Source organism: Henckelia pumila, chromosome 3 (genome assembly GCF_033568475.1).
Source record: "Henckelia pumila isolate YLH828 chromosome 3, ASM3356847v2, whole genome shotgun sequence".
In the NCBI taxonomy this organism is placed as follows: Eukaryota; Viridiplantae; Streptophyta; class Magnoliopsida; order Lamiales; family Gesneriaceae; genus Henckelia; species Henckelia pumila.
The window spans coordinates 14685945-14758033 of record NC_133122.1 but is presented as its reverse complement, the minus strand read 5'-3'; the positions used below and the strand labels follow the sequence as shown (position 1 = coordinate 14758033).

The 72089-nt window shown below is 37.0% G+C and overlaps 2 protein-coding genes and 1 non-coding gene across 7 annotated transcripts; 1 reads left to right on the top strand and 2 right to left on the bottom strand.

Annotated features, from left to right (window-relative positions):
- The first annotated feature begins 15219 nt into the window (after positions 1–15219).
- On the top strand, positions 15220–18238 carry LOC140891612 (uncharacterized). 3 transcript variants are annotated; one of them, XM_073300199.1, is made up of 2 exons: positions 15220–15398; positions 16949–18238. In XM_073300199.1, exon 2 carries the CDS (start codon positions 16960–16962, stop codon positions 17707–17709), a length of 750 nt encoding a protein of 249 aa, XP_073156300.1. In that variant the 5' UTR covers positions 15220–15398; positions 16949–16959; the 3' UTR covers positions 17710–18238. The 3 variants fall into 3 exon arrangements, with proteins under 3 accessions (XP_073156300.1, XP_073156302.1, XP_073156301.1); XM_073300201.1 differs by lacking the exon at positions 15220–15398 and adding an exon at positions 15405–15861; XM_073300200.1 differs by lacking the exon at positions 15220–15398 and adding an exon at positions 15875–16404.
- Positions 18239–19336: 1098 nt separating this feature from the next.
- On the bottom strand, positions 19337–19409 carry TRNAR-CCU (transfer RNA arginine (anticodon CCU)). The gene has a single exon. It is a non-coding gene; the product is annotated as a tRNA-Arg (tRNA).
- A 1403-nt stretch (positions 19410–20812) lies between these two features.
- Positions 20813–35563, bottom strand: LOC140893256 (ubiquitin C-terminal hydrolase 12-like). Of its 3 annotated transcripts, none has more exons than XM_073302322.1 (32): positions 35392–35563; positions 34937–35024; positions 34560–34707; positions 34192–34349; positions 33459–33724; positions 33130–33348; positions 32924–33032; positions 32725–32840; positions 32121–32219; positions 30998–31107; positions 30173–30247; positions 29873–29951; positions 29649–29795; positions 29483–29563; positions 29283–29402; positions 28409–28531; positions 26308–26385; positions 26110–26198; positions 25918–26026; positions 25708–25776; positions 25478–25588; positions 25179–25234; positions 24893–25070; positions 23633–23734; positions 23470–23541; positions 23313–23378; positions 22926–22991; positions 22493–22579; positions 22191–22307; positions 21823–21897; positions 21617–21703; positions 20813–21365 (listed from the first exon to the last, which is right to left on the bottom strand). In XM_073302322.1, exons 1-32 carry the CDS (start codon positions 35419–35421, stop codon positions 21324–21326), a joined length of 3372 nt encoding a protein of 1123 aa, XP_073158423.1. In that variant the 5' UTR covers positions 35422–35563; the 3' UTR covers positions 20813–21323. The 3 variants fall into 3 exon arrangements, with proteins under 3 accessions (XP_073158423.1, XP_073158426.1, XP_073158424.1); XM_073302325.1 differs by having other exon boundaries at positions 32121–32210; XM_073302323.1 differs by having other exon boundaries at positions 34937–35021.
- Between the last annotated feature and the right edge of the window lie 36526 nt (positions 35564–72089).

The following is a 72089-nucleotide window of genomic DNA, read 5'->3' as shown; positions in this document are numbered from 1 at the left end:
TTTTTTGACATATAAAACTAGGAGCATAAAACATTTTAGCATTCAAATTACTCCTTTAAAGGTAGGAAATAGTGTTTAGGCTAATTAGGTAGTCAATGTAGGACCTTGAAATAATGACGAATGGGGGTATAATCACACGTTTACACGCATGCCATTCGATTTTCAAATAAAGCTCAAACAAGGTACTAGGGATAAAATAGTAATAGGTAGCTTGAAAGGCTCAAACGAATTCAGAAAAATCGCCTAAATCATTCCTAATCTCAGTTTTGCCCGTATTTCGCCTCGAAGAGTGTCCGAACTAGTTCTAGACAAGTCTCAATCCATAATTAAATCATACAAATTCAATCAGTGCAGAAAAAGAATAATCATCAGCAGTTAAAGATGATTTTCACAACAAATTCAGAATTTTGTACCTCAAAGTACTAATATACGTGTAGCTCAAATGGGCAACTAAGGATAAATTCAATGAAAATTAGGCCCAAAAATTTCAAACAATGCCTCAATCATATCTATGTTTGTATGTCTCAAAAATCAGATTCAAGCATTAATCACAGAGTATATAGGAAATTGTTCATCTAATTGGTTCCATTTTTTTCAAAAATATTTGTCAGACAGGTAGACAATCATGGATTTCAGTTACAGCATAAAAATATTTTTCATTGGCCATGCATCCATTTCTTTCTCAACTCAATTCAACTCAACTCAACAAAAACAACAATTAAAAATTTTATCTATAAAGCACACAATAAAATTCAACTACTCAACTATCAACCAAACAACTAAATCACTAAATCAAAAACTAATTCTCCCCCCAAACTTAATGTAATCATTGTCCCTAATGATTAAAAACAATAAAAAGAACAAGGGACTCATACCTTCGACACCGAGCATAAGGACTCGGCGTCATCATCATCATCTCCATGGAACGAAGGTGCAGCAGCAGCAGTATCATCAGAAGACCACTGCGGAGGAGCTGGATAAGGCACAACAGTGGGCGGATAATTCTGGGCAAGAGCGGCAGTGAAGTCATGCATATATGTCATATGTGCTCGCATCATCCTCCACTGCTTCTTCATCTGAGAAAGCACGGCCGTAGAATCATCACGAGTAGAATACTCAGGGGCCGGATGTGTCGGTAGTGACATAAGTCCTTCCAAATGGGAAGGTGCTGGCTCAAAGTGTGGTAGTGGCTCCGAGGGTTGCGGTGGTTCAGCTGCCTGTTCAGAAGTACTGGCTGCTTTCTTCTTCTTGTCCCGTCTCAATGCACCAGTAATTCTTATAGGACCTCGAATTGGAAGAATCTGCTCTGTATCATCCCACACAACACCAGCTAACCGGCAAATTTGAGTAATCAAAGACGAGTGGGGTAAACTGATAGTCGAGGAACCCCTAACTGCAGCAATAATAGACTCCTGAATTACTCTCCCAACATCAACGGATTTCCCTGTCACAATGCAGTACACCAGTCCAGCTCTAACCTTAGTCACATCGGATGTATGCCCAGATGACAACATCCTGGCAGCCACAAACTCATGCCAATTATTCGCTTCTCGTCGAAGAAATATGGATGGAAATGTAACAACTTCATCCTTCGCATTCTTCTTCCATTCCGCCCCATCCTCACACAAGGTCTAAAGTACAATGTTATCTGGATATGACTGATTCTTAAATACCTCATACTCATCATCTGCAATGTCCAAATCCGGCATTTCATAGAGACGGTTAATTGTACTCTTATCAAAAGGCACCAATTTCCCTCGAACTCGAACTTTCAGATTCACGTCTTTGACCATCAAATTTTCATAAAACTCATGAATCAATGATATAACAGCATCTGGTGGACTCCTAACAAATGTCTCCCAACCTCTTCTCTTTGCTTCAATTAACGCCGGTGCACTATGCTCTCTCAAACTCATTCCTCTTTCTTTGTGCATCCCTCGCTCCATGACATCAAAACAATACTCCTCTGCTGTGGCATTCCAAAATCTGTGTCTATCATATGAAGCAGCAGAGGACGAAGAAATTGCTCCTTTCCCTTTGGTTTTCGGTGGCATTGTAACTCAATAATTCAACTCAATTCAAATCAAATGCCTCAAACAATGCAATAAACTCCCAACAATTCCAGCAACCAACGTTCAAATAACCCAAGCAATTCAACAAACACTTGGTAGGCACTAATACAATGATATAGAATTTCACTGCATCAAACATACTCCACTCCACAGCTCAGACAACCCAATAGCCTCAAATCACAACATTTATCAAAAATCAAATGTAAGAGATAAAATTTCAGCTGTTGTACCGTTCACGAATACATTTTCCAAATTCTTCAATTTCCCCTTTCTCGACAAGCTGAGATGGAGCAAGATCAATTTTGAGAATCTTTGCCTTGTAATTAAGATCACAATCCTTAAGCTGATGATATTTTGTTGAATAGAAGATTTACGATGATCATGCCCTTGCGTGAGATTTAAATATGGACTGGGGATTGTGATTTAAGTCTGGGAGGAAGACTCTGGAATGGGCTTTTAAACTCCTGAAGTAATTCGTGCGCGATAGCGCCTAAACATGCGCTATTTAATCGCGCGATAGCGCTTGTGTGGTGGTAAAGTAGCGCGATAGCGCTTGATAATGGCGCTATAAAGGAGCGCGTTAGCGCATGAATTGGAAGGTGAAGGAGCGCGTTAGCGCATGGTGCTTGCGCTGCTGGAGTGCGCGATAGCGCATGCTTCTTGCGCTAGTATGGAGGGCGATAGCGCATGGTGAGGCGCTATTCAGTAGTGCGATGGCGCAAGGCGTAGCGCTGTTCGTGTAGCTTCAGTGCATAGAGTGGAGGCGAGCGCGCATAAGCCTCTGATTTCAACTCCCAAATCTTGAGCGGACGCCTCCAATCTTGGGCGAGCGCCCATAATGCGCTGCAAGAAGACCAAAATCCTGAAAAATAATTCAAAAATTTTAAAATTAGGCCTCCCAAATTATCAACAATAATTCAAAAATCATAAAATTAACTAATGAGCAAAAATAAAAATAAAAATTAAAGCAGACATTTAAATAAAATAAATAAAAAAAATAAAACAAAAATTTTTGGGTTGCCTCCCAAAAAGCGCTTGGTTTAGAGTCGCCAGCCCGACTTTCAAAGTATTAAGTCTTCCCTTTCTCTTTCACGCGCCAAATAAATTCCACGAACCGCCTTTTAAATTTTGCTTTTTTCGTGGCCTTCTTTGGTGGTTTTGGCGCTCTCTCATTCGATGAATCAACCGCAATGTCGGCTTTTGAACAACCCTCCAACTTCATAACCGGTTCAATTAAGCATAATTGTTCGATGGATGGATTAGGTGCTTTCGTAAATAAGTTGAAGATTACTCGTTCGCACTCCACACCCATTGACAACTCCCCTTTCATCACTTCAATTTTTGCATCCGCCGTGGCCAAGAATGGTCTTCCAAAAATGAGCGGAGCACCATGATCTGCTTCTATATCCAATACCACAAAATCCGCTGGGAAGATGAATCTATCCACCTTGACTAGAACATCTTCAACAATTCCTCGTGGATATTTAATGCTCCGATCCGCCAATTGCAATGAAATCTTAGTCGATTTCATGTCTCCCAACTCCAAGGCCCTGTACATAGATAATGGCATTAAATTAATACTGGCCCCTAAATCACAAAGTGCATTATTAAAATGAGAACCACCAATAGAACAAGGAACAGTAAAACTCCCTGGATCCTTAAGTTTCTGTGGCATCTTCTTTTGTAGCACCGCACTGCACTCTTCCGTCAGATTGACCACCTCGTTCTCTAGCAGTCTCCTTTTCTTGGACATCATCTCCTTGATGAATTTCGCGTAGTTCGGCATTTGTTCCAAAGCATCAGCAAAGGGGATGTTGATGTGAATTTTCTTGAAAATCTCCAAGAATTTGGAAAACTGCTCGTCCAATATTTTCTTCTTGAACCTCTGCGGGTAGGGAAGTGGAGGCTTATACATCGGTTTTGGCTCCGGTTTTGGCTCCTTCTCCTCAAATTTTTCCTCAAATTTCTTCTCTTCAACAGCAGGTTCTTGAATTCCAACTTCTTTTCCACTTCTCAACTCTATGGAATTGCACTGCTCCTTGGGATTTACCTCAGTATTGCTAGGGAACTGGCCGCGGTTGTTGTCTTTCAGTGCGTTCGCCAACTGCCCTATGCTGGTTTCCATGGATTGCAACACAGCACCCATGTTGGTCATGTGCGTCTCCAAACTGTCAAGTCGAGACTCAGTTCTTGCCATCCTCTTACCTGATTCCTGCACAAAGGTACTAACCACATCCTCCAAAGACAACTTACCATCACCCTTATTAGTATTGTTAGCATAAGAAAAATCTTCATGATTTCGAAAATTATGGTGAAAGGTATTGGAAATAGGATTACCTCTGTACGCTCCATAACCTCGGTATCCATTTGGATTTATATAATTGACTTGCTCTATAGCCGGTGATCCTTCAACTCCATTTGAATCTGCAACATTAATTTTATTCAAAGAAGCTACCTGTGTAGTCAGTGCAGATAATTGAGCAGTGATGGACGTGAGAGGATCCACTGCATATACTCCAGCCGGCTTCTTGACTCCCACACGCTCATATGGTCATTGGAAACTATTGACCGTCATCTCCTCCAACATATCATAAGCCTGAACATGATCCTTCGCAAATATAGTACCTCCAGCCGCTGAGTCCACATTCATTCTCGTAGGCGCATTCAGTCCGTTGTAAAACCACTCAATCTGTTCCCAATCTGCAAAATTGTGGTTAGGACAACGTCTTAATAATTCTTTATACCTTTCCCATGCCTCGTATAGCTGTTCAGTGTCCATCTGCCGGAAGGTGCTGATCTCGATCTTCAGTTGGGTGGTTTTGGCAGGAGGAAAATATTTTGCAAGAAATTTTTCTGCCATCACCTCCCAAGTAGTGATGCTTCCAAGCGGCAGTGATTGCAACCAACTTCTGGCTTGATCCCTGAGAGAAAACGGAAACAAGCGTAAGCGTATAGTATCCTCAGACACACCATTAATTTTTACCGTATCGGTTATCTCCAAAAAGGTGCGTAGGTGTAGATAAGGATCGGCAGTGGCACTCCCATTAAATTGGTTCTGTTGAACCATGTTGATCAATGCAGGCTTCAGCTCAAAATTGTTTGCATTGATAGTTCCTCGAGCGATTCCAGAATAGTGAGCCTGGATCGTCGGTCTGAAGTGATCTCTAATAGGCACTAGGGGAGCTTGGTTTTCTTCTTGTTCAGCCATTCTTTCAAGTTCTTCTCTTTTCTATCTTCTCAAAGCACGTGCAGTGCGCTCGATCTCCGGATCAAAAAGTAGAGAATTAGAACTTTGAGATCGTCGCATAGACTGCAATTAAAAATAAGAAGAAATTAATTAGCAACTTAAAAATAAAATAAAAAACTCTAAATTAAAATCTAGACTAATTGGTAACAAGACTAAAAAAATAATCAAATTTCCTCCCCGGCAATGGCGCCAAAAACTTGTTGTGAATATTCCTCGCAAGCGTACGAGTGTCAAGTTTTAATATAGTGATAAAATCAAGTATCGATCCCTCAGGGAGTAAAATGAAATAATAGTGCTTGTAATTAGAATAGTCCAAACTTTATCTAGAAATCAATAATCAAGAATTTTGCAATTAAAATAAATAATCAGTTGATTTTAGATAGCACGCAAACAACTTTCAGGAATAATCAATCAGAGAAAATGGTCTAGAGGTATAGATTTCACATGGTTTCAACAACAATCAATCCTAATTAATTAATCTTCATGAATTTCAAAGAATTAATAGCCAAGAACACTTACGTGTATTATTCCCTCTCCCGAGTGCCGAATAAAATATATCAACTACAATTCAATTCCAATATCCCTATTAAGAATATACTTGCAGTGATCAATTCAAAACTATGTTCTCTTTTAAAAAGCTCTGTTAAAGTTATAAGCTCTCCCGAGTCAGATAAATAATTAACAGTGTATTTTCCATTGGTCCTATTCAAAATCTCCTCTCCCGAGTGCCAGATTTAAAATAAATATTACAAATCAATTATTGATCAGATAATTGAAAAGACAATCAATTCTAGAAAAAACAATTAATCTAGAAGAAATTCAATCCAATAAAATCAAGAATTCAAGAAAGTGTCTACACCAGGTTCCATCCGACCTCTAGACTATAAAAATTAGTTCATAATAAAATTGTGAAAACAATAATTAATAAATTCAAACATATTCAGAATAAAATAAAAGACAAAATAAACAAATCCGTCGTCGACGCCGTGTCCGGTCTATCAAACTCCGTCTTCGTTCTTCACGATGAAGCTCTAGAAAATCCCAGAAAAATCTCGATCAATCTCTGATGTCTACGTAATTGTTGCGGCGGCTCCCTTTAGTCTGATGAAAAATTGCCTTTTATATCGTCTCCCAAAGCCCACTCAAAAGCCCACAAAATATATAAGTTTCCTTCCGATAAAATATTTCCAAGTTCAGAAAAGCGCCCACTCCAGAAATCACGCGCCCGCGTATAACCCTCTGTCGAGGTTTCTCAATCTTCTCCTCTGAAGCGCGATAGCGCTTGCTTTCTTTCCCATTAGCGCTTAAAGAAGCGCTAATCAATTAAGGCCCAATAGTTGAAGCCCATCACTATTCATCTTCTTTGTCTATACGTTTCTTTTCTTTTCTTTTCTTTTTTCTCTTCTAAACTTCTTATTTTTCTCCTCAAAATTCCATAATTCACAAAATCTCCATAATTTCCTACAATCACAAAAACAACACAATACCCACATAAATCTGCTCGAAACAAATATTTAACAATTAAAATCATATATAAATTAAGTGTATAAAATACACTTATCAATGATGCATGAGTATTTGCATTGTAGACTTGATGATAGGCTTGGAACCTAAACTGAGACTACTAGGACTGCCTTAGAAAGGTACGTAAGTACTGACTGAGATTGCCAGCGGATATGCATGCTTATATGTTGCATTTATGTGTTTGCATGTTATTATTGTTATGTGGCATGTGCATATCATCTTGTGCCTGTACATCTGTATATCTTTCGAGATGAGCCAGTTAGGGTTGCTCAGCCCTGTTAGGACGTTTGATATCAAGTACCCCTAGGTACTGATACCTGAAGGACTCCGTGTTCCGCGTCCGTGATTCGGGAATGAGTGGTCGCACACAGTGGTTAGCTACCCCGATGTGACGAGCTTATATCCCAGGCGCCAGTCTGAGTAGTTCGTATACGGTTATCCCAGATATGGATACTCTGTCATTTGCATGCATCATATTTGTATGTTTATCCGTGCTTTCGTATTGAGCTTAGAGCTCACGTTCAGTATTTTTTGTGTATCTGGATACCCTATTCGACGGGGCAGATGTAGGTGCAGGATTGAGCACCAGGAGCTTGGAGGAGCCAGCGACCTTGAAGACAGCAGTATTTAGCTGTAGGTTTTTATCTATGTAAATTCGATTGGGTTGTGTAAATCGATGATGATTAGCCGGTTGTATTCTGCCGGTCTGCTTGTATTTAAGTCTTCCGCAGCGATTTTATTTAATGCATGCTTAATAATGCTCTTAACTCTGATTAGGTAGTGGATCCGGGTCGGGTCACTACACTTAGGCTATATATGATCAGTTATAACATATAACAATATAGAAAAACATTTGAAACGCAGACAAAACCTCTGAGAAAGTAAAACATCAGAGTTTTTTCTTTCGCTGCAATTTCCTCCCTCTCTCTCAAAAGAAAACTGTTTTGCATATTTTAGTTCGCTGAAGTTTGAGATATTTTTTGTGTTGATATATCTCGTTCGCAAAGTCGTTGTATCTTAGAGACAATTGCCGCCAACGTTGAGCACTTTTAACGGGCAATTTCGTCTTGCGGATATAGAGACTCTCTCGCCTCGACTTATTCTTTGTTGCTGCTGTTGATTGTCAAGTTCTTTAAAATTCGGAATACTATCTTAATAACATACATACATACATACATACAAACATATATATCCTTACTATCCTTACTATCTAATAATTGCTAAACCCCTTAAACTAACTACTTTGTCCAAAATAATGTTTAGACTAAATTGCCCTCCATTAACAATAAATACCCTAAGTTTAATCATCTATATAAAAAAGGGCAATTCGATGAAATGCGCGAGTACAACTTCTCATCATTATTACCCCACAACGTACCCACGTACTCATCATCGTGCATACCCTTTCTTCCATTTTAATTTTAATCTCTTCAAATTTCAATCAAAATCTTCTTCCTTCACATTCCCCGATCGCATCATTGCCTTCTCATGTTGCCGGTATCTCCAATTATGCTCTTATTCTTATTGGATTTTATTTGTTTACTTATGATATCAATTTGTGCCAAAACATGATCAGGTTGGAAAATAAAAACAAAATTCTGCGTTGTATTTCTTTCAAACTATCGAGATTGCTGTCAAATTTTGCCAAAAGTGTATTCATTGGTTGGGAGAAGTTTGACACAATAAATTTCAGCGTTGGATTTGTTACTAAGAAACTTGAGATGGAGTGTTCGTTCTTGCGAGGGCAACGCCTTGTCTTGGAGGCAAGTATTTGTGTCCATCTGTTTGTTAAATGTTCTTTAATTATATGAAATCCTAAATATTACTTTTTAGTTTCATAACCATTCAATTCTTCGGTTTCTCGAAAAAAATTGCAGACATGCATACGAGTACGACTCCTGAAATCCAATTCATATAGTGCCGGTTTCTCCAAAAAAAATTCAAGATTGCAGGTATAGAAACGACTCCTCATATCCAATACTTATAGTTATAATTTTATTTTTGAATATTCTATTATATTATCTTCGTATTTATGTTTTTTCAATTTTTTCCTTTTGTGTCATGTTTTTTCCCTCGATCGTGAGATGAAAATAAATTAGTATAATTTGCAATGGATTTGAAATTTCAAATGCAAATTTTCGAGATTCTGATATCCGCAAATAGAAGAATGGATATTTGGTGATTCTTTCTTGCTCGATTTCAAAAAAAATTTAAAGTTTCATTATTTCTAATTAATTTGGTTTCTAAAAACTTTTATTATGTTTTTATTGATGTATATAGATCATATATAGTTTGCTTTTTAATGTCGTTTTTAGGCCATATTTATTTGTAAAACTTATATATATCTTCACTATTTTATAATGTTTAAACTCATTTGATTTCGACTCAAAATATAAAGGTATGTACTAAAATACATTTCTTTTGTTTTTCAATATTCTGAAATAGGAAGGAAAATTTTGATATTTTAGTAAAAGAATTCGTCCACTTCCCATTTCGTTACTCGCCACATTGTCTTCCCTACAACTCCCAAAGTTTCCCCTCTTATTCCTGCTTTTGAAATTTTTTGAAATACTTTTCCGGTAAAGAGGATATACCCATTAATATGTAAGATGCAATTTGGTATGGTGAACTTTTTATGGCTCTTCGTAATCATCGGAAACCGCCATAACTTTGGTTGTTGTTCTGTCTCCATATTCTTTTCATTTTTCATTTTAATTTGATTGAATACACTCCGAAAAAGACGGCTCGTTCGATGCTGGGTGTAGAGGTAGTGTCATGATCCATTAGTTGGCTGACACGTGGAAATGGGCCATGTTATTTTTTTTGAAAATGTAATTCTATTTTTCAAACCCAACCCTAACCCATCCCCCAACCAGGGTAAACAAATCCCTAAAATAATTCTCATTTTTCATTTGTCATATCTCATTACCGAGTCATTCTTGGTGGAGCTATCGCCCAGATCTCAGAACTCAGCCACCGTCTACGAGTTCCACTCTTCATTTTCGCCCCAGACTCTGGCTCCCGTCGAGGTGAAAGCCAAGATCCACTACACCGAGGCCTTCATTGAACCACCGCGGACTCCGACTCCCTTCTACGTTAAAACTGATCTGATTGAAGGTATTACTGAAATGTTAGCTAAAAACAATGTTTATTTGTTTATTTGAATTTTTTGGGAGTTTTCGAGATTTGTGTGCGTGTGTGTTTTTTTAAAAAAGAGATTTGTGTGTTTTCATCATATTTTTTTTTTGAGATTTTTTTGGAATAGAGTTTTGTGGTGGGCAAAGGGCAAAGTCTATGCATTTGGTTCATTTTTTTTTGTGGAGTTATTCAAGAAATGAAGGTTATGCCATTTTCTTTTCTTTAAATAGAACGAGCTGTTCTTCATTGTCGCAGGATGCTCTTATATGTGGTGACTATGAGCTTAAAACTCATTTGTGCCTTAATTTTATTTATCTTTTCTGAGATATTAATCACTGAACAATGGTGGAACAAAGTTTTACTAAATGCTAAAATGAGATTATCGAAGTTGTGGGAACAATTACACTACACTGGGGAGTTGGTGTAGCTGGCTACGAGCTTCATAAGCCAAAAAATTATCATTTACTGGTTGGTGATTAGGTTTCTATTAATTAGTATTTAGTTCTCGGTAATTACTTTTAAATCTTGTATTTTCTTTTATGTATTTAATTCAACTGATTGGATACATCAATTTACATATCTTTGTCAAAATTTTTTGCTTGATCTAATATTTTTACTTAGCGTGGTTACTTGATTAATAAAAAATGGCTTTCACTTATCTCCAAGAACTAGAGTGACTTGTTATATGGGTTTTTCATGTTGTCATCTGCCATTATCATTTTAATGGCAATCATTTTTTATAAAGCAATTTTCTACATACATGTCTTCTCCTTATATTCCAGGTTTATATTATCGTGGATTTTTTTAAATTTTATTTTGTTTTATCCTGTTTTTCAGCTACTGTCTATATGTAATACAGGTAATGAATTGTCCATTTAATTGGTTTGTGATGAGTGCAACCAAAACAGAAACTCATGGTTGAAAATGTGTGCATCTATATAATGTGAGAAGAAGTTCTTGTGAAACTAAGACAACTTGTTTTGTCAAATAATTTAGTTACCGCATTTCAGTTAAATAATTTTATTCTCCCTTGTCTTTAATCACAATTTTACTTGTTTGCTTCATTAGGTTTAATGGAATTGAAGACACCACCACAATGTGCATACGGGAATGGGTTGATGATCTTACGGACTGGCGAACAGCCGAGAACCACTCAACCCATCCGGGTCAGAAGTACTATATTTGTCCGGTTGCCCTAAAACATGAGAAAAGATTCTTTTGATTTTCACAGACGGGAATTCGTATAACACGAACATCAACTCAACTAATATTGAAGATCATTCGCTTGATAGCGGTAACAAAATGCATTTTAACAAGCACACGGCGAACTCATTCACAAGCCCATTTCATCATCCTCTGAGGCAACCTCTCAAGTATATTCTACCAATCGATTTGCTGAGAATGACCGTGGCATGTCATACTCAAGTCATGTGTTACCTACTGTAACTGTAAAGAATATACCATATGGACCTAAACAAGTCTCTTGTGCCGGTTGATTTGTTTCATGTTTGTAATTATTATAGTTTTCGGTAGTAAGATGTGATATGTTGGTTGTCTATGTACTTTCTCTTGTAGGCTAACATTTCAGCACAGAACTATGTATCTTGTAGGCTAACATCCCGTGCTTAATATTTTGCGAGTTTGTTCATTTGTTTTTGCTTCATTATGTCATGATTTATTTTCTCTTTTTTAATGATAATATTTTTGTCTTTGATCTTGGGTTATTTTTCTTATCAATTCAAAAAAAATGAATAAGTAAAAAAAATGTGAATAAAAGAGAAATTGAAGACTTGAGCCCCTTTTGTTCTTGACTTGCATGAATGAATTTTTTTTGTAAAACATCTTTAAAAATATTTAAATCAACAAACAAAAATTATAAAGTGGCTTACATATACTGAAAATAACTTTTTTAAAAAAAAAATTTAAAATTCATCTAAAACTCACAAATGATTCGATCAAAGAAAACATAGTTTCTTGAATTTAATACACAAATCAGGTTCTTTCAAATGCCTCCCAAACAACAATCAACCATGAAAATATTTGGAAATTAATTAAATATACTTATTTAAACAAACTTTACTCAAAATCTAACTCTAAAAACACATCAAAACCTAAAAAAAATATAACTTCTCATTTCTGCAATCTGTGCATATCAGACAAAACATACTCCTTCCTCATTAGTTTTGATTTTTGTGAATTCCATGTTGTCCTTAAACCTGTCAATTTCCGCAACATAAGAGATTATGAGAGAACGTCTAAAACGAAACTTTTATAGAGAAATCACTAGCAAGAGTAACAAAATAGCAAAGTGACCATCTTTTTGAGAAACTATATGTAATGCCCCATATATTGAAATTTAAAGTTTCCGGGTTTTTCAAAATTTTGACAGTAGCAGCAAAAAAAAAAATGGCAGAATTGCAGTAGTGCAGATGCGCCTAATTGGAGAGAAGAAGATCAAAAAGGCAGAAAGTCGGATTTGGGTTTAGTGCAGTTGCACTGATTTTAAGCGCCTCTACGCAAAAAAACAGTTAGTTCTAGTGATCGGTTTCTGATAAACTGCAAGTCTGCAATCTTTTTACTAAATCTTTTCTCATCTATCGAACCTTCACAAAACAATTAAATTCTTTCGATTGGAGCTCATTTGAATGAGAAAAACATCGTTGATCACTCTTTCTCACACTAAATCCTTTGGCATGTGCGTATTGACAATACAACAAATACACATCTTTCACAGAGTTCACAATCTGACCAACTTCTAGTTTACTCTCTAAAACATTAATAATAGAAAGTTGTACCTCAACATTATCTTGCACGAAAAAATCAGGAAACTTCACATTGAATATTTGGAATATGATCAATTCAACTTCTTCACAGCAATGAATTGTCGTCTTCCATTTTCAAACAAGAATAATAGATGAAATGAAATAAATAATTGATACACCGTCATTTTGGATGAAATTAGCAACATTTGAAAATCACAAAAGATTTACAGTACAACTTTTAATGGTCTAAGCTAATTTATTTATGTAGATAGTTTTTAAGAAAGTTTTGCAAGTTATTATCAAGTAAGTTTCCCTATCTCTATAGATAATAAATTAAAAAAAGTCCTAATGAAAATAAATCTAAGTCATGCTTCAAGAATTAATTCTCATGTAAATTGGTTAAATTCGATAATTGAGAAAGCAATGCATCCAAATTGTTCGTACCCACTTTCCTAGTTTTTTTCATATAACAAGACCCAAATACACATCATCCGTTCGAATTTGATACCAAGAACTTTACAGTCAAAATAAAACACAAAACTCATGTATTATACATGAGTAAGAAAAGTTTAACAAATCTTGAAGAAAATATGGTGTAATAAGAATCAATTAATCAATTCTAAGATAAATGTCACTGGACATCCATCCAAATTCCACCACCAAATTGATTTCTCTTTTTCCCTGAAAATTTAAGCATTACCGCATATACAAGTGTCTTGCATCCACTATATAAAACAAGATCCAAACACAATATATTACAAGACCCAAACACACATCATCCGGTACCAAGAATTTTACAGTTTAGATAAAACACAAAACTCATGTATTATACATGCCTAAGAAAGTTTTTGAGTTTCTCAATCTTTTGCTTAACTCTAGGGGCATAGAAAAGCAAAACCCAATAACCTATATTATTATTACTCAAAACACTAATTTTTTCAAAGATTTGCCTTGATCTAGAACAGCAGCGTGTACTGTGGGAGCAGCGGCGCGGTGGGCCTTCGTCGGCGCGGCGGGGGCGGTGGACATTCTTTGGTGTGGTGGTCGTGGGGTGAAGCTATGTCACGATAGAAAAGTGTAGCGGACGGTGTGATGGAAAGATGGTATGCAATGTGGGACTAGGGAGCCAAAGAGAATAGAATGAAATATCAGAATCAGGGCGGCAGCGATGGGAGACAGTGTCGGATTCAGGGCGGCAGTGGCGGAGCGTCACACTCAGAGCGGCAACGGCGGCTTAAGATGGCGTCGGAAACGAGGAGATCTGGGCTGTGGGGAGAGGAGAAAAAAAAAACGCGGCCAAAATTTGAATTGTGTGAAATATTTTGTTCCTTTTCACTTTTCACGCGTAAAAGTTAACCATGGTTCACGTACAGTCTATTTTTTATTTAAAAACAAAAACAAAACCCACATGCCATGTGTCAAATATTGAGTGGATCAAGGCACTACCTGTACACCTAGCATCGCCGAATGACATGCTATTATCTTCGGTTGCTTGCCTCCCATGAATACGTAGTCTGCGAATGCTGCATCTGAAGAGAATCGATGTGTTGATCCATGAATTATTGGAAACGTAAGATTATTTTTTTTAAAAAAAATTCAATTTTTTATGATAATATGCTTGTTTCTTGCAGGTTATAGTCATTAGTTCGGGTATCAGAATTTATGCTTTGTATTATTTGTGTAGGTTTAATGTTGAATATTTATGCTTAAGTAATTGTGGATTATAATTTTTTTTCAATTTCCAAATATAAGTATTTTTTACTTACGTATTTATCATTCAAATGAAATGATTTTTTTTTTTAGGAAATGAAATGAATTAATATACTAGGTATCAATGGTTATATTTATCTAATTTATTTGTTCTTCTATGTTCATAAGTTTGGTTTTTATTTTTGGAACGAAATGTTTATCGTTTGTTACTTTCATTGTTTTATTGATGTATATGTTCAGGTTCTGTAACCATGAGCTAGAACGTACGAATGCAAACAATGTCTAATTTTTGATTTTTTCAGCTTACAATTTATGTTGATTTGTGCTAATAAATCTTAAATCTGACTAATTATATAAGATATACCATATGATAATATTACGTCACACACACGCAACGCGTGTGCTTTGTTGCTAGTATATATAGAGTTTTGCTATGCTGCCCACCTCCATGTTCACCTATAGCAATCATCCAATGGATGAGATGAATCATATACAAATGGTTCATCCAATGGATGAGTGACACCTCATAGGTGAGCATGAAGGTGGGCAGCATAGCAAAACTCTATATATATATATATATATATATATATATATATATATATATACCAAAATCACGATAAAATTCAACGTAACTTATGAATATTACTTTAATTATCAATCGAATAATTCAATAATTTGGCTCGTCTCTTCTCTAATATTAAATATTAATTATGTTTGTTTGAGAAAATATAGATAATTAGATCATTTTTGGGATATGTTCGAAACTTAACATGAGCTCGTAGATAAATCATAAATCGCACACGTAGGAATAAGGAACCTTGTCGAGCCGGAGTTAAAGCGACAAGCCGTAATCTCACGCAGAAACCGTGAAGAAATCGAAATTGCAACCGACCCGAAGAACGAGGGTTTCGATTTTGTTCGATAATCCAGGACCAAAATCATCAGGTTTTATTTGTGTAAATGAATTAGTAAATCGACTCTGTCAGAAGTTGATATGTATATTACTAAAATCATAAGATTTGTGGATCGAAATGTTTGGGTTGTTTGTTCATTGTGAAGTATTGTTGTACAATTGAAAAGTTGATTGATATTTATTGGAGTTTCCGAGAATGACCAGCTCCATCGTTTGTGAAACTCTTCCCTTGATTTGAATCTTCCAGTTTTGGAACGAGAAACGATTGGATTGTGAACCAAATTTTGCTGAATGGTGCTGGCACTGATTTTCATTTTATTTATGTTACTGAGATGGGAGTCTCAGATGAATGTAAGGCACAAAAAAAAAAAAAAAAAAAAAAAAACAAGGTTCCCTTTTTTGCCCCCATTTCGCTTTGGAAAGCAGGATGGAACGTGATTCTCCAATAATTTTGGCTCAATGGTGATGGATCTTTATTAAATAAGAGGTTACATGGTTCGTTGTTACCTCTTTTAATGTGGATTTGAAATGTGCAGTACTGCAATTATATGGTTTTTGAGTGGCTTTTCTGTGGATCTTAGGGAGTGTTTGTGAAGGGAAATCTAATAATCACTTCTTTTCGGATGTTGCAAACACTCCCTTAGTCTCAGCCTGAGAATTTATGGTTGGTTTTGATTGTAGACTCTATTTTGTATCTTGTTTGCATCAATGCTGATAGAAGTGTTCTTTTGTTTATGGCGTCAGATGTTTTTTGTGAAAGAAAACATGTACTTTTTTTTAATTTAAACCCTTACAGATTGATTGTATGACTTAAACCTGTTTTATATGAAGCTTTCATGAGCAAATTATTTCATAACGTTGCACTCACATTGCAATTTAAGTCGGCTACACAAGCTACTGTGGAGCAAATAACAAGCTTTGGAGGCTCCTCCACTTAAAAAGGCTAATATGTTTTGTTTTGTGCTCTACTTGCGGGTTCATGGTATGACATTGAGGCTGAATCAATGGGATTGTTAACTTGGAAAGGGCTATCATAAGGTTATTGTTGATAACATATTTACATTATAGACAAGATTAAAGTTCATGCATCAAATATTATTGGCGAGTAAATGTCGTCCAGAATAGGCAGCTGTGAGTATGGACTTCTTAAGGGTGGACAATATTGTGTCCCACTACCAATGCTTCTCAATAAATTATGGAGTAACTAAATAAGTTTGGGATGCTCTCCCACTTGTGATGAAGTGTTTTAATTTAGGTTCTCCTCTAGGGGTTATTACCTGACATTTCTGACAGTCTCACTTTGGTTGCCTTCCTTTCTGTGATTGCTCCCTTAATTGGGGTCAAAGTTTGTGTATAAATTGGGCCAACCACCATAGAACTTGGGCCAAACAATATTGGATGACAACAATTTCTTCATCCTTAAAAGTGACCTTGTGCTCATGATGGTCACTACACTCACCACTTGACACAAGCCAACCTATCAAGTCTTTATTGCTAGTTGAGTAGTCGACTGAATACTTTCAGTTATGAGTTTTTATTCTCCATGTGGAAATTGTTTCCTGACATGCTTCAGTGTATGCAGGCACAAAACTGATGGTGAAGCCAAAACAAAGACATGTTCCCTTTGTTGTTGGCAAGAATAAGAAAATTCAAGGTGTCTCTGATGTTGATCCACTTGATCATGGCGATTGGACACTCGTCAAGAAACAGCGAGTCACAATTATAATCCCAGCATTACCTATTAAGATGCAATCCACATTTCCTATTGCAGGGGAGGGTCAGGTACAAGAAATGCCCAGAAAAACAAATTCCCAGTCACAATGCCCATCGTCGACCCCTTCCCCAAAACAATTGGTTAATCAAACTGAGAAAACCATGACATTATCTCCTGAGCATACCACTCCATCTTCAAAAACACTTCATCCACCTGAACCCGCTCTAACACCCCAAAAGCCAACAACTCCATTGCGAAGAATTTCCTCAGACAATTCACCCCCTCATAGGTGTGGAGAAGACTCAAATATTGGATTTTGTACTGCCACAAAAGTGAGTAAAGGCTTCATGATGTATGATTTAAGTAGAGTGTTACCGAATCAAAGGATGAGAGCATCCCATCTGGAGAGAAAACTGAAAAAGGCTGGAGGATTGGAAAATTGGCTAGTTTCCCTTGGGCTCAGCAGATTTATTAATGTATTTGAGGGGAAATGTGCTGGAAAATTTCACCTGGCAAAACTTAACATGAAAAAGCTTAAAGATATGGGTGCAGATGCTGTTGGTCCACGGAGAAAGCTGTTGCATGCCATCGAATGCCTTTGTGAACCACACTGTTTCCTGCAGGCATGAATTTGGAATATTCTCGTATTCTACATGCCTTCAGATGACTTAATGAACACTTCATTGTGGGACAACTAGAGCTCGCTTTCTGTCATCACCTCTTCTACTATCTTTTGCGAAAGTCCAGTACACTTTCTCGACTTCACTACCAGCTGCAGTGACACCGGAGATGATTGTAAAGTTTGTTTTACTCAGGGTTTTGAGATTGGAGATGATTGTAAAGTTTGTTTTACTCAGGGTTTTGAGATTGTCGCTATTACCGTGGCTTGACAAATGTTGTGTGAAATGCATGATCATGGTTATGCTTCGGGATTCTATCTCCTGCAGTGTGATTGATGAAATTGTAACGAAATCTTGTCTAAGCTGTGATATGGACCTTATATTTCTAATAGAGTGTTTAAGCTGTGAAAAGAAGAATGATGGGGTAATAAAAAGGATGATACTTCTTCCTTTCAAAAAGTTTAAAAAGAAGTTACGTGATGTAAAAAGTTCATGACCATCTTTGCACACTACAATATAGTAGTATCAGGAAGGACGATTATTTTTGTGATAAATACATCCAATTTTTTAAAGTTATTGTGATGCCTAGTTTCTGCAGTTTGGATCAGTGTTACAGTGTTACTTGCTTCATATGGACTATGTTCAATGCCTCTTTTCTCTTGGAGATATTTAACGCTGACAAGATATATCATGTATGTTTGATACAATATGTTTTTTGGTCCCTCTCTTCGTACATAATATTAAGAAATCGAAATAGGAAAGACGAAAACATTTAATTTAATGGGGCAAATAACCATTTTTTTCTTTTCTCAAATTTTGCTCTTAGTGAATTCCTGCTTCATATGGTTCTTTGCCTCTTTTCTCGTTGAGATATTTAACGTTGGAAAGATATATCATTTATGTTTGATATAAAATGTTTTTTTTTTCTTGTCTCTCTCTTCATAGATAATACTAAGAAATCGAAATAAGAGAGACGAAAATGTTCAATGGGGCAAGAACCATTTTTTTTTCCTTTTCGCGATTTTGCTCTTAGTAAATTCATGCAGTAGAGTCGTGGACTAATTATGTTCTAGTTCTTCGGAAGAAAAAAATATTGAATGAACAAAAACAAAAAAAAAACAAAAAAGGAGGCGAAAATGTTCAATGTAATGGGGCAAGAACCTTTTTTTTTTTTTTTTTTTTTTCTTTTTTGCAATTTTGCTCTCGATGAATTCCTGCACGTAGAGTCGTGGACTAATTGTGTTCTAGTTTTTTTTATTAAAAAAAAAAAAAAAAAAAAAAAAAACTGTCATTTTGGTCACATATGTTTGCCACTTTGAGATTTGGTCTTTTATATTTTCATATTTCAGTTTTAGTCCAGCATGTTTCGATTTTTTATAATTTCAATCATTTTTATCTGAAAATGCTTACGTGAAACTATACACGCCAGTTCCACAGCAACACTGCATTGGTATCACATTTACGGCACATTGGAAAAAGACTAAAATTACTTTTAAAAAATAAAGTTTGCGGACTAAAACTAAAATTTGAAAATATAGAGGAATCGCAATGTGGCAAACATACAACAAAAAAAACAATTTTCCAAAAAAAAAAATAAAATTGAATGAATAAAAAAGAGAGGAAGTTATCAACGACACGCGCCAGGTAGGGGTCGAACCTACGACTTTCTGCTTAGGAAACAGACGCTCTATCCACTGAGCTACAGGCGCCTTTCGATTACAATGTTAATATTTATGTATATATATATATATATATATATATTTCTTTAGAATTTTTAAGGATCTTCCTAAACGTCATTCTGCATATAATTCGATTTAAAAAGTCCACGGCCATACTATAAGATATATATATTTCTTTAGAATTTTTAAGGATCTTCCTAAACGTCATTCTGCATATAATTCGATTTAAAAAGTCCACGACCTTACTATAAGCGATTCTCTCTCCCTTTTTTAATTTTTTTTAAGGAAGCAATTCTCTCTTTTTATGCTTCAAAAGTTACGTCTATATGACAGTACAAATCGATAAATTTTTGTTCCGAGTCATTTAGATTGATGCAAGTATTAATTTTATCAGAAAAAATGAAAAAATCGTGTGAGACGGTTTCACGGATCAATTTCATGAGACGCATCTTTTATTTGGATCACCCATAAAAAAAAGTATTATTTTTTATACCAAAAATATTATTTTTAATTGTAAATATGAATTGAATTCGCTATTTTTTGCTCAAACACATACAGTATGAGTTTGAGCGAAAAATAGATGTGTTTGAGCAAAAAATAGATGGAAAAAAATGGGGGACACAAAAAAAAAACGAAAAAGCAAACAAATGAAAAAAAAAAAGGAAGAGAGAGGGAAAAAAAGGAAAAAAAGATGAGGTCATACCAAACATACCAAAACCTTCCATACTCGGTTAATTATAGAAGATAGTGATACATACAGCCCGGTAGGAAAAGTAACAAGTGAAGGGAAGTTATTTTATTAACACGTTTAGAACCTGTTGTTGAAAAAAAAAACACACACATTTAGAAGTCTTTATGGTCATACCAAACAACCAAGGGCTCATTCTTAATAAAATAGAAAAAATAGTGATACATATAGCCGGTAGAGAAAAGTAACAAGTAAAGGGCGTTTCTATGGTTATATGCTATAAACTTCTCATGGTTCTCATTTAAAACTTCTAATCGTTTTTTCCTCAACAGCCTCTTTCATCTGTGTACTTCATTCCTTTTTGCATATCAAGTCAACAACGTTCAAGGAATATAATGGTAATAAAGCATATTTGAGGGTTGTGTTCTGCAAAATATCGTGCATAATTCCATCAATCCGACATGATAAATTTTCACGTATGACTCTCTGGCTTCATGTAAACGCAGTGCTCAAATCAAACACTAGACGAGACATGATCGTATAGAATCATTCTGTTATCATTTGGGGCCGAGGATTAATGGTTTAAAAGCAAATTTCTCAATATAACCCCATCCAAATTTGTTGAACACAACTCTTGAAACTTTGCTAGTGCAAAAGGCCACAATGTAGAAATAGTATACCATATCAATCTCACCAGGGAAAGTGGATATCTATCTATATTACATAAATATGAGATCGTGCAGAGAAATATAAGCATTAAAGGGTCTACTTTTCATATTTTCTCTATTTGCAAGATTAACTGTCTCTTGTACATCATATACCGTCCCCTATAATAAAACATCAAATAGACAAATACAATCAAAACAAAAAGATTTGAAACTCGAACAAAGGAAAAAGCGCTAAACGGAGGCCTAACTATAGCAACTATACAACCCCATCAATCAAAATCTATAAACGAGTAATACAGCTTACAAAGGAAACTACTTCAACCAATGTTAAAACCGAAAGAAGAGAGGCACGATAATATCTACCCACCACCAAAAATCAAAGTACATCCAAGACCGAAGGCCCTTCATCCAGTTCAAGTTGTGAGACAATATAATACCGAAAACAACCCTTGATCCCTTGGAGACGAGAGGAACAAGCATCACACATCTTTCTGCTTGTTTCCTCCATTGAATATCCATCCACGCTTCAAGATTTTTGCATTCTTGTTTTGGTATCAAAGTAAGCAGATTTTCAGGTGCATTTCCCACTTAATTGTATATTTTCACAGGTTTCTCAAATGTATGGCGGTTCTGTGATGGTCACAAGGGTAAAAAATTATATAAGCTTCAGACCATAAGCTGGGTGACATGAAAAGTTTTAACAATATCATTATCATAAAGGGGAAAACGTGGAATTCAGTTCAAACATAAAGAATTCAGTAATTAACATACGAAGCTCCTATATAGTTTTGTTTATAGCCTTGCATCATAATCATGATCAAATAAAAATTAAGCAGCAATCATATAAAATCTGGCAGCTATAGCAGTCCCGATGAAATTACCTGGCTTGCAGCATAAGTCCTTTTAGGAGAAGTATCTGAGTGCTCTAAACCTAGGTACTGCTCCCAAGCGCCATAAATGTCTCTTCTCTGGAAGAGAGAGAAACAAAAGTTATTAGTCTTGATTTATCATCCAGTAAAAGGTCAAATAATTCATTAACCAAAACAATACTGATAATCAAGCAACAAAGATCCAGATAGGAAATTACCTGAAAACGACTGGAAACAATGTCAGAATCCTCGAGATATTCTGGGCGTCCAAGTGACAAAAAGGCAAACTTCCACTGAAGGAAGAAATCACATGATCAGAAATAGAATATTAGCAATTGGAAAAACCAAGAGAACCTTTTTTTTTTTTATAAGAAACAAATATAATATTAAAACTTAGTAACAGTTACATAGGAAGGTGGACCAGTGGTCCACTAAATTCACTATACAAGATCTAGGAAAGTACTATATGAAAACCAAACTTCAAGAGAACTCATTCTCAGGGGGTAAAAAAAGGGGAACGGAACTCATATCAAATACAATTGTTCAACAATTATGTCTGAAGTTCAAATGTTAAAATTGGTCATACCTTAGAAAACTCTTCATCTGGAACCTGCAACCTCTTTTGAATTCGTACTTTAACACTTTCTAATGTTTCACCTTCGTGGATAACAAGAAAGAAGGGTTCCCCAAAATTTGTGACTTGCTGTTCCACATATAATGCAAACAATTGATTAAATAGTTGCACAGTTCAATATCTACATCCATGCATAAGATTGCATATTAGCATCACTCAAGATCATTATTGTCATAGAATGTCAGAACGATGACTCTGTATAGAAACAACCAAACAGCATTATATGGCAATTACTGCAGGAAATGCTTTAGTACCACTTGATTCTGGGCGCTCTCCTTTGTAATATGGTAAACATGGATCAGCCGGTCATTGGCCCCAAGGTTCTTCTCTTCTTCTGGAATCTGAAATAGGACAAAATTTAGAAATTACGAACAATATAAATTTTTTTTAAAAAAAGGCAATGTCAGTCTTTTCGCCATAGCAGCAAAAAAACAGCAAATGAGACACAATTCATTTCCAACCACACACGAAGGCAGGTTTTTCAAAATCGTTGTGCTTGTGTATTCCTACACTTCATCAGACGTTCATAATTCATCTGCTAAATAATACTGAATAAATCCATCTTCCATGTTGCAGGATAAGCTTCAACTTTGAAAGTTAAAAATAGGATTCACACCGCAGTGCAGGCAACTGCGCAAATAAAATGCAAAATCAAAGTAGTTAAAAGATTTTGAGAAGTGAATTTACCTCCTCAGCACGCAATGTCCAGTACTGGTCATTTATATTCTCAATTTTCTCATTGACAGGAAAGATCTGCAAAATTAAGAAAGCCGAACCAGAAATAGATTAAAAGGATAAGGATAATAAAATCGATGTGATATAATAAAATTCCAGAAAATTAGCTGCAGGAATATCTATACAAGCCAATGCAAATCAAGGAGAATTTTCTAAACAGAATTTCAAGAACCATGCAAGGGTCAGACCGGTTGTAAAAATTTCCATTAATATCTAAGATATTCATTAAAAAACATCCTGACTAGTTTATGATAAAGATACACAAATTTTTCTAAACAAGTCACGAACAGCACAAAAGCAACATATCCAGAAAAGAAACAATATTAGTAGATGAATTACCTTGTAAATCTTGTGATAAAAAACTTCAAGCAGCCTAAGTTCAGCACTTGGATGAGACAATTCTACCTATGATTGGATGCATAAGATGTGAGACCCGGTCAATATTATGCTGAAACAAAAACAAATATTAATCAAAGGCAATCTTTTGACAGGTTACCTTTGTTTTAATCTCATTGAGAACATCTCCAACAGTGCTTTGTTTTGGCAATCTAATATTGAGAATTAAAGCCTGAAAAAGACAGTGTAGTAAAGTTTGAGGAATTTATAAAACTTAAGCAGACAAATGACGTTATGAGTAAGGAGCACAGCAATAGTAGCACCTCATCCTTTGTTGCGTGATGGAAGGCAACTTTCAGAGTTTTCAGACATTGCAATTCTGGAAGAGGGATGTCCAGCACTTCATAATAGAGTGTATCAGAGATCTATCACGAGAAATCAAATACCGTCAATCAGACAAATAACACAAACACCCAGTCTAAGTGTCTAACCAGTCTCAGCATCATCCCCAGCACGACAACCCCCTTCAAAATATATATACACGCACACAGGGCCGTCTCCAGAAAATTGGAGGCCCTAGGCTAATTTAAATTTTATATAAAAATTTTATTAAATATAAAAATATTGCATATGAACTGGTAATAAAATGAACGTGATGATCACCAATTTATAATTTAATAAATCTAGTTATTGCAATTCTTTCTTTTTCTCCTTGAACTTATAGATTCAAATTTTCTTTTCTTTTTCCTCATAATTCACAATAAAAATCTAACAAAACAAATACAAAAAATTATTTAAATAATAACAAAGATTCATTATTGATATGAGATTTAATATAAACACAATATAAACGTATTTTAGATCGTAATAAAATATTAAAAATTGATTTTATTTACTGCCAAATTTATCAAGAAAGAATCAATACAATAATTTCATATAATAATCAAAATTTCAAATTCTTGCTATTAAAAATGACATAAACAATTGTATTGAAACTAAGTAAAACATAAATAATTGATTTTTGTTACAAAAAAATCTAACAAAACAAATACAAATTATAATTTAATTTAAATACTAAAATATGAAAGAAATTAAAATCCCGAAGACCAAGGTCCAAAAATCAAATTATTAAAAATCAAATAAAAACACCAACTGTGACATACAAACATACAAGAAAAATCAAATTCAATAAAAACGACATGATAATTGACCCACTTTGAGTAATCTCACTCACTTGAAAGAAGAAATTTAACGAAAAAAGAACTTTGAATCCTAAAAATAGAGGGTTTTTTTTGTTAGCAATTAAAAAAAATGACTAAAATCACAAAAATTAGCAATTTTTCATATTTTTTACAAAACATTTAAAGACACATGACCTATAAAAAATTTTAAATAGAAAAAATAAATTATACATATATTATTTTTTTAAAAAATTTGATGCACCACCCTAGGGGAGGCCCTAGGCAGCTGCCTAGGTGGCCTCCCCCTAGGGCCGGCACTGCACGCACACACACACACACACACACACATACAAAGAAACATAACAGAATATAAGTTGGAAGAACAGTTCACGGCTGAACTACCTGATTGTAGTGAACCAGCATGTCTAACAAATGGTCCACTGATCTATATTTGATAGGATTGGGCTTTGGTTGCTGAGAGTAGCAATTATGAGGAGTAAGCCGAATTTTAGATGGGTCATCCAAGCCAAGGTGCTTGGCCACTCTTTCCACAACATCATCATAAGTGTGATTCTTTGCTCTGTTGATTCAATAAAAAAAATGATAATAATTTTTTAATGAATAATTCAAAATGCTACTCTAGAATTGCACACTCAACTGTCAATACAAAGGTATAAAAAAAACTTACAAATCCAGGGAAAAATCATCTTCCTTGGGTCTCTCCAAAGCTCGAAAATGCACAACCTGTAGAAGGGAAAATACATAATGAAATTAGTTCAAGCAAAAGTAACAACAAATTGAAAAAGAAATACTTCTTTCAGAAAGGGAAAGGGACAGGAAGTAGCTTTTCAGCCACACTAGGAAAAATCTTATAACGAAGAACTGCATAGAACAGAACGGAATGAAAACTCAATGCACGAAAATTGTGCCACACCCCATGTGTTGCAATCAATTATTACTTTTTAATTAAAAATGTACAAAATTGACCTGGCGATTCTTCACGTATTCCAAAAACAATGGAACTTCAGGAAATCTGATGTTCTCTTGAACTTCAGACGGAGGTCGTTTTTGGAAGCAAATAATGTCCCCATCTTCAATCTAGGGAGGAGAGATGGAGGAAGAAAGAGTAAGAAAACAACAGCCATGGAAACAATAAAAACTTTTAAAAAATGGAACCCGGTTGAACGAACATACAACTAAAGTACAACATAAAATACCTGACTAAACCGAAATGAAGCTCTTTTATCGAGGCGTTCACACATAACAGATGGCTCATATTTTATTTCCTAGAGACATTGCAACCCACGACATTAGTTGTGCAGTATAATTCAATGCTTTTAAATTGCAAAAGGCAAAACATATGACCAATGGCACAGAGTAAATAGAGTAAGTCAAAACTGAGACTATATTACAACGAGCAGAAATACCTCAAAGAGATCTATCTCTACATCAGGTGCAAATCCAACCAATTCATTTAGTTTTGTTAGGATCTCAATTGGTTTGCTGTAGCTTTTCACAAAAAGTCTCCCAACATATCTGAAAATGGCGATAATCAACTTGAATTGGTGCCCATAGTTGAACAAAAATTACAAATATAATATATATGTTCAGATAAATACCGAAGCTCTTCTTTTTCAGGGTCATAAAGTTTGAAGAACAGCAGTATGTCATCCTTAAGTTTTTCTGGCGGAGGAACAGGATGTAAACCCTATAATCCATAAGAATAAATGCGTGTAAAATATGAACAAAGAATATCTTTCGACGTTCAATTCAAATGCCAGCAATCAATTTCATATAAAATGTGGTAAAGAAGATACCAATCCATTCTCTACTTCCAAAAACAACTTCAACTCTGCATTGTGGGCCTTATTGGAAACTTCCCTCAATGCTCCAACCTGTACAACATGATTGGGAAAAGTTTGAATAAAATTTCAGAGAATTGACAAATAAAATAAAGTAGAATCAAGTATCTAACAAAGTTGTTATCTCACGAAAACAGTGAAGCATCATAAAATTAAATGTAAATGAGAAATAAAAACCATCTTTGACTTGTATTGCATGACAAGGCAATGATGGTATCCATGTGGATATGAGGAATAGTTGAACAAGAACCAAAGCCATCAAAATCAAACGGCTGAAACAGGACTTTTCAAAATGTTCACAAGTGCATAAATACTCATCATGCCATGAGATATAGGCTGCATCACTTTGATCAATTGGCGTAAGAAACAGGGAGAGATAAGGGTTGCATCTTTGCATACACCGAAGGCAATTAAAACAGAACATTAGACCATTGACGAACTATAATTGTGGAAAGTAAGGGTATTTTGTGGATTAAGAGACAGTCAAAAGCATAAAGAGAATAAATTTGCTGCCCTTCCATCAGGCTAAACTCTAAAGGAATATTGTTTGGACATCTAGCACACAATTCAAGGTAAGCATTTTGTAGGTAATGTAACCGTTTGTGAGTATAAGTATTCACAGGGGTGGATAATTTGGTTTTAACTTTTTAAGTAACAGTTTGAGCTTGATGCCTTTACCCAGCACCACCCCACATATGAAAAGTGTTGGGCTTCTGAATCAGAAAAAGGAAAAAAATTGAAAGGAATTCTCCATTTAAGATATCTAGGACAACTAGTCACCTCCTCTAGCCAAAAAAATTCAAAGAAAAATTGAAAATTGTTAAGATGCTTATCCTTATCCGAATCATTATGGACAAGAAAATAATCAAACCACTACACTAATGCTCCTCATTAACTTGTATGCCAATCATCTCAATAGGCCTTTCCACTAAGGAGTTTCATCACAAATCATATGTTTTCTTTAGCTTAGATGCTGAAGAAGCAGGTGCTGATAATTTATTGTTTCCTTTACAGTGTGTTTGGATGCCTAAAAAATGAAATTTGGAATCGGATTTGGATTTGGAATTGGAATTGGAATTGGATTTCAAATCCATGGAATTGGAATTCTATTTTGGTGTTTGGTAAGAATTTAAAATGTAACGTGAATTGATAATATAAATTTTATAATAAATGGTATTTTGTAAAATTTACAAAAAAGACTTGAAATCTACGAGTAAGTAATATAATATAATTTTTTGGAAAAAAAATATTATTTTTTAAATTCAAATCCTATGAAATACCACGAAATCCGACCTCTTTCATAAGAATTTCATTCAGTTAAATGAAATCCCATGAAATTTCATCAAATACAAATTCCGTTTCGAAATCTCATTTTACCAAACACAAAAAAGGTATTTATAATTCCAAATCCCATGGAAATCCTTGACTCCAAACACAGTGTTAAGGATCAAACCCAGCCCTCACTGTCAACTTATACAGAACCATAATGGTCTACCTTCCATGAAAGATAATTAGCAAAGATACAATTGGCAACCCAAACCTCAAGAACTTTGATTGACCTTCATGGTGGTCAGATTTTGGTTTTCTCTGATTGTTACACAGAAACATCCAACAGAAATAGTTGGAATATTTAGACCACCCACCATGCACAAGGAGAAAAGCCAGTAAAGTTTGACTCCGCCTCTAAAATTTCACTAAAGAAGTTTTTGAATTAAAATCCCATGCAAGGTTCGTGCTATCCACACCTAATAACTGATTTCCAAGACAAAATTTGGGTCCATAAACATGAATTTATAATTCTGAGCAAAGCTCACACATTGGGACTGATCCATTTACCTCCGCTCAAATTGAATCCCACACATTTTACAATCACTCTTACTCATTAATTACTGGTCAATGTGTATTATTTGTGCTTGATCATATCATACACGTAACTCACAATTTAAAGTCCAGAATTCACTCAATATATTATTAGCAGACTATGAATTCTCAGAAAGGATTTTTTTCTGTGATTGTACAAAGAGGTAAATGGAAAATAAATTGTAATGCTACTTACAGTTTGTGCCTCCTCCTGTGGCGTCAATGGCCTGTTTGGGCGATATGTATGGTTCTGTCTTTTGGCCCAAATCCAAAAGCGCTGGAATTGAACTGGTATACCAAATTCTTTAGCAACCTCCTCCTTCAAATTAACATCAGATCATTAGCATTGCAAAAGAACATGAAAAAATAATACATATGCTTTAGCTTGTTTAAACAAATATAATGACAATAGTAAAGTAGGTATACAAATAAAAGCAAGTGTTGAAAAACCAATTAATAAACTGGCAGTCTCATTTCAGGAACATCAAATTATTTAAGCCTTATAAGCAACACATAAAAGGTTGAGAATTGAAGCTGCAAAATTCCTCAAAGAAGTTACAAATGCAATATCTATTCTCTGGATGTAGTTAGCTTTGACAAGTACCGAGAACAAACATGTCAAGATGCAGTTAACATTACTGTAGAATGGCATGATCGTTATAGCATGATGTTTTCTTTTCCATATTTCCATCAGATGATGTTTTCTTTTTCCATGCTTTCATCAGATGATAGAGAATTAGCATCGCACAAAAAATTGTGTGTGACCACAGATCTTGCTTGGGTTCATCAACATCTCCATTCCATCAATCAAGGTTATCTTTGCATTCAAATCATGAAGGTACTAATGCTAATGATTAACCTCACCTCAGTTTATGTAATGTTTCGTAGACCCCTCCCTTGAGGTTTACAGAAAGAAAGAGTGCAAGTGTGCAACCATATATGCTAATGCCATATACTATATAGCCCATCTAAAACCTTTAATCACACCCAAACATTCATTTTCTAAAGTTTTAAAAGAAATAGATCGCACTAATAAACCATTCAATATATTGAACATGAGAAAAAGGTACCTTGAAAAGGGTAAATGTCAATTGTTTCTGAATTCGAAAGTTGCGGACTTTATCATGATCAACAAGATCAAAAAATATATCCTTTCCAATATGTTCCTTCAAATCCTCATCACGAGCAACCTGCAAACATGAATAAATTGCTTCAGCTACCCATCCCGAGAAATGCCACGATCAATTTTACTTTAGAATGAAAATATAACCTTGATGATAGTATAAAGGTGAGCCTGAGCTTTATATCTTCTCTTGTCCTCCTTTTCTTCTTGTTCTTTTTTCAGCCTTATCTGGGGAAGTACAGTATGGCATGTTTAAACTTATGCAATACGATGATTAGATTGGGACAATTCCATGTTCACGAAAGCAAATTACCCTCAGATGTTCAGCAATATCCTTTTCATCCACATCGCAAATTATTTTATCCTTGTCACTCACTCGCACATACACCAGCATGTATGCGTTTGAGTACTTTGTAAATTTGAATGGAGTGTTATTGTATCCAGGATTTGTCTGTGGCAACTGGAGGATAAGGTGAAGATAAGCAACATATCAGAAAGGGAAAGCAAGAGGTTGAAATCAAGAGATAGAAATGCTACCTCTTCTTCACCACCATATTGCTCCTCCAATGCTTTCTTCACATCTTCCTTGGTGACCCTCTCATCGTCAAATTTGTACCTATGAGGAGAATCACCATGCGGTCTCAGTACCTAACAATTTTATCATACTAAAGAGAGTGTAGTCATCTAGCAACTTAGTAAAGGTGAACCGAAGGATGAATTACAAAAATTGCATATATGTTGTGCCCATAAAATAAATGAAGATGGGAAAGTGGATGTGTATGTGTGGGCGCAGGGGTGTGGTGAGGTGGGCAAATCCTTCACAAGCATGTGCAGTACCATTGGTCGGAGAGTGTCGGCCTCATGAAAGCATGATAATGTCCACCATGCACTCCACCACTATGCACCAAAACACTGTTGGGAAGGTAAAAGTGAGAAGAAAAGGTAAGTAAGGCCAAGTTCAAAATCCAAACAAGTCACAGCCCAATTATTGTAGCTAATGTCATGGACGACCTTGCCAGGGCCTCACACACAAGAACCAAAATACAAAAATTTTCATTTCCAAGGATCAGTAATATGATAATATTATGTCTTACCTGACAAGTTATCAACCAATGTCATAATAATTTTCACTCTAAGGATATGATATACAACCCTGAAGGTAAAATATCCTTGAAACTTGTACATAAAGATGCAACAACAAGGTTGGGCAAGTATTTACTGACACATCATGCGATATACCATTCTATAAGGCTGCCCCGAAAAGTTTATCAGATATGACCATTGAATAGAAGAATTAGAATAAACTATGAATCATTTTACACAAAGCTCACATTCTGGCTACCATCTATAACAAAAGGCTAAAATGGACTAGATAGGGGTAGGTAATGGAGGTCATTAACCAGTAACTCCAACTCAAGTTCAAGTTGCCATTGCCAATAAACAAGAAAAATCTACAGGCAGCAAAGACAGGCAATAAGAAACTGAGACATCATGCAATAAAGTACATGCAAGGAGAAGGCCAACTTTTATTGGGTTTCTAACATATTCCTCAAAGACAAGTAAGTGGTTGCGATTGATACCCACACAAAAAGAAAGAGCTAAAAGGTTGAAAACATGGATAAACTTAGTCAGATAAGTAATACACAAAGGAGGCACAACAACCTATGAAGCATGTAGAGGTTTCGTATGCTCCTATCTGCTTCTGGAGACAAATACTTTCCGTTATCTCTATCAAGATCAAGTTCCAATGGGAATTCATAGCGGTCATTTATCTGCAAACATGAAGCAATTTTTCCAAAGTTGCGTACAAGGCAGCCATTATGTCAAGGAAAAATATAAAATCAAATCAATCCAAAGTTTTGTAATTATATCATCTGTAGCCAATAAATTAAAATAACATCTGTGAGATAAAGAAAATGATGAACTTCTGACGAAGTTTGTTTCTTGGAGAAAATCTGCCTCAAAAATAATGTAGAAAGGAGATTGGAAAAACTGAATGATTTCCCTCAAAAAAAAAAAAAAAAAAAAAAAAAAAAACTGAATGATCAAAATACATTCAAACAAATTGCATCAACATGATTACATGACATTGGATAGAGTATGATTTAGACAGCATCATCAACTACATATCCAAGTATAACAATCATTTGAAATTACTTTGGGAAGCTATAGTGAACACCAGCCACCAGCATAACCAGAAAGCTGAAGCTGCAATATTATTGTAATAAAATACTCAAAAGTAGGGGAGGGAGAACCATGAACAGATTCAGCTTAATCCTCCGATAATGATCACAGGAGGGAAGAAGGATGCTACATTAAATAAATAAAAAAGTTCTCCAATAAAAGCCTATTAGAAACGTAAAATTCACAAAGAGAACGATCAAGAACAGCTACAGACCCACCGAGAAAGGTCAATTGTTTTAATTATTATTGTGAAGACTTAACATGGTCATTCATTAAAGATTTTTCCTGAAAAATCAGTAGTCTAGGATAAACCTGAAAACAAAACTATAATTTGCTATCATCCCAGGTTTAAAGAGACAAGGGTTCAATCAATGAGTAGAGTCAAAGACATAACTACTGAACATGAAATTAACTTGGCAAGTGACAACTGTTCACATCACTCTTAGATTCATGATGAAGCCAATAATTACACGCGTAACATAAGAGATAAACTAAACAATACTGTATGAAGAAAACACAAGCAACAAATTTTACCCTAAAAAGTAAAACAAACCAAAAATAATCAAACAACAATGAAACTTCAAAAGCTATAACCACTAACCTTAACCATTGTATCCCTCATGAAATCATACTCAAAACGCTTTAACTGAAGCTGCAGAACTGGAGGAAAATCAATGAACAACACCCCCTTCTTCGCATCCTAAGTCCAAAAAATATTTTCAGCTGATCTATTAACAAGAGAACTGATTGTAGAGATAAATTATGTACAAAGAACATAGTTAATCAAGTTTCACAGCAAACATAAACAAAAACCTCAAAGAAATGTTCATTAGATAAGTCAAAAACCCAAAACCCCAAATAGCAGTTCATCATACTTTCGCAACAGCCATCCATGATTGATGTGCAACCAATTAAAAATAATCCTGCTGTAAACAATGTTCAAACAACATAACAAAAGCTTCTCTAAAGAAACATAATCAGAGCAACCCTCTAATTTATAAGCAGCAATTCAACTTTCCAACTCCTCTTTATATTACTTTTGCAAGTTTAAATTTAGATTTCTCAACAACCCAACAATCAATTCTGTGGGTCCTGCTCATGCTTCAGCTCAATACAACATACCATTCATCCTTATAGTGGCAGACAACAAAAGATAAGTAGTAACATTTATGGACTAAATCATCATCAATCAGATCAGTACAAACCTGCAAGCCATGCTCTTCAGCATGGTACTTGTTATCTCCTTCCAGCCGTTCAACTTCCACATACTTGTCAAAGGAAGCGTAAACATCCTTACAGCCTTTTACATCAAGTTGAAGGTCTGCCACAATAACATGTATAAACACTTATTTTTGTGGCCTACACTAAAAAAGTTAAAGAGCTACTCTAAGAAACAGATTATACCATAAAATGACTCCTTTCGTGTGGATTTGAAGTCTACGTTGATGCACTCAATGTAATTCATATGGTGCCCTTCAAACAACTTTTGTATAGTCCCCTCAACAACAGTTCCCTGTTCCAGTAAAATAGCTATGTCTACATCATACCTTTCGTAGATAGTACATCAGAAAATAAAAATCAAGAAAGGTGGTCACATCAGATCCACTTACCTTCATCTTGTCTTCAAGCTTTTCACATAAAACACGGTTAAGTTCTTGCACATCATGCTGCATGAATGAATCATGTGTATCCCATCCAAAAGATTTAGTTAATTCTTTGGTAGCCACACTGGTGTCATTATATTGTAGCTTATAGAATAAGCTCTGTAAAGCCAAAGGGATGCTCCCTGTAGGGTTGTCATTCTCTGTTGTTGGCATGTGGTATACTGCCTGATATAACATCATTCAAGTGAGGCATATTAATACTCCACTAATAAAAAGCCCATTCATTAAAGAAACATGAAAACTGAACTTGATAAATGAGAAAAGTCTATTATTACCTTTCTAAAGTAAGGAATATGATACAAAGTTTGGAGAAGAGAGTTCATGTAACAGGTTGCTCCCTGGTTCTTCAATCCAACGTAGCCTGTCTCCTTCTTTGAGTCATATGACCAGTAGTCAATGACCTTACGAACAGCAACATCAGCCTCGATAACACAAGTATCGTTCACAAGGTATCCCTTGTTCGGATCATAGAGCTCACTAAGCGGCATGAAGGATGTGAAACCCCAATCACTCTCCCTTTGATTGAACTGGTGCTGTGTGTCTGTGATACCCACAAACAAGGATTGGTGCACAACAACCATAATACAGGTAGAAAATGTTTTGTTCCAGAGGAAAATTAACTCAATATTGATGTTCCGTGTTATAACAACCAAGCAAATACTTCAAAGGAAAATACTTAACCAACAAGTCAGGTAATTATAAAGTAAGAAGTTATTAGACGCTTTTCATTTCCAAAATTCCAATTCAAACACGATTTCTATTTTAGTTGGCGCTATCCAAAAGATCAATTAGCTAACAAAAGAACATATGTACAGAAGAAGGGTGGTTTGACAAGAACACTGATTACAAACTCTAAAAAAAAAAATTTGCAATGAGAACACCCAATTACTAAAAAGCTACATCAACAATAAAAATCAGAATTAAGCAAGAGTGCTTGTTTGTAATGTGAGTAGACAATACAAATGGCCCACAAAAAGAACAGATAAACGGTTCATTCATCATAAATACCTTTTTTCATTGTATATCTGTTATGAACCTGATTAACTACAGCCAGGCTAAATTGTGCATATCTATTCCACCCATATGGCAAGGTTGCTGAGTCAGCAACATCTAAATACATCGACAAGTAATCAACATTATTTCCTTTTGGGAAAATAAGCACCCGCCTGCAAAAACAGAAAAACCAATGCATGTCAGAAGGCAATCAGGACCTTACTGAATTCAGAGAAACACAACCATGAAATCTAGTTTTATAGTGCTTGACATAGAGAAATAAAGAACCGTTCTTCAATTAGGTCGGACTAGCAATATAAATTTCCTTCCAAACACAAGCCAATATAAAAAAGAGAGATAGTGGCATTCCAGCTGTCAAGTACCATTTATATCCCCCAACAAAGAAGACGTCAGAATAAAGCTTCTTCACATTCAATCGAGAGAAGTTCTCTATGGTCCACGTGAAGCGAGATGCCTGAGGTTCGTCATTTGCCTGGTTTTCCACAGTTTCGGCATTGTCAGCTGTTGCCACTGAGAAAGTGAAAGCGCTTAAGATACGCATAAACCAAACATCATAAAATTCATTTACTTAGGTACAAACCATATACTGGAATATGAACGACCCAATAACCATATGCAGCATGTCAGAATGAACGTCATAAAAAATCTCACAAAAAAATAACGAAAGAATCAGCGGTACGGCAAGCACCGCCAAAAAAACAGAAAGCAAAAACGCAATCACTGATGGAAAAAAGATCACCTTCCATGGGCTGAGGACCTTCAACTAAAGGCTGGGGACCTTCGACCAAATCAGAGTGCGGTACCAGCATCTCTTCATCTTCCTGCTGCTACAGTGTCACGATGAAAAAAAAAAATCAAATAACACGCCTGATCCAATAACCCAATCCATTTTCCCGATTCAAAACCTCAATAAAAAGATTAAATTCAATAGTTGAACTTGATACAATTAAAGTAGGAAACTTAAAAATCTCCCTTCCCCAGTCACTCAAAACCCTAGTCGATCACAACCATTCAGGCACCATAGACCAACAACCAATCAAGGAAGAAAAATAATTCTCCGCCGCGAAAGGAAAAATAACAGATTGAGAATTATCATCACAGATTAAAGATTGAAAATTTCATGCAAACACACATAACACAACGTTGAAAATTGACAATGGGACTTAATGAGAAAAGGGAAGACAGCGGAGTTACATCCAACGACTGAGGAGTCATCATCGTCATGGCTGAAGAGATTGTAGCCTCTGGATCGGTGAATCAGATAGAAATCAATGCTGTTTGAGAGAAGGGGGGGAGATTGGAAGAAGAATGGAGAGACCAGGCCTTCAGTGAGTTCGAGTCTTTGTTCATATACGGGGATATATTGGGAAATATGGGACACAGGAAGAGCATTTTGGACATATGAACAAATACACACATATATATACATATTGTTGTGAAATAGTAAAAATTTATGGTAAAAAGTAAAAACTTCAAAACTCAAAATATATCAAACTTTACATTTTATAATATTTTTTTCTCAATTCAAATTGTATTTTTCATCACAAATGAAGACCTATTTATAGATCCACATTTGAGATTAGTCCAAAAATAAATAAATCATCATCTACATCATCACACACTAATTTTTCACATTTTACAACTCAATATTCAACATTCAAAATTCAATATTCAATATTCAACATAATAATAAAATAATAATATATTTTTCAACACTCCCCCTTGTGATGATGATCGTGATATGATGACTGTCTTCATTACGTGTTTTATATTGCCTCGTTAAAAACCTTACTAGGAAAAACCCAGTGAGATAAAAACCATAGTAAGGGAAAAAAGACTATGGAAAAAAGAATGCAGCCACGTAAACTCCCCCTCATCTTAACATGAGTGATTCTTCACATATTCCGCAGATTGCGCATCCCAATGTTGTATATATGCTTTCTGAATATCGTCGTGGAAAGTGCCTTTGTGAAGAGATCTGATGAGTTCTCACTTGATTGAATACAACAGATATCAATATATTTATTCTTCTCAAGCTCTTGAGTGTAGGCAAAGAACTTTGAGGGTATATGTTTTGTTCTGTCACTTTTGATGTATCCTTCTTTCATTTGAGCAATACATGCAGCATTGTTTTCATACAACGTCACAGGCTTCTTGTCTACTGATAATCCACAAGAAGTTTGGATATGTTGTGTCATTGATTTTAGCCAAACACATTCACGGCTTGCTTCATGTAGCGCAATAATCTCAGCGTGATTTGATGAAGTTGTTACGAGTGTTTGTTTCTGTGAATGCCAAGAAATTGTGGTGCCTCCACGAGTAAATACATATCCGGTTTGGGAACGTGCCTTATGTGGATCAGATAAATATCCAGCATCGGCATAACCAATGATACTTTTATTGGTGTCTTTAGAGTACAAAAGTCTCAAATCTGTCGTTCCTCGTAGATAACGAAATATATGTTTAATTCCGTTCCAGTGCCTCTTTGTTGGATATGAACTGAATCTTGCCAATAAATTTACAGCAAAAGATATATCTGGTCTAGTGCAATTTGCAAGATACATAAGGGCACCAATGTCACTTAGATATGGTACTTTTGGACCAAGAATAATTTCATCATCTTCACATGGACGGAATGAATCATTTTCTATGTTTAATGATCTTACAACCATTGGAGTACTTAATGGATTTGATTTATCCATATTAAAACGTTTAAGGATCTTTTCTGTATAATGTGTCTGGTGAACAAAAATTTCACATTCTTTTGTTCTATTTGCAAACCCAGACAATACTTGATTTTTCCAAGATCCTTCATTTCGAATTCTTCCTTCAAGTACATCATAACCTCTTGAATTTTTTTATTCGTTCCAATGATGTTTAAATCATCAACATATACAGCAATAATTACACATCCGGATGTTGTTTTCTTGATGAAAATACAAGGGCATATTGGATCATTTACATATCTCTTTTTCATCAAGTGCTCACTTAGCCGATTATACCACATTCGGCCGGATTGCTTCAACCCATATTGAAATGCCTACTACTACTAAATGCGGAAAAACTTTTTTTAAAAAATAATAACTAAAAATAATACTATACATATATGCCCATACATATATGTATAAACATGCAAGAAAAATATTTCTTATTAAATAAAATATCTCAAATAATAATAAACAACTAACAACTTAAAAAGGTTTCATGCATGAAATAATATAATAAGTATACTAGTGAAAAACTCCCATAAGCGGAAATAATAAATAAAATGTAACTTGCTTAAAAACTCAAAATAATAAAAATAAATGTATCTGAAACATCAACTAAAACTGCAACGGTCACGGGGCCACTGTTCCGTGAACTCATACATCCTCACCACCGGTAGGAGCTACATAAGTATAATCTGACTCACCTGCACCATATAAGCATAGTGAGACTAGGGGCTCAACATGTCTAAACTTGAATATCAAGGTTTAAAATAATGCATCACATAATCATACTAATACATATACATGATACATGAACATGCATGGAAACATTTTCATAACATAAATGCTGAATCATAATCTTAAACATAATCATAATCTTTTCTTCATCATACATAACATAGTTGAGCATGGTATTTTTGAAAAAGTTTATGGTCCTATCCGTAAGTGTGACCTTAACTGTGCCGACCGATCAGTCTCCTGAACCAACGTATGTGGCGGTGATAAATCACCTCCTATGATAGTAAACTACCTCATAAATCATATGGTGGATAACCACCCTTATGTCACACTACATCAATTTCCATCATAAAAAATATTTTGCTGCTCAACACTTGATTATAATCATAACAGGTAAATTTTCATGAATGCATGCACTGAAAATATGTCCGTAATATATATTTAATTGATTTTCATAATAAATAGTCTTATACTTAAAATACTTTCATGCATAAAATAAATTAAATATATATTTCGGACTTAGTAATTTTCATGGGTTGGTCCAGACTGCTGATCACTCACTCTAAGCCCATTAAACTTAAATAAAAGCCCAATAGAAATAAATTCTTAATTAAATGTCATTAATCATAAATGGACCTGAATAAAAACATTTAAGCCCATTAACTTAAGCTAAGCCCAAAAATCATATTTTAGCCCAATAAGACACATCTGGCCCAATAACCAAGCTAAAAACCATTAATCCCCTAAACTGGCCCAATGGGCCCAATATCCCAAAAACCGACCCAATAAATTCTACGGGCTCTAGGCCCATAAAAATTATTGAACTAACTTAAATAATTATTTAAACCCAGTTTATTCAACTCATGAAGCCCAATTAAATTAATTAACCCAAAATAGGCTCATACTCTCACTTAAACTATTAATTAAATTAAAAATAAAATACCCGAGCTCAACTAACATAACCCGGACCCAGACCCATCTAACTCAACCCATGACATAATCGACCCGACCCGAACCCGTGATGACCAAAACTGAGCCCGGCCAAATGAAAAATCAAAGGGCCGATCTGTACGTACATGACATTGCACCTTTGTGCAGGTCTCGGCCGTGAGCAGCAGGCCTTTATGGCCTGCTGCCGGCCAGCTCCGGCCACCCACCGGCCGGAGCTCCACCGCCCAGACGTATCCCACGTCTGGGCGGTTCAAACGAGCCATGCCTCGACTAAAACCGATCCCTACACATCCCTAGCGAACCACTTTCGGAAATCCCGAAAACGGCAACCTGTAGCAACCAAAGGAAAAGAAAACCTTCGGCCTTTGACTGCTCAACCCATAGCAGCCAAACCAATATAGATTCTAGACTCTTAGGGACCCTGGTACGACTCTTAACCAAGAACAGCAGCCTAAGCCGATCACATGAAAGGAAAAGGCATAGAAACGTGAGGGAAAACATGAAAGATGTGAACCTTGAGCAGCTAGCATTCACATACAATGATCTCTGGAAAAAAAATTTCGAACTCAACATGAAAATTCAAAGGGTTTTATGCATAAATCAGAATATACGACTTAAACGGTGGCCAAGAAGAGAATTCAAACGTGCCTTTCTTGAAGATTTCGAAGAAAACGATAATATGGCGCGTACGGCGATCACCGGGACGAATGATCTACAATATTTTGCTTAAACTCTTCAAAACTTATGCGTGCAAGTGGGTTTTCTGCTAACGAACGTGATGAAGAAGAGAAGAGATGGCGGCTAGGTATTCTACGTGAAGAAGGATTGAAGAAAATAAGCTAGATATATTTTACTTATTTAATTAGATTTTTGGAAGATAATATATCAAGTTAATATAAAAATATAACTCCTAAAATTAAATAATTTCTGAGTAATTTTCGTAATATATTTATATAATTTTTAAAACTCCTTAAAAGTCTTTTAAATAGCTTATTTTTGTGAAAATTGCTTTCATATATAACTATATATATGCAAGACTTGTCAGAAGCCTCATTCGGGGCAGTGCATGGCTGGTTCAAATCTCTGTTACAAGTGTAAGCTACCGGGGCACGTTGCGATGAACTGCCCTAATGCGAGGAACATCTCGGGGCGTGTATATGTCATGCAGGCAGAGGAGGCTGACCCAGACACGTCTTTGATCACGGGTAATCCTAACTTTTGTATTTAAGATTCGATAGTTTGCATGATTATTTGGATAGCGTGGAAAGTTTGTATTTATGTGATATTTTGAGTGAATTGCTCTTGCATGTGTAGTATAAAGGAAATGACTAGGAATTTGGGTAATAGTATACTTAAGGGAATTGTTGTGAATTATGGGCTCAATTAAATTATTCTTAAGTTGTATGTGCGTTGGGACATTTTCTGAGTGCAGGGAAGATCCTCGTTAGAGGTAATGCTACGTATGCGTTGCTAGACTCAGGAGCTACGAATTCGTTTATTTCTCAAGAATTTGTTAGGCGGGTAGGCATCATACCTGAGGATGCTGTACGGGCTATGATGTTACCTTTTCATCTGGCGAGATTCTTACTACCTCTAGTGTACTTAATGGTGTTGAGTTGGAGCTTCAGGGGAATATGATTAGAGCCGATCTAGTGGTTCTACCGATGTCAGAATTTGATCTCATTCTTGGCATGGATTGGTTATCAGTTAATGGAGCTTCGATAGATTTTCGGAGGCGATCAGTTTCAGTGAATCCGTCAGGCGGAGTTTCTTTCATATTCCTTGCAGCTCAAAGCAGCGGTACTTCGCATGTCATATCTTATATGCGTGCAAAGAAGTTATTACGCAAGGGTTGTCAGGGCTTCCTTGCAAGTTTAGTAGTTGCAGCGGATGACCCGTCTTCTAAATCTATTGCAGATGTTGAGATCGTTTGTGAGTTTTTGGATGTCTTTCCGGATGATGTAGTAGGAATTCCACCAGTCAGAGAGGTGAAGTTCAGTATTGAGCTGATGCCGGGTACTGTGCCTATCTCTAAGGCACCGTATCGTCTTGCTCCCACTGAGATGAAAGAGTTGAGGGATCAGATACAAGAGCTTTTGGAGAAGGGCTTTATCCACCCTAGTGTGTCACCTTGGGGTACCGAGTACTGATAAGTTGAGAGAAGATATCATGTCAGAGGCACATGCATCTCCGTATTCCATCCATCCAAGGGGTACGAAGATGTACCGAGATTTGAGGACCTTGTATTAGTGGCCGGGTATGAAGGGAGATATTGGTCAGTTTGTTTCCGAATGCTTGACTTGTCAGCAAGTCAAGGCAGAGCATCAGCGACCAGCAGGATTGTTACGACCACTTCCCATTCCGGAGTGGAAATGGGAGAACATCTCTATGGATTTTGTAGTTGGGCTACCGAGGAGTACTAGAGGATCGACATCGATTTGGGTGTCGATCGACTCACCAAATCTGCACATTTTCTGCTGGTGAGGACTACTTTTACTATGACTCAGTTTGCAGAACTTTACATTAAGGAGATAGTCAGACTTCACGGTATTCCAGTGTCCATTGTGTTAGACCGAGATCCAATGTTCACTTCTGCATTTTGGAAGAGTCTGCATACAGCTTTGGGGACTAAGTTATTGTTCAGCACTGCTTTTCATCCTCAGACAGATTGTCAGTCGGAGAGAGTAATTCAGACACTTGAGGATCACTTGAGGATTTGTTGAGGGCATGTGTGATTGATTTCCAGGGCTCGTGGGAGTCGGGATTGCCTTTAGTGGAGTTTACTTATAACAACAGTTTTCAGGCATCTATAGGTATGGCTCCATACAAGGCTCTTTACGGGAGACGATGTAGATCTCTTGTGCATTGGGACGAGGTTGGAGAGAGGGTCTTGCTAGGACCCGAGATTGTGCAGCAAACGGCGGATATTGTAGCTCAGATCCGAGAGCGGATGAGGACCGCACAGAGTCGTCAAAAAAATTATGCTGATCTACAACGACGAGACCTCGAGTTTGCCGTGGGAGATCATGTATTCTTGAAGGTCTCGCCTATGAAAGGCGTGATGCGATTTGGTAGGAGAGGCAAGCTCAACCCGAGGTATATCGGTCCGTTCGAGATTTTGGAGAGGATTGGGACGTTGGCTTATCGTTTGGCATTACCACCGAGCCTTGCGAAAGTTCACAACGTGTTCCATGTATCTATGCTTCGGAGGTATGTCTCTAATCCGTCGCATGTTTTGGATTTTGAGCCTCTACAGTTGTCACCAGAGCTAGCATTTGAGGAGAGACCCGTTCGGATCTTGGCTCATGAGGAAAGGAGGCTTAGGACGCGGTCTATTCCGATGGTCAAAGTCCAGTGGCTGAATCATTCTGAGGAGGAAGCTACTTGGGAGACCGAGGCCGACATGAGGACTCGTTATCCGGAGTTAATCGGTAAGTAATCTAATTTCGAGGATGAAATTCAATTTAAGGGGGGGAGAGTTGTAATGCCCATAATTTTCTTAGGTGATTTCGCATGCATAACTAGGAAATAATTAAATTAAAATTTAGAAAATGGGTTAAATGACTTTATGTGGATTACGTGAATTTATTTGCATGATTTAAATATTATTTATAGCATTTAACCCGCATTTATGTTATTTATGAGATTTTTAGAAATAAAGTTTTTCGATCGCGTAGTCGGGACCGTGGACGGACGAGATATATGGATTTTATTCTAAATATTTTTGAGATAATTTTAAGAGCCTTAGAATATTATTTTAAGGTATTATTTTCATAAAATAATAGTTTTTATATATATAGTTATATATGAAAGCAATTTTCACAAAAATAAGCTATTTAAAAGACTTTTAAGGAGTTTTAAAAATTATATAAATATATTACGAAAATTACTCAGAAATTATTTAGAATAAAATTCATATATCTCGTCCGTCCACAGTCCCGACTACGCGATCGAAAAACTTTATTTCTAAAAATCTCATAAATAACATAAATGCGGGTTAAATGCTATAAATAATATTTAAATCATGCAAATAAATTCACGTAATCAACATAAAGTCATTTAACCCATTTTCTAAATTTTAATTTAATTATTTCCTAGTTATGCATGCGAAATCACCTAAGAAAATTCTGGGCATTACACATATAATGATCTTTGCAATTTTACAAAATAAAATTCTCTGGATTTTGAACTTTGTGCCTCAGGCATCTTAAATCCTTCAGGGATTTTCATGTATATATCACTATCAAGTGATCCGTATAAGTAAGGCGTAACAACATCCATCAGACACATTTCCAAATTTTCAGACACTGCCAAACTAATCAAATATCGAAACGTAATTGCATTTATAACAGGAGAATACGTTTCTTCATAATCAATTCCAGGCCTTTGAGAAAAACCTTGTGCAACAAGTCTAGTTTTATATCTTACTATTTCATTTTTCTCATTTCGCTTTCGAATAAAAACTCATTTGTATCCAACAGGTTTTACACCTTCAGGTGTGAGGACTATAGGTCCAAAAATATTGCGTTTATTTAGCGAATCTAATTCAACCTGGATTACATCTTTCCATTTTGCCCAATCATGACGAGTTTTACATTCGCCAAAGGATTTTGGTTCATGATCCTCGTTTTCATTTATGATGTCACATGCCACATTATAAGAAAATATCTCATCAATATCTTTTCGGTTCCATATTTTTCCAGTATTAATATAATTGATAGAGATTTCACGATTCTCGTCAGTTTGTGGTTCTGACAGAACATTTTCATCATCAGGTGTTTCTTCTGGAACACCATTTTCTATTTTATGATCATCGTGTTTCTCTATGCCTTTTCTTTTCCGAGGATTTTTATCCTTGGAACCGACTGGCCTTCCACGCTTCAAGCGTTTTATAACATCATGAGTGTCTTCAATTTATTTCTTTGGAATTTCAATTCGAGCAGGGATATTTACAGCATGTATATATGATTTTGTTACCCCTTTTGTGTCTGCAAATGCATCTGGCATTTGATTTGCAATTCTTTGCAAGTGCACAATTTGCTGTACATCTTTCTCACATTGTTTGGTCCTTGGATCCAAATGTAACAATGATGGTACATACCATGTGATTTCTTTTTTGATGTGTTTCTTTTCTCCCCCTAACATTGGGAAGATTTTTTCATTAAAATGACAATCATCAAAACGTGTTGTAAACACATCGCCTGTCTGAGGCTCAAGATATCGAATGATTGATGGACCATCATAACCGATATAAATACCGATTTTTCTTTGAGGACCCATTTTTTATCGTTGAGGTGGTGCAATAGGCACATACACCATACATCCAAAAATTCTCAGATGAGAAATATTTGGTTCTTTACCAAATGCAAGCTGCAATGAGGAGAATTTATGATATGCACTTGGTCTGATGCGAATTATTGCCGCAGCATGTAAAATTGCATGTCCCCATATAGAAATAGGGAGTTTTATTCTTATAATCATTGGTCTAGCAATAAGTTGTAGACGTTTAATCAATGATTCAGCTAATCCATTCTGTGTATGAACATGAGCAACAGGATGTTCAACAGTAATTCCCATTGACATACAATAGTCATTGAAAGTTTGGGAAGTAAATTCTCCAGCATTATCAAGTCTTATTTTTTTGATTGTATAATCGGGAAATTGATTCCGCAATTTTATTATTTGAGCCATTAGTTTTGCAAATGCCACATTTCGAGTTGACAATAAGCATACATGTAACCATCTGCTGGAGGCATCGATCAATACCATAAAATATCAAAATGGTCCACATGGTGGATTAATTGGCCCACAAATATCACCCTGAATATGTTCAAGAAATATGGGTGATTTTGTTTGGATTTTAGCTGGCGATGATCTTATAATAAGTTTTCCAAAAGAACATGATTTACATTGAAACTTATTATTCTGAAAAATCTTCTAGTCTTTCAATGGATAACCATGCGTATTTTCAATAATTCTTCGCATCATTATTGAACCAATATGTCCTAATCGATCATGTCAATTGATTAATATTGAAGAACTATTAACCACCATATTTGATTTGATTGGCCTTATATGTGTATAATGCAATCCAGTAGGGAGCATTGATAATTTTTCAACCACATATTTCTTTCCTGATTTATATGTGGTAAGACACATATATTTCTGATTTCCATCAGTTATCGTCTCAGTGTCATATCCATGAGAATATATGTCATTAAAACTCAACAAATTTCTTTTCGATTGTGGTGAATATAAAGCATCATTTATCAAAAATTTTGTACCATTTGGTAACAAAAATTGTGCTTTACCACAACCTTCAATCAAGTCTACAGGACCTGATATTGTATTCACCGTTGTTTTTGTTGGTTTTATTTCCAAGAAATATCTTTCATCTCGCAGAATAGTGTGCGTTGTACCACTATCCGGTATGCAAATTTTCATGATATTATTTCAATGTTTGCTCATAGCATTTTCCATATCAAACTTCACAAAAATACAATAAAGAAAAATTAAGTACAATACAAATGCAAAATATAACATGCTTTATAATACAAGAATGCATGAAAAATACAAATTTGTTACAATCTAGTTCCACCAATCTTTAATCAATGTCTTCGAAATCATTCAAAAAATCTACAGCATTGAAACTAGTTGAACCAATTAAATGGTCACTATTTTCAACAAAATTGGTCTCTTTTCCTTTCCCCTTTGTCGATTCTTTATAGAGCTTACATAGGTGCTCAGGGGTTCGACAAATATGTGACCAATGTCCTGGAGTGTCACATCTATAACAAACACTCTCATTTCTTTTTGAGTGATTTTCATTTTCACTCGTATTTTCATGCTGCCTTTTTGGTGGGTGGTTCGTGACGTTATTTTGAGATGAGTTATTGAAGTAACTATCTCGATTATTTTCATATCCACGGCCGCGACCATGACCGCGATCATTTTTACGTCCACGTCCACGTCCACGTCCACGGCCGCGACCATGACCTCGATTATTTCTTTGATTTTGATTTTCATTTTTCATTACGACATTTGCTTCAGGAAATGCCGTTGATCCAGTGGGTCGGGATTGATGATTTCTTATTAACAATTCGTTGTTATTTTTCGCCACAAGAAGACATGTAATGAGTTCAGAATATCTCGTAAAATCACGCACTCTATACTGTTGATGTAAAGTTATATTTGATGCGTGAAAAGTGAAAAATGTTTTCTCAAGCATTTCCATCTCTGTGACTTCAAGTCCACAGAATTTTAATTGCGAGACTATTCGATACATCGCAGAATTATAATCATTGACTTTTTTAAAGTCTTGGAATCTCAACGTATTCCATTCATCATGGGCGGTCGGGAGTATCACTTCCCTTATATGCTCAAATCTTTCTTTCAACCCTTTCCATAAAATCATTGGGTTTTTTTCTGTGAGATACTCACATTTCAACCCTTCATCAAGATGTCGGCATAAGAAAATCATTGCATTTGCTTTATCTTGTAAGGTTGATATATTAATTTCTTTGATGGTATCACTTAGACCCAATGACTCAAGATGCATCTCAACATCAAGAGTCCATGACATATAATTTTTTCCAGTGATATCGAGTGCAACGAATTCAAGCTTTGCCAAGTTTGATACGGTGGTACTAGAAAAATAACAATGCATTTTATTAGTTAATTTCCATTAATATGACAATACAAAATAATGGAAAATGAAAATTACAAGTGCATATACAAATAGATAAAAAGTATGTGGTGGAAAATCGCTGGTGAGTACAAGACTCGTGAGCATGATGATCATAATCGTTATGAAAAATAGCCTTATAAATGCCATCATCTCCATCTTCGAAAAATCGAGTAAAAATATTTTGAGAGAAAGAGTGAATTTTGGTGTGATTGAAAATAAGTTTAAGTGAACATATTTATAGGCCAAAAACTAGCCGTTTGTGACCGTTGAGGGTAAAAAAAAAAAAGCGAGTATATGGTGAATAAAAATTCGTGATAATGATGCAATGCATATAATGATAATCATAATTAAATAATTATGTATATCATATCACATTATCATAAGGTCAGTGTCGTAGACAACCTTTTATATAATATTGTGAAATTATACCAATATAGTTAGTATAAATTCAGGTATAGTATATCATATCACATTATTATAAGATCGGTGTCATAGACAACCTTTTATATAATAACATGAAATTATACAAATATGATTATATTGTTTAAGAACCTTAGAGTCTTTTATACTTGTCGTATCCCTTACCGGGAGTGTGGGATGTTGTCTTAACATCCTCCCAGGATTTATAACAAGTTTTGAAAAAAAAACTTATTTTTTTTCATAACATGATATTATATATTAATATATACACAATAAAAATATATAAACAGTAAAATAAAAATTCTTACTTGTTGAATATTTTTGATTTCTTCTTGTATTTTGGAGCGTTGAAAATTATAGAGAACCTTCGAGCGATCGTGCTGATAACGTGTTGTGAAAAAGTAAAAATTTATGGTAAAAAGTAAAAACTCCAAAACTCAAAATATATCAAACTCTACACTTTATAATATTTTTCTCTCAACTCAATTTTATTTTTCATCACAAATGAAGACCTATTTATAGATCCACATTTGAGATTAGTTCAAAAATAAATACATCATCATCACACACTAATTTTCCACATTTTACAACTCAATATTCAACATTCAACATTCAATATTCAACATAATAATAAAAATAATAATATATTTTTCAACACATATAATAATTTGGTTACACCTTTTTTCATCATTTTTTTTGGAAAATTGCTTTTTTGATCTTGTATGTTTGTCACTTTGCGATTTCAGTCCTTTATATTTTTCATATTTCAGTTTTAGTCCGCTATCTTAATTTTTTTTGGTAATTTTAGTCCTTTTTTCCGACGTGGTGCTGACGTGACACCAATTCAGTGTTGATGTGGAGTTGACGTGTACAATGTCACGTAAGCATTTTCAAATAAAAAAGACCTAAATTGCCAAAAATCGAAACATACATGACTAAAACTGAAATATGAAAACATAGAGTATCAAAATCGCAAAATGACAAACATACAAGACCAAATTTGCAGTTTTCCCTTTTTTTTTAATCTTTGACGTTTTATTTTATTTATTAATTAATTAATGGATCGAACTATAAGGCAACAACTAACTATATTTGTAAAATTTTGTTAAATAAAAGCTCAGAAGTGTTTTCTAAAAACTCTCCAAAACATTACCTAAATTGGGTAGTCGCTTTTGGCTTTAAAACCCGGTAATTTGTTCGTTGAACAAATTATAACATTGGTTTGGTTTCTGCTTAATTTAAATTAAAATTCAAATGTTGGTGAAATGTTGATTCTACTTCTACAAATTTGTTATGATAAAAGCTAGTATTAAAATTACTTATTTAATAGGGCAACTTGGGATTCAGTACCTGATTTCAAATATAAGTTTAGATTCAATCCTTATTTCAGAAAATTTTGTTTCAACTCCCTTGTCTTTATTTTCATGGATGAAAATTGGTACAAAAGTTTAAATATATGGTACAAACATATGATATTTGAGTATTAACAATTTTAGATCTGGTACAAAAAATTAAGATTTTGAGTATAACATTGAAACTTTCTTAATAATAAAAGCTTACCGTACATACATGTTTATGTACAAGATATTTATATCAACGCACTTGTTCATTATGAATCAGTACAAACATCAGTATTTTGAGAATCACATAAATTAAAAATTTATGTGCACTTATTTTAGAAATTTGAGTACAAAAATATTTATTTTACGTATTGATTTATATATTTATGGCATCAATCGCCTCAAATAGAGTACAAAATCACGATTTATATTTTTAGTTTTAGAGATATGCAATATAACACAAAATATTTATACCTAAAAAAATTGTTTTTATACCAGATTAAAATAGTTAATACTGAAATTTCATATATTTGTACGTGATTTTCAATTTTTTATACCTATTTTTCAATTTGAAAATAACTTGTGGGCCCAGAAAATACATACAAACTTTTATTGAATCACGGAGTGCAGTAAAAGAAAATACCTGGCGGGGACTGAATCTTAACAAAACATATGGAATGGAGAGTTTTTACCAATTAACTCTATTTATTAATATACATTACCTATTTTTTGGTTTTCAATTTTTATACTTTTTTTTCGAACACCACTCGCTGCTGATTTTTTCAACTTATTCAAAATTTATTAGTTTAATAAATTATTTTTAAAAAAATTGTTTCGGTGATATGTTTTATTTGAATCGAACATAATGAAGAATATAATAATAATAATAATATATTATTATTATTATTAATTAATTAAACTAAATCTCGCCTCAAATAATTTAAACTATTTCCCATTGCACGTAATAGTTGAATAGTTATTTAAACATGTTTTTTTTTAAGTTTCAAATTATTGAAAAAATAATTTGAATAGATATTTGGGATTATAATAATAAGTAAGTCTCATAAAGACGGTCTCATGAATCTTTATCCGTAAGACGAGTCAATTCTATACATACTTATGTTTTCAAAACCGGATCGGACCGATCGGTTCGACTAGGAACCGGTCAAATATCCGGTCTGGAACACCCTCAAAACCGTTGTAACAGTTAAATCGGACAGAACAGATCAAAACCGATCAAGAATCGATCGAACCAGTTCTTTGAAAATTTTCTTTTTTTCGAAAAAAACATTTTTTTTCTTTTTAAAACTTTCAATTTAATATTTTGTTGTATATATGCATGATTATTTGGAATTTGTACTTCATTAAAGATGTTATTTTAGTAATAATATATTTTTAAAATTAATTTAAAATATATATAACTATAATTGATATTTTGAATATATTTATAAATATTTTTTTGTGTATTTATATATATATTTTGGGTTTTTAAAATTCAAAATATATTACTCATTATATTATATTATATAAACAGTTTTTCGGTTCTACCGTCTGGTTAAAATAGTCCGATCGGTTGAACCATTTTTTCAAGGTAGATTGGTTCGATTATCGATTCTGTTATGAAAACATTGACTCATATAATAAAAAGTAATACATTTGACATAAACAATAATATATTTTAATATCTGACTCAAATAGGAGTTCGTCACACGAAATTGACCCATGATACCATCTCATAAAAATATTTATTTATAATTTATCATCAGAAAATACCAATCTAGTGTAGTTAAAAAAGAGGGCTCTAAATACGCGTATGGGAAAATCTTGCGCGATTTACAATATTCAAGGTCAAGGTTAAAATGATTAAAACAGTTATAATGAACAAAATGAGCCCATTCCATAACTGTGATCAAGATGAAAGTGTCGATGTTATAGTGGGGGTACTAGATACTATCCTCACTGTAGTTGTGCGGATAGAAATTGGCCACACATGCAAAATCATATGGGTCCCACATGATTTTGGCCAATAAAAGTCATCCACGCTGCACACGGGGTAGTACCCCGTGTGTAGCATCGAATTTTTCAATCAAGACATAAATTGAAGCGAGTACATTTCAAACGAATCTAAAATGTGCAATAGATACTATTCTATTTAATTCGCTATTACAAAATTTATGTTTAGAAATGTTATTTAACGCAACTATATTTAGTAACTAAAGATAGAAACACACGCAATTACGTGTGTGATATAATATATGATATTTTATGAATTTTTTATTTATGAAATAATATATTATTTAGTAGTTGAAAATTAGTTATTGAAAAGATAATATATTCAAAAAAGTAGAAGAGAAAAAGAGGAAAAAAATGTGGATTATAAGTAGACCTGGCCAAGGGCCGGGTCAAACCCGGAACCGGCCCGTGGTCAACGGGCCAGTTAACCGGGTCAACGGGTTTGACCCGGAACCGTGATCGGACCGGGCCAGTCACGGTTTTTCATTATGCAACCCTCCGGGCGGGTTGGCCCAGGTCAACCCGGTGGGTCGGCCTATTTTAAAATAATTTAATTATTATTTTGTTAAAAATTTAAATAATATTATATAATACCGACAAATATTGGATTTTGAACCCAAGACCAACTGGTATTGAGGCACCACTCATGCCACTAGGCCAAGAGATCATTTGATATTAGAATGTATTTGAAAATAATTAAATGTAATAAATTTTGTATACAAGATGTTTAAATTGAAATATAATAGATTTTTAATTGAAATAGATATAGTTTTTAATATAAGATGTTGAAAGTTGAAATATAATATATTTTTTATTGAATAAATGTAATATTAGAAGATGTTAAATGTAGTAACCCAGATTCTATTTTAAGATAATAATATGTTAAACATGATTAAGGGTTAGTAATTAACCGATTCCGGAGTTTATTGGGCTTTTGAGTTTGGGCCGGATCGGAAGCTCCGATCCCAGCCACTTCGGAAGCTCAGCGGAAGCACCGAGATCGGAAGCTCCGATCTTGGAACGAAAGTTCCGATCTCCGGCTGTCAGCTTTGCTCGATGACTCAGCCACGAGTTTTGACAAGTGTTGAACGTAGAGCAGATCGGAAGCTCCGATCGCCCGATCGGAAGTTCCGATCTCGACGTGTCACACATGCATGCAATGAGCTGGATCGGAAGCTTCGATCCTGAAATCGGAAGTTCCGATCCTGGCCAGAAATTTTGCCTATAAATAGGGCTTCCCAGATTCATTTCTAAATACGAATTCCCGAGTTTCTTTCTTCAGTTATATAGTGTGAGATATACACTTGAGGGCCCTATCGGTTATAATAGAGGTTCTGGAATAACCAAGGTGTGGTTATAGTCATCCGGGACTAACGACTCCAAAGGGCTAACTACGGACGAAGGTATGGTCCGGAAATCTGTTTAAGTTTTGGGAGTACTTATTAGCTTAGTTAAGTCTTATAGAATTTATGTAGTGATACGGTGAACTTTTGAATATAGGCTTGGAACCTAGGATCCTACTATACTTGAACTAGCCTAGAGGTACGTACACATTGACTGAGATTGCCAGCGAGTATACATGTTTATATGTTGCATTTATTTGGCATTATTATATGGCATGATATATGATTTACCGCTTTCTATATTCATATGTCATGTGCATATACACGTTGAGCCTATACCTTATTATACCTGACTATAGAGCCGCTCAGCTCTATACTCGATAGTCTGTCACTGAGAGTACCGCAACGGCGGGGGCATTTATGTCTGTCTACTCTGGTGTACTAGACGAGTGTGGTTGCACCCAGAGGTTGATCCGTGCGGTGGCAGCACTCATGTCGCGCCGGTTCTGAGCATGATTTTTCAGATGATCCTGTACCAGTCATCATGTTGCATGCATCATATATTTACGTGTACTCATGTTTATGTATTGGGCGTTAGTGCTCACGTCCTAGTTGTTATCTTGGACACCCTATTCCATGTGGCAGGTCGTAGGATGGACGGAGCTGGTAGTTCAAGGCAGGACTAGGGAGCAGGAGCCTTGAGGATTTTATTATACAACAGGATTCGATATAGCTGTATAATGTTTACTGTTTAAGGTTTCGATTTGGTTGTATCACTACAGATTTAAGCCTGGATTATGTTACTAAGCTGATATGTAAATTATGGTTTGTTTCCGCATGTTTTACTCTGTTAAGTTATTTTGCTGTATTAAGTTTTATGCATGCTATTAGTTGCCAGTTAGTAGGTGATACCATGCAGGGTCACTACATTTTTGGTATCAGAGCATGCTTAGATTTTGGGATTAGTACTTGGGATTTAGAATTAGTTTTGAGTAATTCTTGCTCATTTGGGATTTTAATGTGCAATTCTTTTCAGGATATGGCTGACGAGAGTCACGGTAGTGTTGGTCAGGGAGGTGGTCATCATCATCGTCATCACCGCCATCATGATGATCAACATCGTCATCATAAGGGTAGACGTCGCTACTATATTAATAAATTCATGCAAGTATGACCGAAACCTTTGGTGGGAGGCGAGAATCCTGAACAGGCGAGGAGTTGGATGTCTAAACTCGAGAGTACTTTTCGTGCTTTCGATTGTACTGAGGAGCAGAAATTGGAAGTTCTAGAATTTGTTTTAGAGGATCGAGCACGTTTTTGGTGGGATGCCAAGGCTGCTCAGGCACGTACTGAGAGAGGACAGGTGACTTGGGGGGATTTCTTTCGGGAGTTCCAGAAATTGTATTTTCCTCCGGCTGTTCGCCAAGCACGATCGATGGAGTTGCTTACTCTGAGACAAGGATCAATGATTATTGATCAATATCAGCAACGATTTCTTGATCTGCTACCTTTCAGTCCTCATATTAATGAGAGTGATGCGTCGAAGTATGATATCTTTCTACAAGGTTTGAACCAAGATATCTACTCTCAGGTTGTCGTCTGTGATGACCCGGTATCTTTTGAGACTTTGGTGAACCGTTGCCGTCTTGTGGAGACTAGCAACAGGCGGGCACAATTGATGATGTCAGGACAGCCTAGTGGATCTTTTGAGCCTCGAGCTCAATCTGTTGTGCAATCTGGACCTACGTCTTCTTCTACTCCTACTACTTCATCTGGATCTCGTGGTTCACGAGGTATGTTCCGTTTTGGGAATTAGAAGAAGAAGGAGGAGTTTTGTAGTCATTGTGGAGGGAAGCATCCTGCAGCTTCATGTCGGAGAGCTACTGGTGCTTGTTATATTTGTGGTCAGCAGGGACATCTGCGGAGAGATTGTCCTCAGCGCATGGGTTCTGCTAGTGGATCGGGATCACAGGTTGGATCTCAGGCTTCTATTGTTCCACGTCAGCATCCAGCACCACAGAGTTTTTCTGGTTATCGTCCCCAGACTCAAGGGCAGATGTTTGCTCTGTCTCAGGAGCAGGCTACAGAGGGAAGCGATCGCATGTTGGCAGGTACCTTTCTGTTATGTGGTATTCCTACACTTTTATTAATTGATACTGGAGCATCGCATTCCTTTATTTCTAGTCGTTTTGTTAAGAGACATAGATTACCTTATGTATCATTAGATATGGATTTAGTTGTATCTACTCCGTTGGAGCAAGAGATAGTAACTAAGCGTCTAGTGATGGGTTGTCTTCTGAAGTTTGAGGGTAATGTATTATCGGCTAATTTGATGATATTAGCAATGACAGATTTTGACTGTATTTTGGGAATAGATATGCTGACTTTGTATCACGCTACTGTGGATTGTTATTAGCGTCTGGTACAGTTTCATCCTGTTGAGGGTGATAGCTGGTATTTTTATGGTGAGGGTGCGCGACCTCCGATGCCACTTGTTTCGGCTCTGAAGGCATGTCATGGAGTCAGGTGGGGAGGGCTACCTCATCTATGCAGTTGATATGTCCACGAGTAGTACGGGTATTGATCAGTTACCGGTTGTCAGTGAGTTTCCTGATGTATTCCCTGATGAGATTCCTGGTTTTCCTTCAGTGCGAGAGGTTGAATTTGGTATTGATTTAGTACCAGGAACTACGCCTATATCCCGAGTACCTTATCGTCTGGCACCATCAGAGATGAGGAAATTGAAACAGCAGTTACAGGATCTGCTTGATAAGGGATATATCCGTCCGAGTGTTTCCCGTGGGGAGCACCTGTTTTGTTTGTCAAGAAGAAGGATGGATCGATGCGATTGTGTATTGACTACAGGCAGTTGAATCGTGTCACCATTAAGAATAAGTATCCTTTGCCGCGGATTGATGATCTATTCGATCAACTACAGGGTACTTCTGTTTACTCCAAGATAGATCTGAGATCGGGATACCACCAGATGCGGGTACGAGACTCAGATATTTCTACGACTGCTTTCAGGACCAGATATGGGCATTATGAATTTCTGGTTATGCCATTTGGTTTGACGAATGCACCGGCAGTCTTTATGAATCTGATGAATCAGATATTTCGAGAGTATCTGGATAGATTTGTCATCGTCTTCATTGATGATATTCTGGTCTATTCTCATGACAAGGATGAGCATGCACAACATCTAAGGATTGTTTTACAGACGTTACGAGTTAAGCAGCTGTATGCGAAATTAAGCAAGTGCGAATTTTGGCTTGATCAAGTAGTGTTTCTCGGTCATGTGATTTCTAATGAAGGGATATCTGTTGATCCTAGTAAGATAGAGGCGGTGCTGAACTGGTCTCGTCCGACGACGGTTGCTAAGATTCGTAGTTTCTTGGGTCTAGCTGGATATTACCGTCGGTTCATCGACAATTTTGCACAGTTGGCGAGGCCTTTGACACAGCTTACTCGGAAAGATATTTCCTTCATATGGTCCTCGGATTGTGAGAAGTCATTTCACGAGCTGCGTAGACGTCTTACTACTGCACCTGTGCTAGCTCTACCTTCTGGATCAGGAGGTTATGTTGTCTATACTAATGCCTCAGGTCAGGAGTTAGGATGTGTTCTGACACAGCATGGACATGTTATTGCCTATGCTTCTCGACACTTGAAGATGCATGAGAGTAATTATCCAGTACATGATCTCGAGTTAGCCGCCATTGTATTTGCGCTCAAGATTTGGAGGCATTATCTTTATGGCGAGAAATTTGAGATATTCACGGATCACAAGAGTTTGAAGTATTTATTCACTCAGGCGGAGTTGAATATGCGACAGAGACGCTGGATGGATCTTCTGAAAGATTATGATTGTGAAATCAAATATCATCCAGGTTCTGTTAATCGTATTGCTGATGCCTTGAGTCGGCAGGTGAGACTTTCTGCACTTCAGACTAGTGAAGTATCTCATATGATTCAAGAGTGCTGTTCATTGAGTTTTACGCTCAAGCACAAGAAAAGGAGGAATGAGATTCGTTTGTATACTATTCTATCTGAGCCAGCATTGTATTCTCGGATCAGAGATGCTCAGATATCTGATATTAAGACTCAGCGTTTGGCACGTCTAGCCAATGGAATTAATACATCTGGATTTCATTTTCAGGCAGATGGTTTATTGTGCTTATCTAATCGAGTGGTTGTACCTAATGATGCGAAGCTCAGGAATGATATTCTTTCTCAAGCTCACAGGAATCGATTATCAGTTCATCCTGAAAGCATGAAAATGTATAAGGACTTGCAAATTAGATTCTGGTGGAAAGGGATGAAGCGAAGTGTGTATCAATTTGTTTCTAGATGTTTGATTTGTCAACAGGTCAAGGCTGAACATCGACGACCAGGTGGATTACTGCTGAATCTTGAGATTCCCGAATGGAAGTGGGAGCACGTGACTATGGATTTTGTCACCCACTTACCTATGACTATACGTCAGTGTGATGCTATCTGGGTCGTTGTTGACCGATTGACAAAATCAGCACACTTTATTCCTTATAATCGGGAGTATTCTTATGATCGCATGGAACGTTTATACATCCAGGAGATAGTGCGATTACATGGGATTCCAGTGAGCATAGTCAATGATAGAGACCTGCGATTTACCTCACGTTTTTGGGGTAGTTTTCAGGAGGCGTTGGGTACCACTCTGAGTTTGAGCACTGCATATCATCCGGAGACTGACGGACAGTCAGAGCGGACGATTCGTACTTTGGAGGATATGCTATGTTCTTCTGTCATGGATTTTGTCTTATCTTGGCAGGATCAGTTACCTTTGATCGAATTTGCCTACAATAACAGTTATCATCGTAGTATTGATATGTCACCTTTCGAGGCATTGTATGGTCAACGGTGTCGTACTCCGTTATTCTGGGATGAAGTCGGGGAATGACAAGTCGAGGGTCCTGAATTGGTGCAGCAGATTGTAGACAAGGTAGATTTGATCAAGCATAGGATCAAAGTTGCTCCAGATAGACAAGCCAGTTATGCTAATATTCGTCGCAGGCCACTTCAGTTTGAGCCTGGTGAATATGTGTTTCTACGAGTATCACCTTTTAGGAAGGTGATGAGATTCGGCGTGAAGGGCAAATTGTCTCCTCGTTTCATTGGGCCTTTCCAGATACTGGAAAAGATCGGAGATGTTGCATATCGTCTGGCGTTACCGCCAAATCTTTCCAGTATACATAATGTTTTTCATGTGTCGTTACTTCGACAGTATATAGCTGATGAATCTCATGTGATTCAGTCTACTGATATTCAGCTAGAGCCAGATCTGTCTTTTGTTGAACGACCAATCCGTATCCTAGACAGGAAGGAGAAAGTTCTTCGAAACAAGACTATACCACTTGTGATGGTACAGTGGCAGCGCCGAGGCGTTGAAGAAGCAACTTGGGAAACTTAGAGTCGTATGCAAGCGGAATATAGTGAGTTGTTTTCTTTGTATTTTTGATTACCATGTAGTTGTAATTATAATTGTTGTAATAAAACATGATTTGATGCTTCATATTGTTATCTTGATTTGTCTTTAGATGTTATTTCGCGGACGAAATATCTAAAGGTGGGGAGAATGTAGTAACCCAGATTCCATTTTAAGATAATAATATGTTAAACATGATTAAGGGTTAGTAATTAACCAATTCCGGAGTTTATTGGGCTTTTGAGTTTGGGCCGGATCGGAAGCTCCGAACTCAGATCGGAAGCTCCGATCCCAGCCACTTCGGAAGCTCAGCGGAAGCACCGAGATCGGAAGCTCCGATCCTGGAACGGAAGTTCCGATCTCCGGCTGCCAGCTTTGCTCGATGACTCAGCCACGAGTTTTGACAAGTGTTGAACGTAGAGCAGATCGGAAGCTCCGATCGCCCGATCGGAAGTTCCGATCCCGACGTGTCACACATGCATGCAATGAGCTGGATCGGAAGCTCCGATCCTGAAATCGGAAGTTCCGATCCTGGCCGGGAATTTTGCCTATAAATAGGGCTTCCCAGATTCATTTCTAAATACGAATTCCCGAGTTTCTTTCTTTAGTTATATAGTGTGAGATATACACTTGAGGGCCCTATCGGTTATAATAGAGGTTCTGGAATAACCAAGGTGTGGTTATAGTCATCCGGGACTAACGACTCCAAAGGGCTAACTACGGACGAAGGTATGGTCCGGGAATCTGTTTAAGTTTTGGGAGTACTTATTAGCTTAGTTAAGGCTTATAGAATTTATGTAGTGATACGGTGAACTTTTGAATATAGGCTTGGAACCTAGGATCCTACTATACTTGAACTAGCCTAGAGGTACGTACACATTGACTGAGATTGCCAGCGAGTATAAATGTTTATATGTTGCATTTATTTGGCATTATTATATGGCATGATATATGATTTACCGCTTTCTATATTCATATGTCATGTGCATATACACGTTGAGCCTATACCTTGTTATACCTGACTATAGAGCCGCTCAGCTCTATACTCGATAGTCTGTCACTGAGAGTACCACGACGGCGGGGGCATTTATGTCTGTCTACTCTGGTGTATTAGACGAGTGTGGTTGCACCCAGAGGTTGATCCGTGCGGTGGCAGCACTCATGTGGCGCCGGTTCTGAGCATGATTTTTCAGATGATCCTGTACCAGTCATCATATTGCATGCATCATATATTTACATGTACTCATGTTTATGTACTGGGCGTTAGTGCTCACGTCCTAGTTGTTATCTTGGACACCCTATTCCATGGGGCAGGTCGCAGGATGGACGGAGCTGGTAGTTCAAGGCAGGACTAGGGAGCAGGAGCCTTGAGGATTTTATTATACAGCAGGATTCGATATAGCTGTATAATGTTTACTGTTTAAGGTTTCGATTTGGTTGTATCACTACAGATTTAAGCCTGGATTATGTTACTAAGCTGATATGTAAATTCTGGTTTGTTTCCGCATGTTTTACTCTGTTAAGTTATTTTGCTGTATTAAGTTTTATGCATGCTATTAGTTGCCAATTAGTAGGTGATACCATGCAGGGTCACTACATTAAAAGTTTAAATGTATATATTTTTTATTTAATAATTTTATATATTTTTTATTGAGATAATGAATTATTTGATAGAGTTTTAAAAGTTCAAATGTAATTTTTTTTAAACAAAAATTAATTTTTTTTCAAAAAACAAGGGTTGACTTCACCAACCCGGACCGGAACCGGCCAAGGGCGGGCCAGTTGATGGTTGGTAAAATACCAACCCGGACCCGACGGGTCCGACCCAAACCCGGCCCGTGGCCAGGTCTAATTAGAAGGATAAAATTGAAAGATATTTTTGTTGTGCCATGACACACCAAAAAACAGTTATTCAAAGATCATCGACCTTTATATAATAGTAGAGTGTAGGTAATATAAAATAGTATAGATTAATAAGATAGAAAAAAATAATTACTTTGCGTGAAATTCTCAGTTCTCCGCAAAAAAAAAAAAGTGTTTCTACGAGCATAATGACCTATGGCTTTGGCTATGCATTTCTGTGTGTGCATAGCACTTCGAGTATGGAAAAGACGCGGTAAATTCAACAAGGCCTGTAGGATCTATTCGAAAGATAACATGTATTTTATACAAAAATTTTGATATCCTGCACTCTAAGGTGCAATATTTTTGTGAGCCACCACTAAAACTCATTAGTAAGTTTAATGATTTTTGTTTTCGTTTTTTTTTTTGCAACACTAAAACTCACCGGTCACTCATGAAAATCCTTCACCCTAAGGTGCAGTTGATCAAAACTATATTATAAAAATAATTGATTAAAAAAAATATATGAACCTCGTGAGTTAAGGAAACAAAATAAGACCCACAAGTAAACTCCAAAGCCCAAATCAAAATAAAGCCCAAGTCTATATAGAAGTCCTTTTCACTTAGTGGATAGGTTAATGATTATGAAAGCAGGGGAATATTTTGGATCTGTAGTCAGTTACGATTTCTTGGCCACCACCTGTCGTTGGCTTTTCTTATATTAGTATTGTAAAAAGTCTTTTCAGTCAAGAAATGAAATGAAATCATTCTTCATCCTTTAGAGTTTTTCTATCTTGGTATCCAAAGTCACTGAAGCCATATCCTCGTCTTTTGTCAGTACTTCCACCCCCACCAGTGTGTTAATAATCAACCCAACAAATCAGATAAACTCGGTGAAATTGAGCGATGACAACTTTATTCTTTGGAATGATCAGATTCTTGCTGGGATTCGTGGTTTAGGGTTGGACATCTATCTTCTTGATGATCCGCCTGTTCCAGCAAAGGTTTTACTCGATGAACATGGAGTCGAGACGATCAATACAACCTTCATCTCTTGGTGTCGGCAGGATCATCTTCTAATCACTCTGGAAATTACTCTCCTTCACATCAACATCACCCTCGTCCTCAATACCCTACTGCTGCTGTAGCTTCAACCATGGCTGGTCTCTCTTCTGATGAGTGGTGGTATCCGGAATCTGGTGCCTCCCATCATGTAACTAATGATCTTGGTAATCTCTCCCTTGGCTATGAGTACACTAGGCATGGTAAGGTTCACATGGGAAATGAAAAAGGTCTGTCAATTTCTCATATCGATAGTTCAAAATTTCTATTATCTTCTCGTCCTTTTCTACTCAAAAATTTGTTGTGTGTCCCTAACATAACCAAAAATCTCTTAAGTGTTAGTAAGTTTGCTCAAGATAATGGTGTTTTCTTTGAGTTTCATCTTGTTTTCTGTTTTGTGAAGGATCAAGCTGAAAGAGTGGGTGCCCAGTTAACCAACTTGTGGCTAAGGGCTTTTATGACTCTATGTAAAACAATCTTTTGTTAATATAATTTACACTTTTATAATGGCATTGACTTTATCTTTCTTCATATTGTTATATTATGATATACTATTGTTGTTTTGATAAAGACCTTGAATATACTATAGTGTATGTAAGATGTGGTAGCACATGGGGATGGCTATCATGAAACACATCTTATAGTCACTATATATTCTAAATTGTTCCTAGTCAATTGAGTCGTCCGCAAATAAGGATAATGATCGCTTGAGATTGAGACTAGCATTTGCGATGCCGAGTACCACGTTTCATTGGTATGGAACATAGAGATGTTCAAATCATGCAAATGGATATTCATATGATGAATGATCGAACTACCCTATTCGGACTTTCCAAGTGGTTATCACTTATCGAGTGGATAAAGTCCGCGGTTTTGGTTGTACACCATTAGTCCTTATTACTTGAAACATCATTGAGACTCTATATGCTAGTACTGTACTTTGACTCGTTTACCGACTCTATTGGGGTCATCAGGTGTCGGGATTGGGTACAGTTATGACACATATAGGAGTCGATGCTTTGTTGTCAAGGATTCACCACATACTTGCGAGTGTGGATATCCTATGCGATCTGAGGAGATATTAGTGTGACGAATCTCTGGCCAGAGTACATGATGTGTTTTAGGTTAATGGGTTATCCTAGTAACACATGCGATGTCACTAATAGATCTCCAAGATGTTATGCATAGTTATCGAATCTCGAACGACTCTCGATATACCAATGGTTGTTGATTCGATCGGGATATATGGATGAAGAGACCGTACTGTACGCTAACCAAAATCTACTGGTTCTTGCAGGCACTATCAGTAATACCTAGGGAATCATGGGGCGATGTTGCTAGGCGCTCTTACCATGATTCGATGGGTAAGTCGGAAATTGTTGTTCCGAGTTACAAGGAGTTGTGAGCCCACGGCTAGCTGTATTCCTGAACCATTGATGGTTACACAAGTAATGGATTACTAAAACCCCGTAGAGATAGTTAAATTTAAAGAGTTAAATTTAATGAAAGAGAATTTGGACTTCTTAACTAAAGGGAGTGAGATTTCCTAAAATGACATAGGGATGGGCATTTTTGGAAATCACTAAATTCGGATTCAGAAAAATTATCTTGACTTTAAAAGATACAGAAATGGTTTCTGTGCACATTGGTAAAATCAGTTTATCAATCGGAGTCACGATGAATTTTATATTAATTTCTATAACAACAGGCTTGACTTGTTGGGCTTAAGTTATGGGTTGTGGGCTTTAAGAAGTTGGAGTCCTGATACAATTATAACTTAATCTAGTCTAGAAATTATCTATAAATATATGTGCAGTGTTCGAAAATTGCATGCAATTCATTCATCAAATTTTCGAAAACACACATATTATTTTCTAAGGGTTTTTCGAAAATCCTTGTCCCTTTTCGGAGAAAATTCAGTCTTGTGATTTTTGTGAAAAATTACAATTTTGAATTAACAGATCATATCTGTTTATTCTCTACGCAAACTTCTGATTGATTTCTAGTGCAATCAATCAGAGGGTTTTGTTTTCTATTCGTGGACCTGATTGAAGAAACGTTCGTTCATCAGTTCCTGGGATATACAACAAGAGCAGATTAAATTCTGTTGGTGTCCATAATCTCGCTTCGAGATTTTAAGGTAAAATATTTAATAGTGATTATTTGTTTTACTTACACAAATTTAATCGTAAAGTTTTGATATCCAGATATGGAATCGTTCCATATTAATAAAAATAAATTTTTAAACTTCCGCTGCACCGGGTATCAATTCTAATTGATCTGAACACAGTTTTCCAACACAAGCCACCAAAGCAATCCTTCTCAATGGGACTTTGCATGAAGGACTATACAAATTCAGCTTAGTAAAGTCACTCCCTATCTCCGGTTCATCCGCAGCTTGTCTTCATCTTCAATCTCCTGAAATACCTTGTCCAGATAGCTCGGCCAAGATCCACTCTTCTTCTGCTCTCCTAAATAGCTGGTGTAATGTACCGGGTGCGTCCCTATGCCTCTGGCCCATCTGGCCTCAGCTCTGGGGATGAATTTGGATATATGCCTGGTGGTCCAAGTTCAAATCCTGGAGAGGGCAAAAACTCTCCTTTTCAGGTGGAGAGAAGATCATGAGTATGGTCGCGGGCCCCAAAGCTAAGGCCAGATGGGCCAGAGGCAGAGGGACGCACCCTGTAACACCCAATATTTTTAGTACGTAAATTCGCATGCATAATTAGGGATTTTATTTATCTAGAATTTTAGATTATGGGTTAAATAATTATGTGAAATTATTTGTGCATGTTTTAAGTTATTTTTAAGCATTTAACCCATAATTAGTGATTTTTCATGATTTATGGAAATTTAATTATTTTATCGCGTAGACGGGACCGTGGACAGACGAGATACCAAAATATTTAGCCAAAAATATTTTATGAGTTTTATGAGCCTCAAAATAATATTTTAAGGTATTTTGTCAAGAAAATTTTAGTATTAAATTATATATTTATTTAAGGGTTGATTTTTAGCCAAAATAAGTCATTTTAATGACTTTTATTAATATTTAAAAATCCCTTAAGTCTTAATTTCGAGATTTTGGTTTTAGTATCAGATTTAATATTTTATTAGGTATTTTTAAGAGTTTAAAATTGTATATTTTATGTTATATTACTTATCTAATAAATTATATTATCTATTAAACCTAAACCTACCCCACTACCATCACAATCAGCCGCCTCCACCCATCTTCTTCAACATATTCAATCATATTTTCCCAGAAACACAACCCCATAGACGTTCCTTCAAGAAATTTAGAAGTTGGTCGCTCGTTCTTCGTCCCGGTGCCCCCGCAATCGCGTGTTATTCAAGAAAAATTACGAAAGGCATGTTTAATTCTTCATTTGAACACTATATAAGCTATTTAATTCGTTCTTGTCAGATTTTTTATTTAAACGTTGCTGTTTTTTTTTTAGTTATGATGAAACTTTCTTGGCTAGTACCCGAACAACTCATGATCTTATTTGTTTTGCATGCATATACTCACGTTTTCGGTCATGGGAAGGGGCTGGCTGCTGGTCGATGTTCATGGGGGTGCAGTGAGGGTCCCTAGGGTCGGCCTAACTCATGGCTTAAGGCTGGAGATGGCTGGGTTCAAGGCTCGATCAGAGAAGGGGTTGGGTGCGTGCGGTTTAGGGCTGTTAGGAAGAGGGGTCGGCTGGCCCATGCATGGCCATGAACCAGCCGACCAGATGCTAGGTTAGGACCGGCAGGACCCTGGGAAGGCCCTGCCGGCAGCGCTCCGGCCGGCCATGGCCGGAGCAAGGCGGCAGCAGCCCTGAAAGGGCTGCTGCTCGCGCAGCGTAGTAAGGGAAAAAGGGGGGTTCGGGTTGGGCTGGGTTTTGGGGCTGGGTCGGGTCTGGGTAGTCAGGGTCGGGTCTGGTAGGTCTAGGGTTGGGTCTGGTGGTCCGGGTCTGGGTTAGGTGGGCCGGGCTCGGGTATTTTAATTTTTAAGTATTTAATAGTTTAGGTGTATTTTGGGCTTTATTAATTAGTTAGAAAATTATTTGGGCCTCCAAATAATTTTATTTGGACCTTAAATAATTTATTTAAGTTAGCCCAATGATTTTTATGGGCTTGGAAGCCCATGAGAATTTTTGGGCCAGTCAAGGGATTTTTGGGCCAGTCTAGAATTTTATTGGGTTTAATTAAGTTAATGAGCTTAAATATTTTTATTTAGGCCCAGTTAAGTATAATTAAGTTATTTGGGCTAATGTATGATTATTGAATTGTGTTTAAGTTTAATGGGCATAGAGTGAGTGACCAGCAGTCTGGACCAACCCATGAAAAATAAATAAGTCCGGGATATATATTTAATTATTTTTATGCATAAAGTCTATTTTAAGTATAAGTATATTATATTATAAAAAATTAATTAAATATATATTACGGACATATTTTCAGTGCATGAATTCATGAAATAATTTTATGGCATGATTTAATGTTTAAGGTTGAGCTAGAAAATAATTTTATGTTGGAAGTTGAAGTAGTGTGACAATTTAAGGGGGACCAGTCCCCACATGTTAAGGGCAGTTTACTGTCAATTTAAGGATAGTTTACTACCAGTAAGAGGTGATTCGTCACCGCCGCGTACGTTGGTTCTAAGAGGCTGATCAGTCGAACTTTTAAGTTTAAGGTTACACTACGGATATGACCATGCGATGTTAGAAAAAAATGTTATGCTCAACAATGTTTATGTATGTAATATATGATTATATTTAAGTTCAAGTTTAAGTAAGATTTTAAGTTATAATTCATAATTTTTATTGCATGCAACCTTTTAAGTTGATTGTTTGACCGTATTTTATTTAAGTTTGACTCAGTTATTTAAGTAAAAATGTTGCAATTTATTTATGTTATTTTTAAATCTGTTTATTTTGTGCATATATGTATGGGCATGTATGTACATCTATTTTACTTAGTATTATTTAAAAAAAAAAAATTCCGCATATATTATTTTAGAATGTTTGGGTCGTTTCAATTGGTATCAAAGCCGCGTTCTTGGAGGGGTCATCACTGCTATGCGAGCTCAGAAATCCGCGCTACCGGTCTGTAAGTTTTAATTGCTTTTAGTATGATTTAGTAGTATCATGTTTAAGACTTAAGCATTTATGTTAGCAGAAAATCTTTAAGTACTTAGTTATGCATGTCGATTTACGTAAAGAAATATGTGGTGGTGCAGAATGCCTCCGAGACCAGTGAACAGGCGTGGAGGATCCCCACCTCCGCAAAACCCTCTATCATCATTGGAACAGGCCAATGCAAACATGATGGCCGGGATTACTGCTCTGTTGGATCAGCAGGCAGCACGTCCGAGACTGTCCCATGATGAGGACGTGGCGGAGAGGTTCCAGAAGAAGGGACCTAAGGAGTTCGCAGGTGCCACAGATCCACTCATTGCTGAGGGGTGGATCCGTTCTTTGGAGAGCATCTTTGCTTACATGGGTTTGACTGATGCGGACAAGGTGAGGTGCGCAGTGTATATGCTGAAGGGTGATGCAGACTTATGGTGGGAGAGTGCATCACGGGGAGTGAATCTGACTACTTTGCGATGGACAGACTTCCGGAGGATGTTTTTGTGACGCCCGGGGCTGATGAGGCAGGGAGTGATCGCCAGTGCCAAGAGGTTGCACGGACAATGAGCGGCTCCTGGTAGGCTTCTAGGCGGAGGGAGACATGAATGAACCGATCCCGTGCCGGAATGAGAGGGGATTCTGAGACTGTGTAGGTATGGGACTACATAGTTGAGGAGGGTTTAAAAAATTTCATATGTACTGCTCATATCAAGAAGGTGCATCTTCTTTTCGGAAGCTCATTACATAAGAACTCCAAAGTTAAGTGTGCTTGACTTGGGGCAATTATAGGATGGGTGACCCCCTGAGAAGTTTCTCAGGGTGCGTGTGAGTGAGGACATAAGCACGCTGAAAAGACCCGTCTTGATACAGTGAGGCGTTACAAATGGTATCAGAGCCGACCTCTCTTAGTATGCTATGGTTCGGGGACGAACCAAGCGGAAGCTGGTGGGCATGTGACGCCCGGGGCTGATGAAGCAGGGAGTGATCGCCGGTGCCAAGAGGTTGCATGGACAATGAGCGGCTCCTGGTAGGCTTCTAGGCGGAGGGAGACATGAATGAACCGATCCCGTGCCGGAATGAGAGGGGATTCTGAGACTGTGTAGGTATGGGACTACATAGTTGAGGAGGGTTTAAAAAATTTCATATGTACTGCTCATATCAAGAAGGTGCATCTTCTTTTCGGAAGCTCATCACATAAGAACTCCAAAGTTAAGTGTGCTTGACTTGGGGCAATTATAGGATGGGTGACACCCTGAGAAGTTTCTCAGGGTGCGTGTGAGTGAGGACATAAGCACGCTGAAAAGACCCGTCTTGATACAGTGAGGCGTTACAGTTTTTCTCCAAGTATTTTACTGAAGACGTGCGCAGTAGCATGATTCGAGATTTCATGAGTCTCCGACAGGGAGACAAGACAGTTGTGGAGTACATCCGACAGTTCGAGAGGGGCTGTCACCTTGTGCCGCTGATTGCTGACAGTGCACCTGAGAAGATGAGACAGTTTATTGAGGGGCTCAGGGCAGAGATCAAGCATGACGTTCGTATGGCGGACGTCCCTACTTATGAGACGGCAATCAGTAGAGCCTTGCGTTCGGAGGATGGTAGGAGAGAGATCCACAGGGAGCAGCAGGGTAAGAGGCAGTTTCAGTCTGGATATCAGCGACCATCTTCGCAGCCTCCTGCGAAGAAACAGTATACTGGGCCGTCTAAGGGCCCGAACCAGCAGAAGCCACAGCAGCAGAGACAGCAGCCTAGGGGCGGGGGCCTTAATGCTGGAGGATATCCTACTTGCCCGAAGTGCCAGAAGATGCATCCAGGACCATGTCTTCTAGGAGCGGGCGTCTGTTTTCATTGTAAGGAGCCAGGGCACCAGATGACCAATTGCCCGAGGAAGAAGAACACTAAAGGGAGAGTGTTCATGATGCAGGCTGAGGAGGCAGACCCAGATACCTCCTTGATCACCGGTATATCTTACCCCTAGTATTTTATGATTTCTTCCTTTGGTTAAGAATTTCGATTTCTCTTTGTGGAATAATTTGTTATTTGGGATTTCCTATCTGCATGTTAGAATAGGAAGCATGTTTTACTTGTGATTAGAATTAAGGGTTATTAGTGACTCATCTTTGGGGGAAAAGTTTAGTAGTAGTATGAAGTTGTTGGGATTCTTCTGCGTGCAGGGAGAATTCTAGTTGGTGGCAACTCCACGTTTGCGTTGCTAGATTTAGGGGCTACGCATTCGTTTATCTCCCTAGAGTTTATCAGACGGATAGGCATCACACCTGAGATTGCCGACAGTGGTTATGATGTCACTATGCCGTCAGGACAGATTATTTCTACCTCTAGTGTCATTCGAGAGCTGGAGTTGGAGCTGCAGGGGCACTCCATTCGCGCAGATGTAGTGGTTTTGCCGTTGAACGGTTTTGATTTGATATTGGGTATGGACTGGTTGACAGTCAATGGAGCTTAGATTGATTTTCGTCGGAGGACAGTGTCAGTGAAACCACCGGGAGGCGACCCGTTTACTTTTCATGCATCTCAGAGCAGTGATATTCCTCAGGTGATATCTCTTATTCAGGCGAGGAAGCTGTTGAAACGGGGTTGCCGAGGTTTCCTAGCGAGTATTGTCACGGCCTCAGAACCAGCCAGTAGATCATTATCAGAGATAGAGGTAGTTCGTGACTTTCCGGACGTCTTTCCGGAGGATGTTGCAGGGATTCCACCAGTGAGAGAGGTGGAGTTCAGTATCGACTTATTTCCAGACACTGTGCCTATCTCAAAGGCACCGTACAGACTTGCTCTTACCGAGATGAAAGAGTTGAAGGAGCAGATTCAGGAGTTATTAGAGAAAGGCTTTGTTCGTCCTAGCTTTTCTCCATGGGGAGCTCCAGTGTTATTTGTGAAGAAGAAGGATGGCAGTATGAAACTGTGCATCGATTATCGAGAGCTCAATAGAGTCACGGTGAAGAATAAGTACCCACTGCCGAGGATAGAGGACTTATTTGATCAGTTGCAGGGAGCTTCAGTGTTCTCCAAGATCGATCTGCGATCTGGTTATCATCAGCTGCGAGTTAGAGAGGCAGATGTGTCCAAGACTGCTTTCCGGACACGTTATGGGCATTACGAGTTCTTAGTAATGCCATTTGGGATGACCAATGCTCCAGCGGTTTTCATGAATCTTATGAACCGGGTATTTCAGCCGTATCTTGATCAGTTCATCATAGTCTTCATTGATGATATCTTGATCTACTCTAGGAGCATTGAGGAGCATAGGCAGCATCTACAGACAGCCTTGCAGACTTTGAGGGAGCATCAGTTGTATGCCAAGTTCAGCAAGTGCGAGTTTTGGCTTGAGCAGGTGGCATTTCTTGGCCACATTATTTCTAGAGATGGGATTGCAGTGGACCAGTCGAAGGTTGAGGTAGTGCAGAAATGGGGTATTCCGAGGAATGCTTCGGAGATTCGCAGTTTCTTGGGTTTGGCAGGATACTATAGGAAGTTCATCAAGGGTTTTTCCTCTATTGCAGTACCCTTGACTTCCTTAACCAAGAAGAATGCGAAGTTTATTTGGAGTCCAAACTGTCAGAGGAGCTTCGATCAGCTGAAGGAAGCACTCACTTGCGCACCAGTGTTGGCGATGGCAGTACCACACGAGGAGTTAGTGGTGTACACCGACGCGTCTAAGCTTGGTTTAGGCGCAGTACTTATGCAGTGTGTAAGGTTATTGCTTATGCGTCGAGGCAGTTGAAGATTCACGAGCAGAACTACCTGACACATGATTTGGAGTTAGCAGCAGTGGTCTTCGCTTTGAAAATCTGGAGGCACTATCTGTATGGCGAGAAGTGCAAGATTTTCATGGATCATAAGAGCCTCAAGTACTTATTCACTCAGAAGGAGTTAAACATGAGGCAACGGAGATGGTTGGAGTTGGTGAAGGATTACGACTGCGACATTAGCTACCATCCAGGTAAGGCTAATGTAGTGGCCGATGCTTTGAGTCGGAAGTCGACAGTGGTATCGTGTTTGACAGTGCAGTTACCACTGTAGAGCGAGATTCAGGGGTTTGGTTTGGAGTTTTACTCGAGTGGTCATGCACCGAGCTTGTCAGTGTTGACGGTGCAGCCAGTTCTACGAGATCGGATCAGGGATGGACAGCCTACAGATGAGGAGTTACAGCGGTTGGTGCAGAGGGATGAGGCTAAGGGCAATCTTTTTTTACTGTCAGTGATGGCATTATTCAATACAGTGGTCGATTGTGTGTCCCGAACATTGATCAGCTGAGGACTGAGATCCTGACAGAGGCTCACATATCTCCGTATTCCATTCATCCAGGAAGTACGAAGATGTATAAGGATTTGCAAACTTTGTATTGGTGGCCCGGCATGAAGAGTGATATCGCACGATTCGTATCAGAGTGCTTGACTTGTCAACAGGTCAAGGCAGAGCATCAGCGTCCAGCAGGGCTGCTTAATCCTCTACCCATTTCGGTATGGAAGTGGGAGAACATCACGATGGATTTCGTAGTTGGCCTTCCGAGGAGTAACAGAGGGAGCACAGCTATTTGGGTGATCATGGATAGACTCATCAAGTCAGCTCATTTCTTGCCAGTGAGGACTACTTACTCGTTGACACAGTATGCAGAGCTTTACATCAAGGAGATTGTTAGACTGCATGGCATACCAGTGTCGATAGTATCAGACAGAGATCCGAGATTTACGTCTGCGTTTTGGAAGAGTTTGCACACAGCATTGGGGACTAGACTTTTGTTCAGTACAGCGTTCCATCCCCAGACAGATGGTCAGTCTGAGAGAGTGATCCAGGTTCTCGAGGATCTACTGAGAGCTTGTGTCATCGACTTTTAGGGCTCGTGGGAGACTACAACAGTTTTCAGTCGTCTATAGGTATGGCTCCTTATGCAGCATTGTACGGGAGGAGATGCAGATCTTCTGTGCATTGGGATAAGGTTGGTGAGAGGATTTTACTGGGTCCTGAGATCGTGCAGCAGACAGCTGACATTGTGACTCAGATTCGAGATCGTATGAGGACTGCTCAGAGTCGTCAGAAGAGTTATGCAGATACTCGACGACGAGATTTGGAGTTCGCAGTAGGTGATCACGTGTTTCTGAGAGTGTCACCTATGAAGGGAGTGGTACGATTTGGCCGGAGAGGTAAGCTTAATCCGAGATATATTGGACCTTTTAAGATCTTGGAGAGAGTTGGCACTTTGGCCTACCGTTTGGCCTTACCACCAGGACTTGCGGCAGTGCACAATGTCTTCCATGTATCCATGCTTCGGAGATATGTCTCTAACCCGTCGCATGTGTTGAATTACGAGCCCTTGCAGTTGCCACCTAATCTAGTTTATGAGGAGAGGCCAGTACGGATCTTGGCTAGGGAGGAGCAGAGACTTAGGTCGCGGGTCATACCGATGTTCAGAGTCCAGTGGCTGAATCACTCGGAGGAGGAAGCTACTTGGGAGACCGAGACAGACATGAGGACTCGCTACCCGGAGTTGTTCGGGTAAGTACTTTAATTTCGAGTACGAAATTCAAATTAACGGGGGGAGAATTGTAACACCCAGTATTTTTAGTACGTAAATTCGCATGCATAATTAGGGATTTTATTTATCTAGAATTTTAGATTATGGGTTAAATAATTATGTGAAATTATTTGTGCATGTTTTAAGTTATTTTTAAGCATTTAACCCATAATTAGTGATTTTTCATGATTTATGGAAATTTAATTATTTTATCGCGTAGACGGGACCGTGGACAGACGAGATACCAAAATATTTAGCCAAAAATATTTTATGAGTTTTATGAGCCTCAAAATAATATTTTAAGGTATTTTGTCAAGAAAATTTTAGTATTAAATTATATATTTATTTAAGGGTTGATTTTTAGCCAAAAATAAGTCATTTTAATGACTTTTATTAATATTTAAAAATCGCTTAAGTCTTAATTTCGAGATTTTGGTTTTAGTATCAGATTTAATATTTTATTAGGTATTTTTAAGAGTTTAAAATTGTATATTTTATATTATATTACACTTATCTAATAAATTATATTATCTATTAAACCTAAACCTACCCCACTACCATCACAATCAGCCGCCTCCACCCATCTTCTTCAACATATTCACGCCTATTTTCCCAGAAACACAACCCCATAGACGTTCCTTCAAGAAATTTAGAAGTTGGTCGCTCGTTCTTCGTCCCGGTGCTCCCGCAATCGCGTGTTATTCAAGAAAAATTACGAAAGGCATGTTTAATTCTTCCTTTGAACACCATATAAGCTATTTAATTCGTTCTTGTCAGATTTTTTATTTAAACGTTGCTGTTTTTTTTTTAAGTTATGATGAAACTTTCTTGGCTAGTACCCGAACAACTCATGATCTTATTTGTTTTGCATGCATATACTCACGTTTTCGGTCATGGGAAGGGGCTGGCTACTGGTCGATGTTCATGGGGGTGTAGTGAGGGTCCCTAGGGTTGGCCTAACTCATGGCTTAAGGCTGGAGATGGCTGGGTTCAAGGCTGGATCAGAGAAGGGGTTGGGTGCGTGCGGTTTAGGGCTGTTAGGAAGAGGGGTCGGCTGGCCCATGCATGGCCATAAACCAGCCGACCAGATGCTAGGTTAGGACCGGCAGGACCTTGGGAAGGCCCTGCCGGCGGCGCTCCGGCCGGCCATGGCCGGAGCAAGGCGGCAGCAGCCCTGAAAGGGCTGCTGCTCGCGCAGCATAGTAAGGGAAAAAGGGGGGTTCGGGTTGGGCTGGGTTTTGGGGCTGGGTCGGGTCTGGGTAGTCAGGGTCGGGTCTGGTAGGTCTAGGGTCGGGTCAGGTGGTCCAGGTCCGGGTTAGGTGGGCCGGGCTCGGGTATTTTAATTTTTAAGTATTTAATAGTTTAGGTGTATTTTGGACTTTATTAATTAGTTAGAAAATTATTTGGGCCTCCAAATAATTTTATTTGTGCCTTAAATAATTTATTTAAGTTAGCCCAATGATTTTTATGGGCTTGGAAGCCCATGAGAATTTTTGGGCCAGTCAAGGGATTTTTGGGCCAGTCTAGAATTTTATTGGGTTTAATTAAGTTAATGAACTTAAATATTTTTATTTAGGCTCAATTAAGTATAATTAAGTTATTTGGGCTAAAGTATGATTATTGAATTGTGTTTAAGTTTAATGGGCTTAGAGTGAGTGACCAGCAGTCTGG

Coding starts and splice junctions, on each gene's coding strand:
- LOC140891612 (XM_073300199.1), top strand. CDS start 16,960: ATGGTGAAGCCAAAACAAAGACATGTTCCCTTTGTTGTTGGCAAGAAT.
- LOC140893256 (XM_073302322.1), bottom strand. CDS start 35,421: ATGACGATGATGACTCCTCAGTCGTTGGAT. Junction 34,350..34,559: donor TTTGTTGGGGGATATAAATG/GTACTTGACAGC, acceptor CTGTTTTTGCAG/GCGGGTGCTTATTTTCCCAA. Junction 25,589..25,707: donor CTTCATTTCGGTTTAGTCAG/GTATTTTATGTT, acceptor TCTCCTCCCTAG/ATTGAAGATGGGGACATTAT.